Source organism: Glycine soja, chromosome 1, assembly GCF_004193775.1.
Source record: "Glycine soja cultivar W05 chromosome 1, ASM419377v2, whole genome shotgun sequence".
In the NCBI taxonomy this organism is placed as follows: domain Eukaryota; kingdom Viridiplantae; phylum Streptophyta; class Magnoliopsida; order Fabales; family Fabaceae; genus Glycine; species Glycine soja.
In genome coordinates this window covers 51,105,868-51,176,386 of record NC_041002.1, presented here as the reverse complement: position 1 = coordinate 51,176,386, position 70,519 = coordinate 51,105,868, and the positions used below count along the sequence as shown (strand labels likewise).

The window sequence follows — 70,519 nt, the reverse complement described above, 5'->3', positions numbered from 1 at the left end:
CTGACTCTCCATCATCTTCATCAGACTCAAACATTGAATCCAAATTGGGGTCGGAGTGTACATCTGGAATTTCATGCTGCCTGCGTTGACGTTCCTCCGGAGAGTTTAGTAGCTGCAACTTCTCCACATATTCTTTAAGCGTGCAGTTTGGTCAAGGAACCTTGATCATGCCTTTGGTAGATGCGTATGCACGCGTGCACGCACATACACACACACATGCAGAGAAGCCAATCACCAACTAATGTGCACCTACCCATTTATTGCTTAACCCATCTTTGTTAAAATTTCAATCTAGTTTACAAATATTTTTAGCATGTCCAATTATTGTTAAAAGCAAAACAGTGCAGCATATCACATGACTGCATTTATAAATTAAGCACACACAAATTTAACAACACAGTAAAAAAAATGTAATTCCAGCAATAATATATACATGCACAAGACAAAGTAAGACAGAATATTTATAAATAAAACTAATTTTTAACATGTATGCCTCCATAGAACTCCCAGGATTTTAGCATCCATTCAGCATTTCAACTAAGAACCCTAATGGCTTAGTACACTAAACTACTGTGTATTCATAAGCATAAATTTCACCTATGGATGATGAATAGTTGCAGAATCAAACTAAGCATTATTCAGTACCCGCAGTTTAGTGTATCAGGAGGAATGAACACCGAAGAATAAAGTAGTAAATGGTAAAGGATATTCTTTTCTATGCCCCTTTTCACTTGCTCTATCACGAAGATGATTAAGCCGTAATATCTCAGCTTCCAGCAACTATATCAAATAAAGAGCATAATGTTTAAAATCAAGGCCAACAATATGGCTAGTCATGTTTTTAAAGGTACAATATTAAAGGATGACAATATATATATTTTTTTGATCAGCAATGACAATATATATATATATATTACTCTGATAATAAAAGAGGGGGAAATTTTATGCCTCTAAAGTAAGAGCATTGCTATTTCAACCCGAAAGTTCCACTAAATTCACGTATTGAATCCATCAGGCAATTGTTAAGTGGCAGATAATAATCATTCCATTCAAAAATATTTAGATTAATGGCTGTAGTCAAGTGACATAATATGGCACCCTAATAATTTTCTGTATAGATTTTTCATTATGCTTTGAATTCTTACAATAGACATGAGCATTGACAATAGAACATATTTTCATTGTTAATGCTCTAATTGCTTGAAGTTAAAAAGAAGGAACTTACATCATTAACTCTAATTGCTTGAAGTGTCACTGCTTTGTTTAGAATCTCTCCCTACAGCCAACAAAAAAAGTCATCTTAAACACACGAAATACAACACACTTTATGAAATTGACATAATATGCACACTAACCACAGTCAATCTCTTTGAGAGCCCATATTTTATACTCTGACGCAACCGCTTGCATTCATCCTGGATATTAAATAAATATATTAACCATCAGCAAACTCACATAAGAAACTTAAACTTCTACACATTCTAGAGATTTTACTAAAGGTAATATGATTAAAATATCTATTCACCTCAGAGAACTCCTGATTAGAAATTTCAGCAATGGATATGACCTCCTTCCTGTTTAAGTTTAAAATTTCAAGCTTAATATCTGTTGTTCTTGTGCCAATTTTGTAAGGTTCGGCAACCTTGCTTGTACCTGCACAAATAGTTACCAAAACCAATTTCAAGTCATGTGCAATTTATAATAAGTGTAATTTAATGTGTATTGGATGGTGTAAAAGTTCATTTACCTACAACTTGGACAAGTCTATACATATCTTGTTTTTGATCATTGCTAGATATTCTTATCCGCACAAATGAACCAACAACCTTCTCATGAATCTTTTCAGTATCTTCAGTTAGATTCTCCATCAGACTTCGCCGCATGTAGATCAAGTTAATGTTGTGAACATCTATAGCAGCATATGCATCTGGATTATGTGTCTTACATCTCTTGTCATCAACCAACATCAACTGTTTATTGTAATTGTCAATGGCCTCCCCTTCACTAGCAACAGCATTAATAATTCCCGCTCCAAAAGTATTTTCTGCAGGGCCATTGTCTTTTAAAAGAAAGTGGGGCTCAAGGAGCTTTAGCATTTCAATGTGGCCAACACGTGTTTTTCCAAACAAATTTAAAAGTCTAGAGTCACAAACAATTTGTGACTTCTGTTGAGGATCACGGAGATTATTTTTATTTGCATACTCCAGCAAGAGAGTCTGGACATCAAATTGAGACAGGAGAGATGTATCACCATTTTTCATATGTGCAACAAACTCTAGAAGCTCCTTTGATGCCCATTTTGTGCATTCAGGCAAAGACACACCACTGTCACCACCAGAAGTTATCCTATCCAAGCAATCACCCTTATCAAGAAGCTTTGGCTGTCTCTTGGGCTTCTTGTTCTTCAAATTATTTGATTCTATGTCTATACAGGAGTTCTCTGAGCCAGAACCTTTGTCATCTCTAAGATGATAAAGTTCATGGGGACTTTGAATCTTATAACTCATAGGAGCAGCACCTTTCCATGGATTTTTAGCTTGAAGGAGCTCATCAAATGTTAAAGATAGCTTCCCTTTCAAATACATCCAATACACCTTGAAAAGATACTCCCAGCTGCTTTTGTCATCAAAATCCACTTCACACTGTCAGAGTCACAAGGAAAACAGAGATAAAAAATTAGGCCATCAAGCAATCATGCATCATTAACTCAACACAAGTAATCTAGCATAGATAACAGTACTAGTGTACCAGCTATCCAGTATAGATAAGAAAGTTTAAAATACCTTTTCCTTATTTCCCTGGGCTATGTTCTCAATCATCATTATAGTCCTCATGCATATTCCGCACAAACCTTTATTCTCTCTGACACAAACAAAATCAGCATCTTTTGTGCATCCCTTACACAAAGAGTACGGGCAAGTATAGCACATATAATGTGACGACTTCTGACAAACGCTACATATATGCCAACCTGAGTAGCGCAATAAACAAAATGGTTAATAACGGAAAACTTCCTAATTTTAATGCAAACTAAATATTAAAATCCAAAACATATAGAGGCTATTAACTTCTCAAAAACAAGGAGTAAGTAAGTGTGCCCTAATTGCCAAATGTAATAAATACGACACTCAACTAACGAGATAATAGATTAATAGCATTGGAGAATATTGAGCTGATTCTGTGTAATCTATAACAGTTATCCAATTCCAAACCTTTCAAGCAAAAAACGCAAAAAGAATGACACGTGCATAAGAAATCAAACCATATTCCAGAAAACACGCAGGGTTAGTAATCCAATTGCATGCCAATAAACCAAAACAATTAATAAAGCACAACATACCGCAATTCCACTTGGCCTTTGATCGAAAAAACTCTTCGTCTCGCTTAATACACGCGAGATGATACGCTTTTGGACATCCCCTAAAAACGGAAACAAAAAGAGATAGAATTTAATCAATTTCAATTAATTATTAATAAACAATACTAAAATTGACACGAGGGATTAGAATTGAATAACGCAAAGCATAAGCACAAGTGACCTTAATTAATTGCAAGCTAAAAAAGGCAAGTGGAGGTAGAAAGAAGTTGATCAATCAATTTTATCATACAAACACGAAATCAATCGCAATGATGACTCACCGGCGATCACAGAGAACGAGGCTGCCACCGTCGAAGCAAATAAAACAAACGTCCTCCTCGTCCTGCTGTTGCCTCACAGGAGGCGCCACTTTCGGCGCTCCCTTGGCCGGCCGACCGCGCTTCCGTTTAAAAACGGCACCACCGTCCACGACGGTCACCTGCAAATTCGCTGCGCAACTGTTTCCCGCTCTCTCCGCCACGGGAACTCCGACCAGCCGCGACTGCTCCAAATCCCTAGCGCCGACCGCGGCGGTCTCCGGCTGCGGTTGAAGCGGTTGCTCCATAGCGAGAACAAATCGAATCGAAGGAAGAGAAGAGAAGAGAATCAATGATTGCGGAACATGAGGTGGGAGAAAGAAAACCCTAATAAGTCTAACATGGAGTGCAGAGCGCAGGGAGATGAAATAAGGCACTGTTTGTTTTGTTGGTAAATTCGTGTCAAAAAGCGGAGAGATCCCGATTGCTAGAGAGAGAGTGCGTGGAACTCTGACCTCTCAGTAAGAAGAAGGTAGACGACATGCTCGTTTTGGATTGGTTGAATGTGCCCAACTCTTACTAATTTTTCTCTCTCTCTCTCTCTCTCTCAATCTTTTTACTGGCATATTTTTTGTTTTTTGCTTTTTCTCCATGTTTTCAATTTTTCATCTCCCCACTTGAGATGAGAATTCAAAGTTCTGATGAATCGTCAAAACGCGACTCCTTTTGAGTACGCGATTCTGTTTCTGTGTTTCTCGAGCACCACGTGCTTAGTGTGAGGCCAGCCAATGTGGGAGCCACTTGCATTTTTTCTTCAACGCTATAAACACGCCCTAAATATTTTAACCTCATACATATTCCTTGATTTTAATTTCGCTAAAATATGATTTTCTTCATCAAATGCATAGAAATATTTGGATCTTTTTCCAGTCAAATTTTTTAATATGTTTCCTTTTCATAAAATTAAAATTTATTTTTTTTGTCTAAATTTGGATTAAGATAAATTTAAACCTAATGATAAGTGACTTAGATATTTTAACCTTATATCAGATCTAAAAATAATGAAAAAAATACTAATATTTTTATATTTATGAGGATAAAAAAATATTTTAGTGTTATAATTATTAGTTTTGAGAAGTACTTTCTGCTAGGGTTTAAAAAGGGAAAGTTAGGCTTGTTTTTATTCTTGAGGCAGAAAGGGGGATGTTGGGTGAAAAAGAAGGCAGGCTTACTTGTTCCGCTTTGGCACTGGCTTTCCCATTTATCTACGTTCTTTGGTTTAATTCTTGAAGTGGTAATTTTCTGACATTAAAAAACAGATTTTCACAACACTATGGCAGCTACTAGAAGTAGAACTAGAGAATTGACATCCATTATCCATCCCTGTTTGCATTAGAATATTGTGAGGTGAATTGCACACGAAAGTTATAAATAACTAAAAAAATGGATTATTCGTAATCGTGATTAAGGTTTTACTCACTCTCATGTTAGCCGCGATAATTACGTCACTGTTGTGATACCTGTCATTAGTCAAGAAGTTCCGGCATTATTTATGTGAAGATGGTATCCTAATAAATGCTTGGTTTGGCCCATGGGTCGCAAGGATTGCCATTGAATTTGTTTCAAAATAATAGCCCCCCTCCTATGTTTATATAGATTGTTTTTTTCAATCTCAATTGATTTGACAAATGTGAACGGAAATTTCTTTACAATTGAAAAATAATAATATTTTAATTTTTTTTAATTATTTCTCATTTTAATAGGCTACAGTATATCTTAAATATATTTTTCAAAGAAATTCCAATTTATTTGGTTAAAGTACATTTTTTAAAAATGAATATACATTACAAAATTCCACATACTAACATATACTTACTTCTTCTTTTTTACAGTGATTGAACTTTTTTTTCTTCTTTGGAAAAATTATATCTCAAAATATATCTCAAGTAGAAAATAATTTATAACGAAAATTCTACATTTCTGTTGGGCTATCATATTTTATTGTGTTAAAATTTATGTATTAAAATAATATCTCTTCTTAAATGTAAATTGATGTATATATTAATTTTAGTTTAATATGTTTTGTCATGTGTATATATAATTTTACTGTATCTTTGTTTGTTATGATAACATAATAAATTGATATATTATGTTTGTAAATGCATGTCTATCTATACATAGTTGACCAAATTATTTGTGATACATATTTGAAGATCATTTTATTTGATAAATGTATTTATGAAATATTAAAATGGTAACATTATTATGTCATGTGTTGAATTTATTTTTCTTATTTTGATCTATAATTATCTTTGCACATAGGGTATATATACTTCAATTCTAAAGATTATATATATATATATATATATATATATATATATATATATATATATATCAAAGGATGTGTGGTGAAGAGAAAAATAAGAGAAATGGTTAAATATATAAAAATATGTGTAGAAAGTAAAAATTATTTGAACATTTTTCTAATTGAAATTGAAAAAAAAAGTCATTCAAATCATGTTTCTTTTGACAAATTTTTTTTAGTTTGTTATCATTTTTTAAACATTTATATCCAAAATAAACAAATTATAAAAATATATGATGATGTTTGTTTTTCTGCTGGCATTTGATAGATAAGAATTCTAGGACAGTGAAAAATAATTAATTTGATATTTTTTATTTACTTTTTTAGAAGAAAAAATTAAGAATAGTATTATGGTGAAGTCATTATAAGAACACGATAGCTTATCCATATTAAAATTCAATTTTTTTGGTAACGAAACATTTATGTTTTATTGATTTACATAAACTTTTCTTAAGAAGAAAAGTCATCTTAAACACCTTACAAAAGTTTAATAAAACTATTTTTTAACATTATTAACTATTGATTAAGTCATTTCTTCATAATTTGATATTCATGATCCAAATATAAAATTCAGCAAAAAAAAATTTATCCAAATACAAATCCAAATATCAATTTTAATATAAATTTATACCACTAAATACTATAAATATGACATAATCAAAGACAAAAGGAAATTATGTTCCTTTTTTCTTCTTTTCTTTCCAATAGACGCATAGCATGCAAACTTCAAATATCTCAATTACACACAAAAATGAGAGAGAAAAATAAGAGCAATACAAAACAAAAGGAAATTAATAAAAGGCAAGATTAATTTAAAAATTTATTTGAAAATGTAAATAAAAATAATACATGAAGACAAATAAAAAGTCTATAAAATGTAAGAAATTTTCTTACTTTGCCTATCCCATTTATTATTTATTTTATCTCCAACTCAAAGACTTTGTCAATACAACACTATACATATTTTTACCATCTTTGAATATTAGAAAATTATATATTCTCATAATTTTCGTTTCCTAAAGACACAAACATGATAAAAAACAATTAAAAACTTGTAATATGAATGAGATAAGGGAAAAATTATTAGATTTTTTCTTCTTTACCTATAAAATTATTTAAGAAAAAAACAATAAAGTAAACAAAAACAAAAAATAATATGGAAGAAGAAAACGTGAAGCATTCTCAAATCATTCCACAATTCCCACTCAAGTAACACCATCATATACTTCCAAATCTTGCCCAATTAAGCACTACCCATACTATCAATTAACAAAGAAAAATAGCACAGCATCCTTAGTCTCGTGATTGTCATCCAATAAGTCTCAACCCCAAAGTCATATTGGATTTTCCACTGCAAGTCTGCAAAATAAATTAAATTTATTTCAAATTTATTATAAAAAAAAGATAAAAAAGATGTAAGAGAGATAAGTATAACTTTTATTTACGAAAGATCTAAGAATTATAAAATATTTTGAATGATAAATATAATTAACACACACTAATGTAGTAGGAGATAAGTGTAATTAGTAATATGTAGATGCTATAAAGACAAAAGTATTAGAAAAATGCATCAAGATCCTTAAAAACTTTGACTACATTATACATTTGTCATAGTGTCCCATGAATTGTTCAGTTTTGCCTATATAGGAGTACGTGGGAGGGTTGGTTAATGAATAGAAAATTTGAAACTTTTTGTGTTTATATTGTTTTTCTCATTTTATCTTTTAACTAAGAACATAAATTTATTTATAAAGATAAGTATATGGGCATAAACGGAAAGTAAAAATGGAGACTAAGAAGTAGGTATAGATATAAAAAAATACATTTACCGAATAAAAAATACAATATGAATTATTATTCATTAATTGTTTTACTTTTTATTTATTTTTGTATGGCGGCGTGCGGTGGTGGTTCATAGTACAGGTTCCCAATATAGAATATGCATAATATGAATTTAATTCTAAAGCTTGACCTCATGCAAGTTGAACAGAAGTTTAAGCCTGTGATAAAAACCCATTTATTACATGAATATAGTTCTAATTGGCTAATTAATTCTATTCGATAAAATAATTTTTTACATAATTATTTGATAAATGAGTTTATTAAGTGAGGAAGTATCAAATTATACTAATATAATTTTCATAATTATTATATTATTTTTATAATATGATAGGATGAGATTTTTATTGATCTAACCGTTAAATTATATATATATTATTAAAATTATTTATGTTATATTTTGTCAAAATTGAACAATAACAAAAAAAATCAAATGATCTATATTTTAATATATTTTAAAATATTTATATTATATTGATTTTAATTTATATGAAAGATATATTAAACATTTTGGATCAATATGAAATTTTATATATGTGATTTATATAATAAAAGAAACTTTTTATCTAACGGTAAATTTTAAGAAAATATTATCAAGTTAAAAATTTTAAAATGATATAATAATTGTTAAAATTATACCAATATAATTTGATCCTAACCTATTTTTACTATATACATAATCTTTTATTTCACATTTGTATTGCATTAGACAAAATATTGTTTTCTGTATATATTTTAACTTGATGAAAAAAAAATTTAAAACATGGTAATAAGTTGACTTTCTTTAAAAATAAGATGGTGTTAAATAATGATTTTTTAAATCAGTTCTTCACTTTACTTGAAATACATTAATGCTACTTTTTGGCATGTTAAAATATACATATGTTTCCTTTTTTAATTACTTTCTTTTACTACAATTTTCTTGCATTATTGTTTTTTTAAAAAACTTTTTAGGGTAGCAAGTGAATGAGACCCCCCCCCCCCTATATTATGTTTAGTGCTTTTTTACTATGATATATTTTTCATGTGATTAATTTCGAGAACTCAAATAACTTATTAATGGAAATTTTAATGGAATTATTATGTTATTTGAGTTCTCCATCATGCTTATATGTGCTTCAATGCCACCACCTAACTTGATATCTATAAAAACGACCACATTTTTTACTTACCATGCTGGGGGACATGCCCAAATTGGCTTTCCCCAACCAAAATCAGCATCATACACTGGAAACCTGCACAAAGCAGTGAAGGTAAATGGCACAACTTCCCCCTTGATATTCTCGAATCTACGCAAATCTTCTCTAAGAGAGTCCAAGTACTCAGAGCCCTCTTGAAGTTTGAGAATATAATCACGGTCAATTTTCCTTATTTCTTCTCTCAGTTTCTCCACCAGCTCATAGCTATAGGCATTCCCCTTTATGATCAAGTGATGGAAACGCTTTAACAGCCCGATAGTAATTCCCAAAAGCAAGTGCTGGTAGTGGAAGGTCCATTCTCGAACGCAGGTTCACCGTGTGAGCCACCACGTAGAACCTAGATCTCTGATCAGATGCTGCAACTGCAACCTGAGTGGATGATATAAAGCGGGTCCATATGAAAGTTGTTAGAGCCTCAACTCGTGAAGGGGGTTTCTGCAGAGCCATCTTTTCTGCATATTTTGCTTTAAGGCCATCTATAACAGAAGCATCAAACACAAATATCTTCGGACACTGTGTTAGGTTTTGTGATGGTTTTGTTGGGATCATACCAGGGTATATCCCTCGGGGGAACTAAGGTTGAAGAAACGAAATGTGTATTGATTTCATTGTAATCACGTGCTTCTCCACGTGCAATAGCAGCCCAAGTTTGGATGAACATAAAATAGGACATAGCATCAGCTATCTTGTGGGACATGCATGCACCAATGGCTATTCCACCGCATTCAAAAACGTTGAGTTGAACACCAAGGGGTGTGTCAACGATCTCATCCATTCCAAAGGGTAAAAGCTTTGTAATCTCGTAGGGGACAGGACTATCCAGTATCCACAGCATCGTTGAGCTTGCACCTCACTTTGTCTTCCAAGTAGAGGGCCCCTTCGTCGTTGCACTCTATGAAAGCCTTGTCCACGAATCTTCCCGCAAGAGGGTAGTAATGTGTCAAGGCTTGAGAGAGTGTTTTCTTAAGGTGGTTGGAAGCATTTAAAGTGGTGTTTATGAATTGGTTTGAAACACCATTGGCAGCGAAGAAGTATACCATGGAGTTGTTGAGTTGGGGAGTAAGGTGGTCGAGCAAGGAGAGATTATAATGGTGAAGGTGATTGGGGGTGGGAGAGGAGGGTTTGATGAGTTCTTTAAAGATAACTTCAACTTCAACCTTCATTTTTTCTTCTTCTTATAGCTAGTGCTAGTAATTGACGAGGATTAATTGTCTAGTGTTAGATTTGCTCGTGGTTTGGTGAAATGATTCACATGCATTTATATACACACACCAAAATAGTATACGACACGTGAACACCAAACAAGTAGAAATAAAAAAATGATTTTAGAAACTTTCGAAGTCACCAAATATTTTTAAGTTAAAAACAAAATCCATAATCATAAGTTCATAACTCGTGATCCATTCGCACATCATTAAAGCTTCATACATTAGTTCATAATCCGTGTTCCTATCGGACTACAACAATATTATCTTAAAATATAGAGAATACACACTTGATTTAAACCAAAAAAATATTAATTCATAACTATGTATAAGTCAACCCCCAATAACCCATCCAGGGGTGTTCGGATTCACAGGTCAAAGATGTCTAAACCTATCAATATCAAACAACTAACGTAAAAGACAAGCACATAATTCATGATAATTAATGTCGTTTATTAATTTTTTTTTTATTTTTTTACAAGAGAAAATAATAAGTGCTTGAAATAAGACTTGTTAAATCAAACTAAGTAACTATTTATTGTTTTCTTTATTATCTTTATTTTTACTTACTCCAGAATTTTTCTATACTATTGAAGAAATTAAGCCCCTCTGTATATTTTCTCATCTTTATCATAATTTCAGTTTAAAAATCAAACACTTTTAGAATGAAGGCATAAGTGCAAGAGTCATGATAAACATTTTTAAGTATATAACCATTAGAGTTAACTTAATGGTGAGATTTGGATAATATACATAAAGTTCTAGATTTTAATCTTTTTAATATTACTGTAAAAAAAACTGTTGAAGTATATAATAGAAAAGAAGAGATGTAGGAATTCAATCAATCAACCTAATTTGATTCTAACAGACAATCATCAATTCTAATCACATGTTTATTGTCTATGTAAAGAGAAATTACTGCGTAAAGATGAATAAAATCTCATTGTGTTTTCATACTCAAAATCATGATGAAAACTAAATACGAAAGTGTACCTGAATTAGTCTAAATGGAGTGCTGAAAGGTTGATGATGATCAAGAATGATTTTATGATCTTTTAAATATAGAGAACTTTATTTTCTTCTCTGAATTTTATCTTCTGATGAGGATAAAGAGAAAAAGAGAGCAATGTACATTTTGTCACTTTTCTCTATAAATGGGGACCATAACCTGTCATCATTTATCCCAAATTTGATAATTACAATTTGACCCCTCATCAAATTATAATATCACTAATGTTATCTACACAATCAGTCTTTTATGACATGTATGTCCTTACAATTCTTATGAATGTGGTAGACTTTATGGGCTCAAAATTTGCCATTACATCTTTGAGTATATTTAAAAAAATTTGTTCATTGATTACATCTGCACATAGAACCAAATCAGTTTTCATTGTATTAATCACAACTAAACTCATCAATGATCACTAATGCTGACAGAATCAAATGACATAGACTCCATGAAATGTGTAGCATGAAAATTACGTGAAGATGGTCTGTACATGTCTATTTTGAACTGGTCATACTTTACCTCAATGAGATCATTTAATAACCTTAATGTACAAAGTGTAATAATTGAATAATAAAACACAGACACACACACACACATATATATAACCAAATATATTTAAAAGTCAATGTATGCATACATAAAATCTAACAGAGAACAAAAAATACATAAAAGTGACTAACTTTCACTAAACCAAAGATTCCTCGAACTGTAAAACACCCATGTGAGCAACATGCTCATGAAAGATCTTGGATGGAAGTCCCTTAGTAAGAGGATTTGCTATCATGGAGTTTGTCTCTAAGTGTTCTATGGAAATCTGTCCACTCTGTACCCTTTCCTTAACAACTAGGAACTTAATGTCAATATGCTTCAACTTGGTCGAACTCCTATTGTTGTTAAAATACAATACAACTGATTTGTTGTCACAATATAACTTAAGTGGTCTTTCAATTCCTTCCACAATTTGCAGTTCTGTGACAATTTCTCATCCATATTCCATGATTTGATGCCTCATAGCATGCCACAAATTTTGTCGCCATAGTGGATAAAGTAATAAGGGTTTGCTTGGCCATGGTCAAGGAATTTTATGCAAATTTATTTGATCCAGAAGACAAGTCTCCTAGGCAGGTTCAAGTTTGAGGGAGGTTGATTAAGTTTGATGGGGAGATGCTGAACGCATTCCTAAAGACCCCAGTAGTTTTGGAGCCAGGGAAGCATTACACCGCCTACACTAGGTTCTACGACACGTACCCAGACCCTCAGGAGCTTGCTTCCAAGCTCTGTATTCCAGGGCATGGTTTTGTTCTGAACGCTGAAAGAGCGCCCTAGAAGCTCCTGAGGAAGGATCTTACTACTCTGGCACAGACCTGGAGCGTCTTGTCCTATTCCAACCTCTCCCCCACCTCTCACACGTTCGATTTGAATATAGACAGGGCGAGGTTAGTTTACGAACTCGTCACGAGGATGTACATGGACGTGGGCTCGTTCATCTCAGACCAGATTTCTCAGATGGCCTAGTCCAACTCCTCTTGGCTTGGCTTCCCAACTCTTATCACCGCTTTATGCATCGCTAGGGGAGTTATTCCGGACTCATTGACCTTCGAGTCCCTTAGCCTTGTCATTAATTTGGCTTATATTAAAAAGAACAACTGGAACCCAGATGATCCCACGATCACATTTCCAGGGACTCGCAAGACCAGGGCTAGGGGACCTGACGCTTCTGCCCTTTCTTCTTCTGCTCCACCTGATCCAGCACCACTAGCTCCCGCATCAGCACCCTCGGGCCCCTCCGCTCAAAGCACAAACCTTCTTGTGCCAATGCTAGAGAGCCTCCACCATGGCTTATGCCTGGTGATGCAGAGTATTCATGACTTGGCTCAACATCGGCCCATAATCAACATGAAGGATTTCATGGCCCAGGTGGCCTGGCTAAGAGTCCATCTTTCTCCTTTGGGGGCAGGTGAGGCTCCTACAGCCCAGGAGTCGCAGCTAGAGTCAGAGGTGACACCCGAGGCCATACCAGAGGAGACACCAGAGGATACTCCTACTGCCACACCCACTGAGGACGTAGATTACTACATAAAGATGAATAAAACCCCATTATGTTCTCATATTCAAAATCATGATGAAAACTAAATGCGAAAGCATACCTAGATTAGTCATAATGGAGTGATGAAAGGTTGATGAATATCAATATTGGTTTTATGATCTTTCAAATGTAGAGAGCTGTCTGAATTTTCTATTCTGACGGATAAAGAAAGAAAGAAAGAAAAAAGGCAAAACTGTATGTTCTATCACTTCTCTCTATAAAATGAAATGGGAACATTTATCAATTACCCAAAATTTGATTATTATAATTTGACCCCTCATCATACTATCACTAATGTTATCTACACACTTCTTTCATGACATATATGCCCTTAACCATAATTTTATATTGATTAGACCACTTTTGACTAATAAATAATGATCCTAACTCATTCAATTATGTGATATATATATATATATATATATATATATATATATATATATATATATATATATATGACCCAAAATTACTAACAAGAGTAACACAAAAAAAATTTAAAAAGAAAGAAAAATGATAGATATAATTAATGATGTGATGAAAAATAAATATAAAGATAAAATTAAAAGAGGATTGCTATATGTTATACAACAAATTCCAATACAAATTTGCACGAATAGAAATTTTAACCAATCAAAAAATAGCATTGGGCAAATCAGCTAAGGGTTAGGCTTAATGGATAGGAAAGAGAAAACTAAATCACCAATCAAGTTCCATTACTAAATTCATATTGTAACATTTAATATTTCTCAAAATAAAAAAGTTAAATTATAATTTTGATATGTCTAAATTTTATAAATATGAAGATTTTGATTTCCTAGAAGTTTAATTGAAAGATTTGGTCTCCTAATTTTAAAAATTCTAAGGATGTGTTTGCTTTGCATTTTTTTTTCATTTCTTGTTTTCATTTTCTCAAAATTGTTTTCATTTTCAAAAGATTAGAATTCTGAAAACATGTTTGGTTTGACTTCTTGTTTTCTGTTTTAATGAAATATAAATACTGAAAATTTATGATATATTGCCTTTTTTTCTTTTTGTATTTTTAGATTTGTTTAAAATTACATTTATTGTTACCGCAATTTCATTTTATCCGAAATGAAATTTCTGTTCTCAATTGAAAACGAGATTTTATTGTTTTCATTTTCTAATTGTTTCCTATTTTTATTTTCACCGAAGATATATTTTCAGAAATCCAATCAAACACATTTTCTTCTCTTTTAAGTGAAAATGAAAACAAAAAACAACCAAACCAAATAACTCTAAGATTTTTGTTCATATTTTAGATTATTAACTAATAATAATTATGATTAATAGAATTAATAAATTAATTAAAAACTATTAATAAGTAACTGAAGGTGATAGTTACTAGCCTCGATAGTTAACGGAGTTAAAATGAATGACTAATTCCACCCAATTTAAAAAATACCAAAAATAAAATTCTCCATTGAAAAATAAAGAAATTAAGGCTAAGCTTAACGATAAAATGAAATAAATTAAATAAACGAGTCCAAACACATGTTATCTTAGCCATATATATATATGACAACGTGTACATTTTTTAAATGGAAAATGACAACGTGTACATAAGCAGGGCGTAACAGTTTATGAAAAGAGAAAAAGAAATAGAATAAAGTTGGGTTTCCGTGGCGTGCGAGAGGGGCATCTTTTGCGTTTGCGGTGTTGAAAAAGCATAACGAAGGTGGTTTGTTTTTCCGTCTTAATCAAAATCGAATCGAATTGGATTGGATACAACCCTATATAAGCATTCAACACCTCACCTGCGCTGCGTGTTGTCGTTTGGCTTGCTTTCCTCACCGAACGAAAGTAACTTAACCCGCAAACTCCAAAATACCCTCTCTCTCTCTCTCTCTCTCACCAACCACTATGTTGCAGAGACCTAGACGCCGTTGCGAGGGCACTGCCATGGGCGCCATCGTTCTCGATCTCCGTCCCGGTCTCGGAATCGGACCCTTCTCCCTCGGTAATTATAATTATCCATACTCAATTCCCTTTTATTCTCAGATTCTCTTACCAATTCGAATATGCGTCGCTTCTCGGGTTTCAAATTCAGATGGTAATTTGGCTTGTTCTATTTTTACCGTTGTGGTTATCATAGATATTGAAAGTCATATGTCGTGTGGTTTAATTCAATAATAGCTCAGCTTATTCGACGATTGAGGTCGATTTTATTGGCGTCCCTTTTATGGTTTGCGTTTTGCGACTGTGTTTACTGACTTGGCTTGTTGCCGTTTCCGTGTGCTGTTTAGGGATGCCTATATGTGAAGCATTTGCTCAGATAGAGCAGCAACCCAACTTATACGATGTGGTGCATGTGAAGTATTTTGATGAGGTTTGTCACATATGATTATCACTTAACACCTTGTCAGTTGTGTCGTCTATGATTTTGTGTGAACTTGAACGAGTAATTGACTGTCTGCTTCACGCAGGTTACTACTATCTGTGGCTTTGCGTTTTATTTTTTAAGAGATTCTTGACTTCTTCTACTTTATGCACATGCAGGAACCCCTGAAGTTGGATATTGTTATTAGCTTTCCTGATCATGGATTCCATCTTCGTTTCGATCCGTGGTCGCAGGTGTTGTATTTTTTTTCCCTTCATCTTGTTTACAATGTAGAGTCCTTATTTGGAGAAAGCTTGAGATTATGTGTTTTAGGTAGTGAAGTTTTTGTTTAGAATTGATTTGAGGGGCCATCACTAGTGCCTTGGTAGCTATATGTTCTCACAAATAACTATAAAAAAATACTACTAAATTAGTCGGACACATGTGAAAATGCAAATTCTGTAATTGTGTAAAGGATTCCTGCAAAAAAATAAGTGAGTTCTGAATGTTATTGGATTCTCTTAGAAAACTCTATGTACTTTTAGTAGTATCATCATTGAAGTTCATTCTGCTGACATATAGAACTTGATAAAAGATTAATGAGAATGAAAAATTGTGTAAGGATCTTTTTGTAATTTCCCAGTGCAAATGAAAACTGTTGAAGTTGAACTAGTGTAACAATCCAAGTTTAAAATTTAGCTATCCTTTCTTTTCCCATGTTAATTGGGGTGAATTGTTTGAAGTTTTGGGTTGTTTGTTACAATAATAATAATAATGTGCTTCGTCGGTCCTTCACATCAAGATGATACGATGCTTGAGAATTTGCATTTTTTTAAACCTGAATACCTGATATTGCTGCTTTGTTCAAAAGTAATGGAGCATTTCTTAATTTGTTTTCCTTGTTCTTGAAGATCTAAAGCTATAACACTGTAGTATGCATCAGTTCTTATGCTTTCAATATTAATTTAAGCTGTGTTATAGTGCTTGTATTTATTGGTATCTATACTTGCCTAAATGACTCTGTCATGATGAAACATTTCATTGATATTTTAGAGACTGCGGCTTATTGAAATATTTGATGTAAAGCGACTTCAGATGCGCTATTCTACTTCCTTGATTGGGTGAGCATCTGGACTTGTAATTTTAGTATATACTTGTTGTAAAACACTATTGATGATTTTTTTTACTTCTAGGGGACCATCAACTTTAGCTACTTTTGTTGCTGTATATGCACTGTTTGGGCCCACATATCCTGGAATTTTTGACAAGGATAGAGGCATTTACACCCTATTCTATCCGGTACATATTTTGGATATCAAATGCCTCTCTATTATTGCTTTTTTTTTACCCCCTACAATTCCACATTACTAATACTTTCTGCTTTGCTCTTCACAGGGGCTTTCCTTTGCATTTCCTATTCCAAGTCAATTTACAGATTGCTGTCATGATGGGGGAGGTATTTATTATATCTTCTTGAAATTGAAATGTTGTACTGAGTTTTCTAATTCTAATATGCTAACATTTTCGCTTTTAATTATGACAGTGGAATTGCCATTGGAGTTTCCTGATGGGACCACCCCAGTTACATGTCGTGTTTCTATATATGATAGCTCCTCTGGTAAGAAGGTTGGTGTGGGGGCCTTAATGGATAAGGCTTCTGCTCCTCCATTACCTGCTGGCAGCATTTACATGGAAGAGGTCCATGTGAAGGTTTGAGTTCTTTAAACCCTATGTCAGTTGGGGTTTTAGGCTTTTAGCTTATTTAACATGGCACATTTAGTTGGCTTCATGTTAGAGAAACTTTTTGCTTGATTTGGCAAGGTGGTTGTAGTATTGGCTTCTAATTCAGTTCTTTCTTGGTTATATAGCTGGGGGAAGAATTGTATTTCACTGTTGGCTCTCAACACATTCCTTTTGGTGCATCTCCACAGGTAAACTATGTTACTTTTACATAGAATTGAAACCATTTGAGATATGCTTTTAGTGGATGAATTTTCCTGTGCCCTCTGTTGCTTCTTGTCATCTTTCACTTGATTCATATTCTTTTTCTCAAGGAAAGTTTATGTAATGCTTCCTGTTTTATGCAGGATGTCTGGTCTGAGCTTGGACGTCCCTGTGGCATTCATCAAAAGCAGGTAGCCATACCATGAATTACTAATTCTTAAATGGAACATGATTAATCTGTCGGATTTTTGTGGAACTAGACTGATATCATACGTAATGGATCATATAGGGACCTAGGCACTTGATTGCGTCATGTTTTAGACTATGCCTTTAGTTTGGTAATTTGGTTAAGGAGACAAGAGTGAGGAAATAAATAGGGGGTGGGAAAATTAATGAATAGAGGAATTTTTGCTGTTTGGATGAATGGGTGCAAAATGAAAACTGAAAACAAAGGGTCAATGGAGAAAGAAAATTGAATCAAGAAGGTACATATGATCCACCAAATTCTTGTTCCATTTTGAGCGTGGGAAGAAAATGAACAGAATATGAAACTGTTCTATTTCCAAAATCACCCTCTTCTGGCATGTTTCACACGCTATGCAGCTATGCTTCTGTGAAAATCCCTTCCTATGGAACTGATTGTTCTTTCCAACTTTCTACTTTGAATTTGTTTCTTTTTCTTTCAAGGATTTTTTATACGCAGGGCTGGCATAGATTTGGTACTTCTTATGGTTCGTGTGTAATGCATAGAGCATATAAAGCTTAAGCCTAATGTGTGGGTCCGAACAGAAGTTATTAAGATAGAGAGAAATCATAGAATGTGGGTTTTAAGGCTAACTCAATCCTACAAAACCAGCTTGTAAGTTAAGGGTTGCCTCCACTTATATACACTACTTTGGACTTATCACTAGTCGATGTGGGACTAAACTACCACCCTTGAGGCTGCAACTAAGGCAGCCCCCAAAGAGACCGCAACTAAGGCGGGCTAGGGGTACTGCAATTAAGTTGGCTTTCCAACAAGAACAGTCAAAAGAAAATCTGCAGCCAATTATTTTTTCTTGTAATCTTCTTGTTAGTTACTCTCTTCATGGAGAAGTATTAATTTTGTCTAAATATATATTCATTTAAGGTCTAAATTCTACCTTGAATAAGTTTTGGTTTGTTTGAAGTCTGACTCTTAATTGTAATTCTGTAGGTTGATCAAATGGTTATTCATTCTGCTTCAGATTTTCGGCCACGGACAACTCTCTGTGGTGATTACTTTTATAATTATTTTACTCGTGGTCTGGACATCTTATTTGATGGACAGGTTTGTAACTTACATCATGCTTTTGTTTCTATACATAGTGACACAACTGATAATAGAAACTCCTACATGTCTGTTTTATTTTCAGACTCACAAAATCAAGAAGTTTGTGTTACACACCAACTTCCCTGGTCATGCTGATTTCAATTCTTACATTAAGTGTAACTTTGTTATCCATGGCTCAGATTGTAAGCAGTCTTTTATTTGCATTGCAGTGTTTAGTTTGGTCTTGATGTATCATATAAATTTTTTATGTGAAATAAGAGAAAATCTATTTTTGGCCTTTCCAGCAGTAGGAGGATCTTTCCAGGAAGTAAATAATAGCAAACAGAGGGTTATTACACCTAGCACCAAATGGGAACAAGTTAAGGTGATCTATCTCTTTCAAATCATATGGTTGCCCTTATAATGGATGATCTTGTTTTGGAGTTATGGAAGATTTTTACTTGAAATATATGAAGCAATTTGTAGAAGAAAATTGTGACAGGCATTTGATGTGGATTTCTTATAATGATTCATAGGAGTTTATATCATATAATAGTTTTTGATTGATTCTTTTAGGAAATACTTGGGGATTGTGGGCGAGCTGCCATCCAAACACAAGGCTCGGCAAGTAACCCCTTTGGTTCTACTCTTGTATATGGTTATCAAAATATTGCCTTTGAGGTGTGTCCTTTTTTGTACTTATAGTGTCCCACTATTTCAATAGTTTAGTCTGCTATGATGCTTTTAAGAGACCACTAATTTTCTGGTGATGTTAGCAGGTCATGAAGAATGGTTATATTGCAACAATAACTCTCTTCCAATCATGATGATGGTACATTTCTTTTAATTGTGTGTTCTATGTAAATGTATAGCTTATTCACATGCCAAGTAATAACCTTAATATTTTTTCCTTATCTCACCAATTAGTACAATCTTAAAAACCCAATTTTAATTCCTAACAGCCAGTATCAGATCATTTGTCCAAGCTTACGTCATGCTAAACTTTACTTTGTCTGTCAGGTTTATGTAGTGCTGGCTCGTACCCATTTTTCTTCCTAGACTCTAGTTACAAGTTTTTCTAATTGGGTTCTTAAAAGTCATGAATTGTTTCCAATTGGGTGCACATTGCAACCAACATATCTATTAATTTAGCGATGATGTGGTAAATGGAGAGCTCATGTGATTACTCTTACCATTTGGTTTTCGTGGATCCAAGGTGGTCAAAACAGCCCATCCCCCTCCCTTTTAACACGAGGGAAATGGATCATGTGGCCACCTGTTAAAAACATGTTAGAAACAGGTTCACACGTTTTCCAAGGTACTTACATGCTCTTTGGGAGTGCTTCGCTGAAGGAAATTTTGTATTTTCTATTCAATGCTCGTTGTTTGAAAGAATTCAAAACAAACATGATTTAGTATTTGCAGATAAAGTTGGCCGCCTCATCATTACTGAATGAATGGATGCGGAATTAAACTGATCACAATGGAGACTCAATGAGAAACAATTGATAATTTTAAGGATTCAATTAGAGTATCTTCAACTAACAAGGACTAATTAAAAGCTCGGGAAACCTGTAGGAATCAACATAGTAAACGTATTTATTATAAGTGATAACTGATAACAGTTGGGAGTTGAGTCTTTTTTGCATTACTGCAGGCGCTTTTGGTTACTCAATCTTCTCCATATTGTTCCAAGATTTCCCAAGGTTGTGTATGGAAATTCAGGGGTAACAGGTAGGGCTGTACGGGCACTGTGTATAAATATTGCAGCTATCCATCATCATCATTGTCGTGGCAAGGGGCTATGAAAATTGTACAGCTGTGTAACAAATTGTACATAAAAATCCTGTTAAATTATGTAATTTTCTAACATTTTCATCTTCCACAAAGAAAATGCAATAAATTCCTTTTGCTTTGCCTTTCAGTGTGATAGATTCTTAGTTACTTTCTATAATTTATAAAACGTTTTTGTCTAATCCTTAATCTCAAAACAGTATTGTTGAGCCAATTTTTCTTTTAAAAAAATTCCAAATCTATTAGACTGATATCCATTTTGAATTAATTTAACCGATTCTCAATGTAGTCTAAACAGAATCATTCTTACAGGTTAATTAGATTCGAGCTATGATTGTTTGCAGAGCTTCGTGAATGAATAAAAGTTATAATCCGTGGAGCACCTTTCGAATTTTGTCTTGAGAATTTGAATAATTTATTTTTACTACATAAACTACGTCACATTCAACAAGATCTATTAAATAAATATTTTTTTTTATCTTAATCTTTCAGATCATCAGATCTGATTAATAATTAAATGAGTAAACTTGAATAATTATTTCTACTATAAAATCTGATTAATAATTAATAATTATTTCTACTAAGGATTAAACTTGAATAAAGATTCAATCTTAATCTTAGCATATTAATCAAATATATCTTACAGAGTTAATGTTCATATCATATCACACTTTTTGAGAGAAAATGGCCTCTGCTTATGTCCTCAAGTGAGCACCTGTTCTAATTTCCAATGGCCCCCATCTGCATTGGCTATTAAAGGAAGCAGTGTGGGGTATAGCACGCAATGCTGCCTTCTCCCAGTTTAATGTTAATATATCATAGTCACAATGTGCATTAATCAGTTCATTTTGAGGTGTGGGTGCTTGCCGACAAAGCAACCATTATTTTGCAGGACAATAGGTTGGTACCAATGGTTGAACCTGAGATCCTGTTTGATGGGGATCATAAGATTGACATGGCTTTTGAAGTGACAAAAAAGTTTTGGACAAAGGAAATGTCATTTGAAGAAATCCTCTCAAACCAAAGCATGATAAGGCTACCCCTTATTAATTTAATTTGAGTGCTATAATAGAAAATTGTAATATCCAATTGAATATAAAAGGACTCCTTGAACAATCGTTTAAAAATCTAGATGCTCTAGGAGTAGTTTTAACTGCTTTATTATTCTGAATGACACTAGTTAACTCTCATGGTAAGTTGGCAAAAGTTGATGATGAACAGGATATCGTGTTAAAAGTTGGGGATCCACTGATGACCACATCTCTTGTACGTCTTGCTCATTTCCTTACCCATATCGGTGTTGACTATAAAATCGGATGACTAAGCCCTTTGATTATGGCTAACGGTTAATTACTTAATTTGATGATTTCCTTGCTTGGTGATTTTCTCACATATTAACTCGATTTAGTACAATGATAGCTACCAATTAATTAGAAGAAAGTAAGGAGCAAATATATACAAGAGGGAGAAGATATCTACTAGGGTCGGTTTAGTGATGGGGAGGGAGCATATGCATGCATAAGGTCATAATAAAAATAAATAGGAAAAAAATTAAACTATTCTTAACTGAAAATAAATAATAAAAATACATAATCATTATATTATCTAACATTTATTAAATAATTTTTTTAATTGTTAATACACATCTATTAAAAAAGTTATATTTCTTTGAAAAAATATATTATACTAAATCGAGTAAAAATGACCTGAAACATGACCTGAACTTGTTTACAAAATGCATTGGATTTAATTTCAAAATTCGAACTTGTCCTAATCAAATTCGTGTCGGGCCAAGTTAGTGGGATGTAGGGGTCGCGCTCAAACTCAATCCTATCTATCGTCAAGATTTTACTAGCTAGTCAAGAAATGAAAGCGATAGGTGGAATGTGATTTAGTAAACAATTCAACAATTTGTATAGAGGAAGTATAAAGTAAGGTGAGGTTTCATAATCAATCTTAATGTGCTTGGGACATTCATGGAAGATTGTGCTACGAGTGATTTGTATAGCGTGTACATATATAGGACTTGGCCCAAAAAAAGAGATATCCTAACATTTCTGCGACGGCATGGTACTTAATTTGTGTAGAGGGAGAGATAATGGTTTACTTCCTACACTTTTAAGAAGCGAGAGAATGATCTCCTAAAAAATATTGTAAAAGTCTGTGGTAGCCTTATTTAAAAAAAAAATGTAGATTTAATGTTAGTGAATTATTTGTAAAGATTTCTATAAATATTCTTTTAGTCTTAAGGTTGTTTTATTGAATTCTTAGAACTTAACTTACCTAAATTTTTGTTAATAAAAAAAGACAGCCAGTGAAGCAAATTAATTAACGCCTTCTAAGCTCAGTGTAATAAATAATTAAGGTTTCTAATGCTGAGAACCTTTTAGATCGGTTCTAAAACCCTTTTAAAGACGCATGCGTAGCTAGGGAGAATAGTGGTTAGATAGTAATTGGCGCTCTCAGTTGCAAACAAACGAATCTAGCAGCGCAGCGTCGGGAATGGAAGCAGCAATAAACACGACAACCATGTCTCATCGTCGTTTTGGACACCATTGTCTCCTTTCCTTTCCACGCCGCCCTCCTTTTGCTAGCCGTGAAATGCTCAAAATAAATATCCCTTTCATAGATTTTGTAAATAAAAACATATCTTTTCGAACATGATTTTATACAGCAAGGAATAGTAATGTTTAACAATCTCATATCATGCTATATTTGAGTACCATATTTGGTCTAAAGTTATTCTCAGTGAAAAACATTGATAAATTTTTGTCAAATGATAAGTATACACACACATATTGAATATTTTTCTTTTAATATAATTTATTTTATATTTAAACTATGAATCACTTGATAAAAAATATAAATACTACAATAAGAATTTCATATACATTTACTTTTTCAATAAAACTTACAAACAATTTATTTATCTAATATTCTACACTAATAATAATATGATAATCATCTCATTTAGTTCTCACATTAATTTTTGTCAACCTTTTATTTTTTATATATAATTACACATATATTACTATATAACTAAAAGAAAAAAATTGTAAAAAAAACCCAGCATATATATATGAAACTAATTTCTCACGGCCCTCACAAATTTACCTTTTTAATTACAGTGAAATATAAATAATTTATAACCTTTCACATCTTTTTCATTTATTAAATGTAGGTATATATCGAGTGTTTTTTTTTGTGTGCTTGTAATAATAATTCTTATGCAGTCAACACAGCCTGATATCATATTAATCCATACGTGTAACATTACCGAAAATATTTGTCTGTAGGGATGATATAGATTGGGATGGATTTATCTATCCTCATTCTCGTCCCTGCAAAACACGAGGCCAATTTGGATTTGGAATTATAAAAGACGGGTCAAAAAATAAAATTCAATTCCATTCCCATCAGATTTTGTTTCGAGAAAACTCATGTCACATTTTTTTAAAAATATTATTTGTTTGTACGTTAAATAAATCATAAATAATTATTAATTATATTTTAATTTAATCAATATATATAATTTAATAAATAATAAATAATGTAAACATATTTAAAAATTAAATTATATTTTTAGTTAAATGTATAATTTTTAATTTTGTTATAATTAGTATTATAGTTATAATATTAGTTAATTAGTTATTAAAATAATTATTCTATATTTTTAATAATTAAAAAAATAAAATATTAAATAATTTCATAGTTATATAATTAATCATTACATATAATATATATAATAATAGAATTATATATAAATATATAATTACATTATTAATAATTATAAAAATATAAGTAAAAGGGAACACATGAGTGATATATCCACACCATCCAACTTTCTCAAGTTGAAAAAAACCTGATCCCGATCCAATCAAAATAGATTTTCTTTATCAAACTCAAAGCGGGGAAAACTGATAAATATCTACAAATATAATTTTTATTAATATTGTCATCGCTACGTGGGTGTTGACAAAACAACCTCAATCATATATTTGATATAGAATCCCCAAATAATATTATGAATCACACATGCATTGTTGCTTACGATAAAACAATCAAAACCATAAATTTTGTCCCCTACCTCTATTCTATATATGGTCTTTATCTCTTGAAAGCTGCTCTATTTGTCTTCAGTGCTCAAACTTTTCTTGCATAGCATCGAGTAACATGGACTTGCGCATGATAAATCTTTAATTCAGTAGTTTAAAAATGGAATGGCTCTTCTAAAGTCGCTAAATTAGATAAAATAAAAAAAATTCAACTATTGATAATTAATTATTTTTATTCTAATACATGTATAATTAATTTATTTTTGTGAATTATAATTTATTAAGTATATATAGAATATTAATAGCTCACAAATATTAAGATTACTTACTTTATTTTCTAATGTAAAATTTTCACTTCAGAAGAATCGAATCCATAAATTAAAATGCGTTATATTATTTATATAATATATTTTTTATAAAATTTATAATGTTTTTCCTTTATCACAGTTATCATTTTTATCTTATACTTTTTATCTCCTTTTTTATCTTCTTAATTTATCGTATACAATGTTGTATAAATATAGTTTCTCTTTAAAAATAATATATAGTACATTGTATTAGTAATTTAATTTTTTTTTCTTATCTCATCATATTAAAGTATCATTATATATTTGTATTAAAGAACAAAGTTAGACATAACAGATAGTAGTTAATTAGGTCTTTCATGTTGATTAGGATTTAGTTCCTGAATATGCGTATAAGAAAAAATTTATTCAGGGAAACTAAATTCACTTTAAAAATATTAATCTCATATATTTTAACAAATGAGATGTTTTTTTTTTTATAGAAGACAAATGAGAGATGTTAGACTTATTTTAAAATGACAAAAAAGATAAATTGATCATAATGTCTCTAATCCTCTCTTCTTGATCGACCAAGGCTAGTGGATAAGTTGTTAAGGAGATAATGGGTAATATTTAATTCCTGAAAAAGAGAGGAACAATTTTTTGCGATAGATAAAAATTGCAGAGACCTTAAGCACAGTCAATAAAATCAATACTACTACATCTTTAGTGGCTTTAGGTTGGAAAGCACTTTAAGCGCGTGCTATGGTTCCTACATTTCTAAAAGTTTCATATTCAAGAGCTTTTACTCCAGGTTAGATATCTTTATTCATTTTGTGGTGACATGTGGTTGTGTGATTTTATTCAAAATCCATCATAGTATATTATTTAAAATATAAGTAAATATTTATGATTAGGTTATATATTTATAAATGTCTAAATTGTTTAAAATAAGATAATTATCACATAATTTAATAGTTAAATTGATAAATTTATTTTTAATAAAATTTAAGAATGTCATTCTACCATGGCATTGGGGGCTTTTGCCCTTCCCTGTTTTTTTTTTTTTTGGAAAAGTTAGGGTCTTTTTGGTCTTTATCTTCTATTTTCAGAAGTTTGTATAGTATCAGTAAATTTTTTTTTCATTTTCTGTTGTCACATTTTTCTTATATGAATTTCAGAAAACAGAAGATAAAATAAAATGAAAACATAAAAAAAGTCGAAAATGTTTTCTTAAACTATGGTCTCTTAGAAAACATTCTATAAATAGTATTTCAAGATCTCAAGTTAAATTAAAGCGTAAAAGAATAAAAAATAAAAGGAAACACTAGTACTAAATGACTTTTGTTTTTACTAAATGTACGCAAATACTCCTTTTTATTAGTCTATACCTATTGAGAATAAGTATATGCTAAACTTTAAAATAAAAAAAAAATATGTGAATGTGACTTATGTACTATTTTTTTAGATGCGAGTGAGGATGACATCTTTGCCTTGTGTGGTTCCCCTCCACCGGAATTTCTAGTAAGTGAGACCGCGAGAGATGCAGTATTGCTTTTTTTAATATTTCTCTTTTTCATTATTAGATTTGATTTCTCTACATCGTTGAGATACATTTAAAAAAAAAAAAAAAGTGTGACAATAATTAATGATTAAAAAATAATTAATATTTTAATAATGTCGTAGTTTAATTTTCAAGTATGTATATGCTTTATTATAATTTTTATTGCGTACTTATTTATCTAATTTAAAGCATCCAGTCACTTAAAAAATTCAGATTCTTTATTAAAAAAAATCAAATTCTTGTTCATTTTAAGGAGAATGTGCAGTCTACTTTGGTAATTGCCTAAGTTTACATTAAAAAATCATGTTACACTTGATAAAATGTCAAGATATTTTTCTCCTTTTATATTTTTTCTATTGTCCTCTGAATTTTATTTATTTGTATCAATTTTATAATTTATATCTTAAGAATTATTACAATAATTTGCATATACGGGTGTTTGTGGGCCGGTTCAGGTCAAATTCAAGACTCAATCCAATCAAATTTGATTGGTTTGTTTCGGTTCGATTTTCATAATTTTTTTTGAAACCCAACTCAACCCGTTTGTAAACGGTTTGATTCGGTTCGGACTAATGAGTTATCCATTTAAATTTGATTTTTTTTCCTTAGAATTACTTTTTTATATTATAATTCATCCAAATATTCAATACAATTAATACAATATTATCAAATGTTTGAAAGTAATAAAATTGATTCATTTAATATCATCAACATAATATTCTAAAATAGACTAATATAAATTAGAATATTATTCAATGAAATTTACTGTAATAATCTGAATCACAATTATTTCTTACAAACTAATTTCTTGGAATAAACTTTGCGACAACCAGATTTATTGTAATCATATTTGCTGAAACAAATGAACAAAATATGATCAATTAATATTATAAACATTGCAGAAAAAATAAATATAAAAAAAGGTGAAACAAATAACAATGCAAGAAATACCTTAAAAGTTCCAACATCAAATAATTTCAATACTTGAGTCTCAATATTAACGGTCAAATCAAACAACTACATAAATTTTAATTGGTTTGGTTCGATTTTGATGGGACTATAAATTTAAATATGTAGCTTAATTTGTGTATGAATAATTTTAATCAACTTAATTTGATTTTGATGCAAATGTATAAATGATACAGTCCAAACTATTCAAATCGATCTAGCTAAAATATGATTAACCAATGACTCAAACATGAATAATCCCCATCCAGGTACCGTAACCATGTCCGTCCAAACAAGTCCAACACAACACATATGATTTGGTTCCCCGAATGGTCGAGAAAGTATTTGTAGCCGTGAAGGTCTTATCATGCAATGTGCTCAATTATTCACAAACCATATATATAGCTGGATACAAGACTCTACTTCCTCTGATGCATCAGGGATGTTTCTAATTCAATCCAGTAAAAATAAATACGATATAAGAAATTCAAAATTAAATAAAATAAAAATCCAACATGTCTAAAACTGAAAAACAGAATTTTCTTATTAGATTTCAAATTTAATTATATAAATACTTTCTATCCAATCCAAATTAAACTTATATATATTTATAAATTTACAATATCACTCTTATTTAAATTTAATTTTTTTATATTTATTAAATTATTAGACATATTATATGTATTTATAAAAAATATTAATTAAAAATATTTTTTAGTAGATTTGAGTAATAGTACATAAGTATAATAATCAAGTTGTGTAATTTTTTATAATAATATAAATTTTTAAAATGTTTATTTTATATGACAAAAAATTATAATAAATAAACACGTTTAAATATATAAATTATATTATATTTAAAATTTGAAATAAATAAAATATTTGAACATATAAATTATATTTTGTATTGATATAACGTTACATTTAACTATATTGATATTTTAAAAAAAAATTAAAATTCAATTTAGAAATATAGATGAAAAGATAAATTAAATCAAGATGGAATAATTCAATCTACAAATACTATAATCTATAATTCTATACCTTAAAGATGAAAATGTACAATTGTCGCATTTTATTTTTAAAAAATTCAAATAACTCTTTTCCCCCTGAATTTTATAGGGGACGCAATGGCATACAAAACTGAAACCAGAAACAAAAGTCAACACACAATTCATTGAAAGGGGTCATAGATATACAGTTAACAATGCTTTGCAGTACAGAATATGATGTGTTGAACTACCAAATTAAGTTCCTACGTAGGCGAACAAACTCCTCAAAGGATTCTGGTGCCTCATTTGCCAGAATATATAGGATATTAATAGAGTATGTCATCCTTGTGACTAGCATGCACGAGAACAAAACGAAGCTTTTGCCATTGGTAGATTTTTGGTTTAGGATCCTGTCAGAACTGCATTGCCTAGTTGCGCCATTTATGGCTGCAAAGGAAAAAAGAAAAGCGTTCCTGAGAATAATATATTAATTTCAGTGCACATCATAACAAGGATGTGTTTAGTACTACAAATGTTACACAACTTACAAGGGTTCTACTTTCATCCAACTGCACTGAAGATGGAAAGAGGAACGATATGGTATTGATATTGAAGTTGAGTTAAAAAGGGGGAGGGGTGTTCAATTATGATCGATACCATTGTTCACATCAACTCTTCAACCACATGCAGTTTAAGTTTTATGAGAATTTATTGAATACCTGCTTCAGAAGGAAGCGATGTGTAAAATTTCAAAATAAATTTCATACTTTTTAAGGTGATATATATATAAATATATGAAGAATTTTCAAACCCACAATTACAAGTACATATCAATATTGGCACCTAGCAATTTTTAATTTCTGCAGGTTGCAGCTGTAGAGGGGAATTACATGCAGGGGACCAGCTGATGCTCCTTCAAGTATAGCTGAGCATTGGATCCCACAAGACTTAAAGTAATTGGACAATCACATCACAAGACATTTCATTGAGTCCCATATCCCAATCCAAACTATTTGAACAAAGTCTATATATATTTAATGCATCAGGGATGAATTTAACACCACTAAAAAGAAATGATCCATATTTAAATGAGATGGACCTGTGCTAATATGGTTAATATTTTCAGTTTGCAAATATTTGCAGTATGGGTTATTATTATTGCATTTACTTTCATCCCATTTTTTTATTATTATCTCTTTCTTTTATTTCCCATCACATCAATGACATCATTTATCATAATTATCACTTTTTCTTCTATTTATTTTTTCTCTCTATCTCTCTCTTTGTTTCATCCATACACCTTGGGGTGTATGTTCATAATTTTCCTTGCATAATCCCAGTTATGCGAAACAGATCTTTACTGGAAAAGAAATTTCTAAGTAGGCAGACAAAATTTACTTCTCATGAACTCGAACCTGATTATTTGATGCTTGTTCATGTATTCTATTAGGCTTCATGTTCAAATCAATCATTTTACTTTCCATCTTGGCATGCCCATCAGCATCAGGTCCTGGCGTTGGAACCATAGGCATCTTGTGATTTTGTTGCTTCTCTCCCATTTTTAGTTTGGGAAGTGGATTTTGTCCTCTTTTAGCCTCACCTGGTTCCAATGGTTGTGAAGCCGGATTTTCAGCATGACTAGATTTATCTCCTGGAAACTATGGAACAAGGAGACATTGTACATTTTTAAGGGAACCCAAACATATCAAGATAACAAAGGAGAAAACCCCCCACTCTAATCCCAGAGATTGAAAGCGTTGGTCACTTTAATTCTTGACTTTGCAAAACGTTAATTCGCTTTAGTTCTTTTCCACTACATTTTTCACTTACATTAAGGACCAAAGTGAATGACATTTTACAAAATTAGGGACTAAAGTGAGCATTTTGTGAAGCTAGAAACCAAAGTGACTAGCACTCACAATCTAGTGTTGGGGACTAAAATGTGGGCTTACTCAATAAACAAATTAAGACCAATCCATGGTGGAAAGGAGAGACTCACCTCAACTCTTTGCCTGAACAGAAGATATCTTCCATGCGTTCTTTTACCTCCAACATGAACAATCATATCACACTGCAAACAAAGGGAACTTCCATCTGTCTCGCAATAGAAGAAAGCTACATCCAGATTGAAAGAGCAAACACATAAGCAATAAGCATCATAAGAACACTACAAGGACAGAAAGAGGAAACTGCGTACCAGGTGCATTCTCACATATGTCACACCGTGGTACATCACTTGGACTAGCAAGACCAACCCTCACATGCCTACTAGCTAGCTTGTTGCACATGTGAACCTGTAAGCTCCAAAAGATTAATCTTCGACCCATTGGTTGAAACATGTTGACCAGAACAACCAACAACAAATTAAAATAAAACAAACTCGGATTTCCAATTTACACAACACCGCAAAAAAGATCAAATCGGATCGAAGCACATCTATGAAGCTACAAGGGTCAACCTGCAAGCCCTTCAATTTGTTACTCCATACAAGTTTTGGTACATTACCAATGAAACACACACACACAACACACACTTTTAGAAACATCAGATCACAACATTAAAAGTCAGTGATCCAACCGAAACACCAACACATGATTACAAAACAGAAATCAAACAACAAAATGAGCACCAGTTATCCGCAAAGAAGATGTCATAAAAATATTGATATTGATAGTAGAATCTACCTTCTCATCACAGGCACGACAAAGTGCAGCCTCATCAGCGGCGCAGAAAACTATAGCCGCGGCGCTCTCACAAGCATCACAAAGCGTTCGCATAATTGGACTCTCTCACTTTCATTGCTTCATCCAATAAACACAAAGAAAGTTAAAGTCAGATACAGAACCATAATATATACTATATGTTATAATGATGATGTGAATAAAAAAATAAAGATAATTAAAAAGAGAAGGGGCACAGAAGAAGACAGGTGTTCACCAAATCCATGTGGGTATGATAGTTTTGTTTTTCTCTGAATGTTATGTTGTGTTGTTACTGGGGGAGGATGGAGGAGGTGGTTGATGACGATGATTAGAGTGTTGTAGGATAAAAGAGAGGATTTTTGAAGGAGTGGGGGGACCTTAGGGGTTGATTCCAGAACTTTGCATAGACACAATAAATGAGTGTTTGTCAACTCTGTTGGCCTCAAACGTTACTTGGTAGCCACAAGTTCAAAGCCAATGTGGGGGTGGGGGGCTGACAGAAACTCACGCCTCATTCTCACCCACCAATTAATTATCTGACTTGGGTCCCACTTCCTTCCTAAGCCAAACCATTTTGCCCCTCTCGTCTTGTGTTTCCAGCCACAAACAAAGCAAAGAAAGAAACGAATCTTCTTCACACTCTCACCTCATTTGCTTCATCTCTTTCTCTGCACTCTAATTCCAATTTTTCTGCTATGTGTGTGTGGGGACACTTTAATTTGAGTGCAAAACTTCAACTTGTTTATCTAGTCTAGTCTAACTGAAATTCCAATTCCAATGTCTGTACAATTACAAATCCACCAGCCACTGAATGAAGTTGGTTGGTTATCTTATCTTCCAACTTCCCTTTAAAGAAACACATAATACTGCTAAGATTTCTCGTGCAACCAATTTTTTTGTAGGGGGTGGGGGAGGAGGATTTTGAGTTGATTTGTTAATGGATACGTTAGGTAAAATTAATTAAAAAGTTAATCCAAGGGATTGAATTGAAAAGTTAATTTATTAAATTATAAGTATTTTTAATAAAATTAATGATTAAAATAATTAAAAAATATAAAATGATAAAAATTAATTTATTTAAAAAGAATAATAAAAAATTAAATAAATATATTAAGGATAAAAATAAAAAAAATAAAAAATTAGAAATTAATGCTTTATAAACGTATTTTAAAAACAATAAAAATATTAAAAAAATACTTACCGAACAATAAATAAATTTTTTAATTAATAAAAAAATAAAAATTAACTGAAATATTTTCTCAAATTAAATAAATATTTATGCTAGTGAATATATAAATGGAAGACTCAACAAAACAGGTCTTAAACATCCTTTTATATGTAGCTGGGTTAAAAAAAAAAAAAAAAAAGGAAGACTCTATATAGCTGTTCACAATCCATAATTAGAAGGACAATGACACATTAACAAATTGGTAATTTTTGTTGCTTCTGACTTACCCAAATGGAAATACAAGTGGACTCGAGATTGCTGTTCGGCTTGTCCTTAATGCCTCTAGTATTGCTCTACCTCATCACATGTTTCAGAAGTTCAGTCAAATTAGGCTAACATTTTCGGAAGCTACCTACTATTTTAGCTAACACTCTTTTAAAGTTTAGAATTCCCCACATCAATAACCTTCATATGCCTTTTTTTTCCATGGTCGAAAATTGAGGGTTGTGCTGTATTACTTTTGTTCATTGAGTGCTGTCAGTTAGTACGGAAGGGATGCGTACGAAATGCATGAAACTAATGTGCAACAGTGACACTTTTAAAACAAATATTGATTACAAATTATATAAAAATATGGTTTGATGGAAACCAAAGAGTTATTGTGTTTTATATAAAAAAAATTATCAATAACAATATTATCTTTTCAAATTATACTATGACTTTGACCAGCATGATTGAACATGATTGTCATGTAATCATATTTTTTAAGTATATAGTTAGATATTCGACTTCTAAATTCTTATATAGTAACTCCAAAAATTAATTTCTGACTCTCAGCAAAAAATGTAGTGAGTTCAACAAAAATAAAAATGTTACACTATGACTTTGTCTTGTAGTGATTATTCTAGTATTTTTTGGTGGGATTATTCTAGCTATGCTATATATGACCACAATACAATTATAAAAGACAAAAAAAAAAAAAAGAGTTTTCGTGAATCTACACATCAATCAACGCCATTTATGATATCTCTTGCTACTTTTTATTATTTCATGAATAATCTCTTGCTACTTTTTTTCATTGAATTTGAACCATTCATTTGGTAACCTTGTGCCTTTGCCAGCTCTACTTTGTGCTTTTTGTGGAAGCAGCACAATTGTTTGGAAGGCAGCAAATTCATCACCCATTGCCTCGTACAGAAAAGAAAGATAAAAGACGAATCCGCTGGTAAACAGAAGATACAACTGAGAAACTCACAATTTCTTATTATTCAACAAACCATGATGATACAATAATAATCAATCCAGATTTACTTTGGTCCACCATTCCCTTACAAACCAAGACTTATAGACCACATAGAGGCTTAATTTTTTGTAGGTTTTAACAAAATTAATAACAACCTTATCTTTTTGTCCCCAACCAATCATTTTTTTTATCTTATAAACAAAAAAGAAAGGAAGGAATAAAGACAAGGAAGTGAAGTTATTGTTCTCCAATTGTTTTAAAAACAATAGGCAGCTTAAAAGGAGAAATTGATCATGTCGGTGCTCAAGCTTTCCATCATCACATTCTCCATGAATCCACACTTGTTGGGAGCAGCCTTCTTAAAGCTATGACCTCGAGGCTTGAAAGAGCAAGAAGAAATAGGAATGATTGGGATATTCTCACAGTTGCAGAGCTCAATCATGTAACCATCAGGGTCATGGAAGAACACCTGGTCCACCTGGATTCCTCCTTCCTCCACCACAGCTGTGACATACCTCATCCCCCTCTCTTCCAACCTCTTCTTAACAAGTTCAACATCAGTACACTGCCCAAAATCATAGCATTGCGGTCATGATCCGAGTGAACATTTAATTAGTGCTACTGAAACTAGAATTTAGTTTTGTTACCATGCTAATTCAATAAACTATAATCACTTAATAAACTTTAGAAAAACTAGAGTAAATAATCTCTAAGTTGACAATGTTATGTTGTGCATGTTTGGAGATTTTTATTAATGAATCTAAAGTCAATCAAATAAATAAATTTCACATTACACTTTAATTCAAAATCTTAAAAATTTATATTTATGGGCTTTCTCCTCACTTATATAGTGATTAACTTTTTCATTTTTACTGAAATTTCATCTTCACACTTAAATTTTAATAATATAAAATATTTTTATATCATCATCTAATTATAAATTATCACATACAAATTTTTTTTAATTATGACAATAATTATCTTAAAAGTTATATGATTAATGATTTATGATAAGTAGGGGTGGGAATAGGCCAGGTCGGCCTACAGAGACCTACGACCTGGCCTACATAAAGCCTGACTTGAACTAACCTATTTAATTAAAATGGTAGGCTCAGACTTTTTTAAAAGCCTATTAAATTAAATAGACTAGACTTAGACTTATTAAAAAGCCTTATAAGCCTGATAGGCCGGCCTATACATATATATATATATATATATATATATATATATATATATATATATTATTTTTTGGATACAAATATATAATATTATTTTTTAGATATAATTAATTTTTTTAAACTATTAGACTTTAATTACACATTACTGCTCTATAACTTCTATTCCTATAATCAAGGACTTTAATTACAGTGTAAGTCATGTGTCCTTTTATATTCCTCATTATTTTGATTGACTTTTCTATTACGTTCCTACCCCATAAAATATTAAATATTTATTGTGAAGAAGACTTTTAAAATGGTTATTGGGCAGACCAGACTTTTAAAAAGGACAGACCGAATCAAAATAAAAGTTGCTATAGGCCAAACTCAGGTCTCAAAGATTCATCGTAGGCTAGGCTCAGGCCTTTCAAAGCCTGGCCTGACCTATTCCCACCCTAATGATAAGTCAATGGTGTAAATTAAAATTTTATATGTATAGAAATTAAACTAAAATAAATTATTAGAAAAAGCACTTAAAAGGGTCATAAGCCCATTTCACAAATTAAACTAGGCTTCTAATAATATAAGCTCTATCTTAGAAGCCTAGTTACCTGGAATGAGATATGGTTGTCCTTGGGATTTATAGGCCTTTCTTCATTCACGCAGGTATCAAATTCATCAATGTTGGGATTCTCGATCAAGTGTATTCCAATACCATAATTGTAAAACCTACAAAAAGAAATGTAATACATGACATGAATATCCCTTGTAACAATATATATATATATATATATATATATATATATATATATATAGAGAGAGAGAGAGAGAGAGAGAGAGAGAGAGAGAGAGAGAGTGATAATTTATTAAGCTAACCAGGCTCCAGTGAACTTGAAAGAAGAAGGGCGTTTGATGGGAACAAACCCCAAGACATCCTCATAAAACCTCATAGACACCCACACCGATCTGCACAAGAGGGACACGTGGTTGAGTGAAAGCAGGGGAAGTGCTTCGCAGTTGCCAACTTCCTCAATTTCCATCTTCATTTTCTCAATGAAGCACTTGCACTCAGCTTAATTTGCTTTCTCTCGTGTGTTTGTTCACGTCTCAACTTTGCAGTGAATGCCATTGGCGAAGATGGTTCAGTTCTTATATACAGCATGGATTTTGCAACATTTTTACTCGTTATGTCAGTAGGAACCTTCCTGGAAGGTTCTTTTGATCGAAGGAAACTCAGCCAATGCTTGTTTTTTTTATCAAAGCTTAAACCTAGATTTTCATCATGTACGTGTGTTTTGTTTGTTCCGAGCATATGTTTAGAATTAGCTTTTGAAAGAACGTTAAGTGGGGGGAGTAACAGCGTTGTAATAGGAAGAAAAGTGAAAGACAATAATGACATATAGTATCGTATAGGTATAGTGTAGTTGGGCAACTAAGGATGGCAGGGAAGTACCCTACAGCAGCAAAGAACAAGGTTCAAACTGTTACGAAATTTCTAAGATGCTTCCCTACACAAATCTGACGTTTTCAACGTTATATGTCTAACGAGCCGCTCTTTCCTCTACATAAGTATATGATGTACACTTGTTGGGGATCGCGAGCAAATTAAGAAATCTTTCAAATCTGTTTATTTGGCCTAAGTGGAGTTTTTTTTTCTTTACTAACTTCTCTTAAAAAAAACTTTACTAACTATTAATATCTATGGAGAAATATGACAGACAATTCTTATGTCATTATCTAATAAAATAAATTCATGAGTTCAACTTCGTAACAAGATTTCTATTAAAAAAGTCTAATAACATGAACATATAATTTAATTAACTTGTTTTATTGTTCAAATAATTTACATTATATTTAATATTACATGTATTTAATAAATTTGGAAAAAGTGTTTTTTTATTAAAAAGAACACTTCTTCCAAAATTATAGAAAATAACAAAATATGTCTTTAGCTCAAAAAGAAATGTCTTACTTCCAATAGAGTTTGGTAGGGAAGAATTTTTTTATGTTCAAAAATTATATTTCCTGGAAATTAGTCATTGAAAATCTTTCGATAAATTTTTTAGAAATTAAAAAATTATGTATATTTTTACAAATTATTTATCGTATTATATAGTTTAACTAGTTTAGTTTTTTGTGTCTTGTACGGTATTAAATTCATATTTTATAATTTATATGAGTAATTTTTTATATTATTTGAATTTTTAATATATTATTAATTATTTAGTTTAAATTTTAATAAATGTATATTAGTAGATAGGTCAATAAATATTTAAATGTATTTTTATATACACATGCTTCAAAAAATTATTATTATTGAGAGTGTTGTCTTAGATAAGATCTTTTTCGTTTTAGCAATGTGTTGCATGATTTATTTCGACTTTCTTCTAAAAATAGCTAATTTAATTCATTTTTTTTGTTTGTATGTTTGATTTAGAATAACAAAATTGACTCAAATTGTTTAATTACAATAAAATTTTGTGTCTTGTTAATTAAATATATTTCTTATGATTTGCACGCAAGTTTTTATATTTTATATTTGTAATTGATAGCATAGTTTCAACGTTTTAAATATATCACAATTAATAAATAATTCTTTTATCATCTTTATCTCATGATAATTTGTTATTGTAATTATAAAAACTATTCCACAAAAACTAATAAATTAATTAAGGTATTATATAAAATAAAATTCATATAAGATTTAACGATTTAATTAAACTAACTATATGCTCATGGTAATTTTCTTAATTATTTATATAATTCTATCAATTTTTCTTTAGATAATTTTTTGTGTTGGAGAGTTATAATTAAAACTGACAAATAAAAAAGGAGAAAAAATCACAAGTAGAATGATACAAAAATTTGTTTGATTTAATTAACCTAAAAAATGATAGTATGTCTTTTATTAAATGAATTTTGAAATTAAATACACTTAATAAATTAATTATCAATCAAATACTATTATCACAGGCAAAGATGTCTGATTAAAACAATCAAATATTCAATATATCAACCAAATTTCAATAAACTATAATTAACATAAAAATTAGTATTTAATGATATATTTATATTTGGTATTAATATTTTATTTTAACTACATACATTAAAATATCTTTTTATTATGTATTACTATACAAATAATTATTTTTGAAACTTGAAATTTTTAAATTAAACTTATTAATGTGAACGAAACAAACAATAAGGGATAAATAAGAATCCTTTTTTATAGGTTTATCTATTAAAAAACATAATTTGATTAACAAAATATAAAATTATTAATTCTCTATTCATAGTCCTATAAAATAGAAGATTTTTTTAGAGACCTAAGATAAAACTAGGAGTGTGTAGGTTTTCATGATCCGACCCGAAACCGCATAACCCGCAAAAAAACTGACCTTGAGTGGGATTGGTCGGGTCAACGGGTCTGTCGGGTCTTAGTTTCGATTTTGAAGAGGTTTATTTTTGGGCAGGTGTGGGTCTAAAATTCTGGAACTGTCGAAACTCGACCTGCCCGACATATACTGCTTGTAAGTTTGTATTTACCTATGTAGGCTACGTTTAGTGTTGAGACTTTAAGACTGAAGTGGCTCAATAGGCCAATACTACGCCTAATTGCAACCCTACCTCCACTTACTCAGTGTGTTACATCGATCCCATCATCATTCACCAGTATTCAGTAACCCTAAACCTTTTAATGCCTTTTACTTGTTTCTTTCATTTCTAAGGCTTTGTTGTGCCGCCGCTCGTAAAAGTCTGACTCTCCTTCTGTTCGTCGGAGACAGTGAGACTTTACGCTGATATTGTCATTTGTAAATGTGATTTTTCGTTGCCTTCTTCCGTTCTTCGTTCTTTTCTTTTGTTGTTGCCTTTTTCTTGCTCGTCTCCTTCTTGCATCTCTTAATTTCTTTTGTTTCTTTTTTTCGTTGTTGTCACTGAAAGTGTAACCCTAAGACGTTGCATTGCCTCCCTCGCTTGAGCCAGTGAGACTCTAGGTCTCTTTCCGTTCACCTGAGACAATGAAACCTTTCGTAGATCTCGTCCTTTGTAAGTGTTTGTGTTAGATTTCCGTTGGCTTCTTCATTATTTTTGTCTCTTTACTAGTCCTCTTTAACTCTATTTTTCCTCCTCTTTATGCTCTCGTACGACTTTGTTTTTAACTGTGGTTTGTTTTCGTTTTAGTAGTTTATTTGTCGAGAAAGTTATAAATTGCGTTCTGAGACAAGGTTGTGAATTCTTCCCTTGAGCGGAGCTCATTTGCTAGGTCACTTCTGTTCCATTGTTTTGATTATTTTTATAATTGTCACAACCAACTTGAGATCACACAAGAGGAACACTTTGAGATGCACACATGCTGGTATTATAATATAACCAACTTTTTTCACATATTTTTATCTCGTAATCTCTCGCTATGTTCGTTAATTTATAATAGAGGTTCTAAGATACTATGTTGTTGTACATTCTTTTGGTTTTGATTTTAACAAGTGTTCTTTCAGTTGAGGCTTGTGAGTATATTTTTCTCAAAAGATTCAATGTGATCCAACTATCCTACTATTTGTGTCAGGGAGCAAAAGCTGACTATTTTGGTCAATTGTAGAGTTATATTATGTATAAAACTAGTGAAAGTGGATGAGAATGAATGTTATATGATATTATACTATGTGAATTTTATATGATAAATTAACGCACCAATTACTTTGTAAAATTTGGGAGAAGGATTAGTTGTAATTAATTAAATTTAGCAGCACATTATGCTTTGGTTTAATCTATTCCTTATCCTTAAACTTGCAACTTACAAGTGCATGTTACTACAATTCATAATTTTCAATTCACTTTCTCACTTTACAAGATAACATTCATTTTATTTTTTATTTTTAAATAAAATAGAGAAAACTAAAATAAATTATTTTACAAAGTCATGAAGTAAGGTAGTGATTTTGTAAAGCTAAACTTTACAATTTATCATCCTATACCGGTTCATGGCATGCAAATTAGCCGTTTTAGAAACTGGGAAAATGATAGTTTTTGTCACCTTGCCTTTCTCTTGCTCAAGAGATCAACCTTATATGAGTTAAAAAGATATGATTGGGACGTTATTTACTTAACAAGTATTTCTGAAACTTTTGGACTGTAATTGTTGTTGATGTTGTGACTTAATTTAACACTTTCTGATATTGGGTAGCTGAAAAACGAATATATTAACACATTCCAAGTTCTTAGTGTAATTTTTTAAAGTTTTAATTTGCCTAATCATTGCTTATTGTAAAATTTAATTTGTGTTTATTAAAGAAATATTATTTTTTATAGTTTTTGCTATGATGTGTAATTTATTTAAGACTAAAAGTATGGACTACTAGACTAGTTTTGAATGTTTGATATCTTTTAACTATTTTTAATAGAATTACTAATAATGATAAGCTAGTATATATTATTTAACACGATTGAAGAGCATAAATTACATTTAATTGCCTCAACTGTCTTGTAGTTGTTAGTTATTTGACTAAGACACCTTCATTAATTAGTGATGGAGCAATCTGGTCAATGCATACCTACTACACAACCTTTAAACACTGAACCAACAGCAACTAAAGCAACTGGTGCAATTGGATCATCTCACTCACAACCTGTAACTAGCTGAATCTGTAGCTATATTTTTCCTAGTTGATGTAGTCCATTTATTTAATTTTAATTACAATAAACTAAAATTGATTATTTTTATGATTTCTTTCACAGGCCAACTTTGACACTTTTTTGCTTTTCTGGAAGTGCATCCTCTAAGCTGCTATCACAATTATTTTGAATAGCATATATGTTTGTCTTGCAAGGTTTGTTATGCAATACTTGCTCTGCATGTTGATATGTATATTTGATGTATTAAATTGGTGCTCATGGCAATGTTTTGCATAATGAAGACATCTAGTAACTTGTATTACTTTCCACTTTTAATTGAATTTATTGGCTTATTATGGTATTACCACTTACTTAGGTTGAGATTCCATATTTACCTCTGTTTTAGATAAACTGATTAATTAAATTTGCTTTAGGTCCTGGTTGGAACATCATCCAGAACTATGACAATTGTTAAATCAAGTCACTAAAGGTCTATGCTTTTGGAGTTTGTAAGTTTTCTTGATTACTTAATTATTTTCTCTTTTTTGAGCAAACAATAATTATTATTGATGCTTCTAGTGTGTATTATTAACAAAAATACTTGTTTAATTGAGTAACACTTGGTCTTTGACAGATGTTCATTGATATTCCCACTATGAAATTGGGGCCAAAATATGCATCAATTTCTGTTCATGCATCAATCTATGAGATATTCTCAGTTCTTAAACATCATGTGTTCTTTTTTTTTTTTTTTTTTGAAAATCTCTAAAATTAAATTCTAATGAGGGAAGATTTCTCCTAATTTTGATGGAATTGTTCTGTTTTCTACCATTGCAGGAAGGATATCAATATGAATATTAGATTTGTTGTCAACTGCAAGGGTATGAAAATTAACAACATAAAGGAGTAAGTAATCATTTTATCCTGAGTTGTGCAATTTAAAAATTAATAGTTTTTTCTTTCTTTCGATTTGTTTGACTTGTCAAAATGACTGTTACACTGACAACGTGATTGATTACAATTGCAAAGCAACAAGCAAGTGAAGCAACTGATTGTTTTTGGGTATTTTTGGTTGCAGTGCTATTGAAGAACCACTTTGTTGAGGATTGATTTGACATACTATTGTAGTAGAAGGAGCTTGATATTTGATACAATGCCATTTAGTGATGTTGGGTTGCCTTGCTTTGAACACAATTAGTTTGTTATTATATTCAGTTTCAGTTGTGTAACAGCTTAGTTGTAATAGCTTTGATGACTTAGACAATTAGACATGACGATTAACATGATGGTGAATGAATGGATGCCTAGCAACTATTACTCTATTTGCTACGATTGATTCTTGACATACCTAGATTGGATGCTTTTTAAACATTGTTATTTATTTGTTATTTTCATTTTTTCCAATTGTGTTTTCTTAAAAGAAATTGTAGTATAAAAATTGCCCATAAAAAATGGGCTCAAAATAGCCTTCTTTTTAATATTTAAAATTTTATAAAAAAAACTGATTTTTTTGAAAGAAAAAATTGTTTGGACCAAAAAATGAATGTGGCCCAATTCAAACTCACACCCGAATAAACCCATTCGACCGCTCGGAACCTGACTAAACTCAAACCCGATTGTCCTTGTGGGCGAAAATGGGCCTATTGTAGTGTATGTTGGGTTAGTCTGGTTTGGGGTGTATGGGTTCAAACCCTCTCATAAACACCCCTAGTTAAAACACAACTTTGATTGTATGTACATATCATAATTCTAAAATATATTTAAAATTAGATATTTTTACTTTCATAAAAAAAAATATATCATATCAATTTACAGAATTCTTGTATCTATTATGTAAAATTTAAAAAATAGAATAAATATAAAATTTACATTAATTTAATTATTTGGAGGAAATATTTGAATATCACATAACATAATCTTACAGAATAAAATATTCTTATATTTATTTTTATATATATATATATATAAGATAAAGAATAACATGATACTCTTTTTGTAGTAAAAGAAAAAAACTAAAACTCTAGAAAGTAATATTTTCATTTTTTCATGAAAAAGTTTTCATGAAAAACGGATTAAAAAATATTTATGGAAACATCACTTTTCAAGAATGTTATTTTTTTTAAATACATATCAAATATGAGAAACAAATAAAAAATTTACCTCCTACCAAATGTCTTTTATTGTATAATTTTTTTCTTAATTCAACACAGGTTTTATATCTTTATTTTTTAAATATGTAAAATATAAAAATAATTTAGGAACTTTGATGTACAAATGTTATTTTTAAAAACAAATAGTCTAAGATTTAGAAATATTTTTTTAAGAAAAAGTTTGTTTTTCATTATCCCCTCTATCCTGTTTTTTTTTTTTTTTTGGCCGGGCTCCTCTTTCCTTGCGCCAGTGTGCAACTGTGCATGTATGGGAAGGTAGGACAGCCACAGGGCTTAATGAAAAACCCACCATAGTGAGATACTGATACGATAGGGCATTCTTAATTGTGGTCTAAAGAAGCAATGGGGCGGAAAATGTGTTGTCTCATTCATGGTCTCAACACATGTTGAAGGCTTTTTTAATTTAATATTTAAAATCCTGGACTATTAATTTGTGAGCCTAAAATACAACACTATTTTATTATTATTTAAAATCCTATATGTGCTAAGCACTAGTGAAGCACCTACCTAACCATTTTCTCTCCTTACCGGAGATAAAAAAATAATAATAATAATAATAGTTCGAACAAAGTTTTAAGTTTAAATATTATTATCTTCGTTGTACATTAAAAAAATTCACATTATACGTTACTCTTTAATAAAATTGTGTATTATTTAGTACAATAAATTATTTATTAGTTTATATAAATGAATACTTACAAACATAATCATATCGTTTCTAATTTTATTTTAAAATTTATTTTATGACATTAAATATAATAAAACTAGTTTAATTTGACTTGAAAAAATATATGATTTAATAGGAATGAGACACTGCACCATCAGTCAAACGATGCAAGCACACTCCACATGCCCAAACGTAAAATCATTTCATCCAACAAATTTTGTTAGAGCTATTGAACTGACAAGGTCTTATTAGCTGAAGAGGAATATGCTTCTTTTTAGACATTATGTTATTCCGCCCATTCTGTTATTTTGTGTTTTTGTCACAACATCCTTGTATGATGCCTTTATATAGATGCTTGATATGTAATGAATGGCAAAAGAAAAATAATAGAATCCTTTCTTCCCTCTATGAACTTATGGAGGTTCCTAGCCCTGAAAGCTAGGCTATTCCCTTTCCTTTATCCTTGTTGCTTGTAATATTTTGGTACTTTCATTGAGCATCAATGGTTGCCTATGCTTGTTCCACGTCCACTATGAACCGCATCGAAGTAGCCATCACAGAACTCGCTGTTGCCTAAGATGCCATGGCCACCAAATTGGACGGACTTCTTCAGAGGTTGGCCCTTCTCGAAAATCACTGTCAGTTTTTGAATGTGCTCAAGACTTCTTCGACCTCCTCATTTGAGAAACTTGTTGCCAGTGAGGCTCCTCAGTCGAACACCAAAGACGGAGCCACGAAGTTTGAACCAAGATCCGTTTGCTTAGACAAAAATGTGCATAGCTTCATGGAAGAGTCGTTGAACTCGGTTTCTAGACAAGGGAAAGTTGCGGAAAATCAAATCATGGAAGTGAAAGTTCATGGTGACAATGGTTCCAAATTCGCACTGGAAAACAATGAGAAACCAGTGTTTGGACGAGGCTGTGGATTCGGCATCCATGACTGTACAGTGTCTCGTCGCCATGTGTCCTTCAAACTCGATCATTCAGATTCAGAGGATGCTAATGCTAGGGTTTCATTCGAGGTCATGAGGAAAACCCCTTTTTGGGTGTACGAAAGAGAAACGCTTCGGCTCTTCAGAAAGTTCGACAAAAGTCACTTGCAATTTTGACACATTTTATTGGGTAATGTTGATGTCCTGATGGCTGCACACTTGGGTGTTGTTTTTATGCCACAAGGTCTGGGGCATTTCCTTGGTATTGACACATTTGACCCTGGAGGCTACTTAAAGGGCCTGGAAAGAAGAAAGGAACCTGGATTAAAATCTTTGCGGACAATCATAGATCTCCAAGAAGGAATGGTTATCACTGTGGAGCCTGGCTGCTACTTTATTGATGCTTTGTTACTTGTTGCGACTAATAATAGTCCCATTATCTCCTCCCTTGCAATCTTAAACACTCTTTGGGAAGACTCAGAGCATGGTCCAAGTTTAGTGGCCCTCGTGTAGTGGACATGACTACAAGCTGATGACACTTTGTGGGAGGATCAGACTCATTTGAAGGACTCATCACTTTGAAGACAATGTGTTTTTGATGGGCCGAGAAATGATAGGAAAGAGACACTGCACCACCAGCCATGCGATGTAGGCGCACTCCGTAGGCCCAAACACAAAATCATTCCACCCAACAGATTTTATTAGAGCTGGTGAGCTGGCAAGATCCTAATAGCTGAAGAGGAATATGGTTGTTCCAAGTCATTATGCTATTTTGTGTTTTCTTTGTCACAACATCCTTATATGATGCCTTTATATAGATGCTTAATATGTAATGAATGACAACAGAAAAATAATAGAATCTTTTCTTTTCTTTTTAAACTTTTGAAGGTTCCTAGTCTTCGAAGTTAGATTATTCCCTTTCTTTTATCCTTGCTGCTCGTAACATGATTACTCATTAAGAGTTAATAAGTAATGTATAGTATGATGTTATTATAAAGAAGTGAACTCTCGCACATTAGCTCTCCATTAAAATGGGACTTAGGGCAGGCTGGACTCTTGATTGATGGGATGCTATTTTGTCAACTCAACCTCTGGCAAACCATATGTTGCAACTATACTCCTAAACTTTATTCCTTCAAAATTTAAAATAATAGAATTCCGTGGGCTCGTTCCCATCGTGTCTAATTAGCTATCGTCAACTGATTGATTTATATATGTTTCGGTGAAATTTTCCAATTAGTTGGATAATATTTTATCAACTCAACCGGGCAAATGTGTTAACTGCTCAGCACTTTCTTTGTTTGCACTCCTCAACCATTAATAGTTTCATACACGTTGTTAGGGGCATTTAAAAATTGATTCAAACAATTTTCATTTGTTAACATAATCTGAAAATTTTGAAAAAAAATATTAATTAAAAATAAAAGTACGTTTTTTTAATTTAATTTGGTTTAATTTTTTTATTACCATGTTATTGATACAAAGTATCTATTGACTTTGTTAATAAATAATATTCGTCGAGAAATTTCAGTGATCACTTTTAATAAAATTTTCTTTTTTTTAATCACTTTTTTTTTTCATTCACAAGACTCGAATTTGAGATTTTAGTTATAAAGATCAAATAAGTTATTTTCATCATTTTCTTTGAATCCCTCTATCTATCTATTTATATATTCAAATTTCAATATTATAAATTTATAAAACTCACTATTATATTATCTATCTATCTATTTATATATTCAAATTTCAATATTATAAATTTATAAAACTCACTATTATATTATATTGAAAGTTTCTTTTACATAAATCTTATCTACAAAAATTTACATTAATCCAAAACTATTGGACATATAATTTATATTGACTAAAATTGATATAATATATACTTTTAAAACATAAAAAAAGAATCATTTGATTATTTTTTATTATTGTTCAAATTTTATATATTTTGATTTGAACAATGAAAATAATATATAATTATAATTTCAGTCGGATTGTTTAAAATTACATTTTATATAAAATAATTAAAGATGTAATAGTTAATTTAAGTTACACATATAATTTGATCCCTCCACTTAAATGATTTTTTATACACCCGAGCCAAACTTTAGAAGAAAAAAGAAATACATACTAAAAAAGAAAAACAAAAGCCCGATTTCAATAATATATCCTGGATTTTTTTTTCTTTTCTTGTCAGATAACAGATATAAATGAATTTTTTATCATAAAAAAATGAAAGTTTTGCTTTCACTCGTAAAGTGGTGTATGAGAATGACGCGATTTGCGTACTTTTCTTTCATTTACAGATGGAAACATAAAACAAAAGAAAAATACTCTTCTATATTTGTATGTATATATGATGATATGATTTAATAACAAGTTTCTAATATTGATAATTTATTGGCTAGAAGAACTCCTAGCTGGCTAGTATGCAATTAAGTAAAGTCCAAATGTTGCATGCGATTGTGATTTGAGGTTCGCCAGACCTAATCCACTCGTGGAATTGCCCAAGTAAATGCTAAATATTAGTTAGGCTATGAATCACAGTTAATTAGCCCATTTAACTACTTAAGTTATTTGGATTTATATGTTAATTTGCAATCAAAATTGGACAAGTTTAATTGAGAACATTACTCACCTAATGCACCTTAGCTAGCACCTAGCTATTTGCTACCATCATATGTTCATCATTGCAACTGAATATTGTTTTTAATTATGAATGACTTAAAATAGTTATACTTACTCCTTTTTTTAATTAAACTAATGTAGTGGTTTGGTTAGTTTTATTTTAATTTTTTTCTCACAGAAGTAAGATAGTGGGAGTGGTGGAGACAAACTTTCCTCTTACATATACTTACTGTTTTCTAAATTGATGTTTTACGTTTGTGTAAGTAATTTTAAAACTACTTTTTATGATCTTTTACAAGTATGTTATATATATATATATATAAAAAAAAATCTATTCAAAATATAGTCAAATATTAATTGTGAGTATTTTTAATGGATTCTTATGAAAAGTAAAAAGTCTTTTAAAATAATAAAAAATTAATATTGTAAATTTTTATAAAATAATATTTTTATTGTTTTAGAATGATTAAGATGATTTATTAAAAATAATAAAATTATTTTCATTTATTAACATATATGCATTAAAAAAATAAACAAATTAAAATGAAATATATGTGATGCCTGGGTTTGAGAATTTGTATAATGCCGCAAAAGGTTCATAGTTTGTAAATCACAATCATAGCCTGTTTGGGCAGTGTCCCATATGGCCGTACTCCGGGTCACATACGGCAGATGTTCTTTGGCATATGTGGAACATTAGCGTCCCAAGAGTTTCTGGTTTCATTTTCATAACAATATATGCTGATTGGTATAGCCTCAAACGTGCTGTATCCAATTGTTTCAACAATTAATTTTCCCCCTTTCCTTCCTTTCACATGTGGTCAGTAAGAGATTACAGACCTTTCAAATTTAGACTTTTACAATATAGATAGGTACATGCCATGATTGACAATGTTCATTCAATCTAGTTAGATTTCAATTCGTGGACCATATATACATAATAATATATATAATCATGAAAATTATTTGTGGCTTTGGAAACACTGACGAATTTTCTTCAAATTATGTAGTTATGGTGTTTTTATATGGTTTCATGCATATTTATATACAGAAGGCAGAGTCCGTATTAATTGTGTTAAATAAACTTTTAAGACTCGTTTAAAAAATGTAAGGAAATGTTTGATCTAGAGGCCCTCCAAAAAAAATGTTTGATTTCGGTATTATCTTTTTCTTTAATCACGGAGGAATTTTTACAAGTTTCTATCATTTGAATCCATTATGAGATTAATTTTCAGTTTAGAACTTAGTCATACTTATATTGGCATTCAGGATTTTTACATTGACAATTAATTAAAAATCATCTTAAAGATATCTTTGGTTAAAACAAAGTAAAAAAAATGAAAAGAAAAAAAGAGAGCGTGCATAAAATAAAGCAAATACTTTAAATAAAAAAATAGACATGGAATAAATTTTGTTTTTGCATTGAGAAAAATCAGAGTATATTCATTATTAGTAACTATAGTCTATTATAGGTTAATTAGTGAATTAATTGAAAGTTAAAAACTTAATTTTTATCATAAATGTTTATATCTTTTTATATAATTTTTTATTTTATAAACTAACTTCTAACTAGTTTTGATAAGATATTTCAATTAACTTCTAGTTTTTTTTAGTTGAAAAACTTGTTTCACTATTTTATAAATAAACTTTTTTTAATAACTTTTTAGTCGTTTCTAATGTTTATTGGAATGTTGCTGGAGGCAATGTTTTTGAAGATACTAACTTCTAACTTTTTATATTTTTTTCATTTTTATCTTTAATATATTTATCTAATTTTATAGTTACCATTTTTAAATAAATCATGATCTTATTATTTTTTCTGTCATTTTATACTTTTTAGATACTTCAAAAAATAATTTTATCAAACACTTATGATTTAATAAGCTAATTTTTTAATTTTCAATTAACTTTTTAACTAATTTTATGGAACATAATCTAAGATATCTTCGAGTAAGTGACATCCTTGTTTCCGCATTGGCTAATTTATTGTTTAGGTAATTGTAATTATATTTTTAAATTAATTTAAATTCATATATTAAAAATTAAAATTAAAATTAAAATATTTAGAAAAACTTAAAAATGTAAAAATATTATAAAGAATTTTTTTGAACTATCAAGGATAAAAATAAAAAATTATAAATTATAAATTATAAATTTAAACGTTAAAATAGTGATTGATGAACTATTATAAGTTCATGAAATAAATTTATTTATCAAACAAACTTATAAGTTGATTAAATAATTTATAAATATTTAAAATGACTAACACAACACTTTCTATAAATTTATCGTATTCTATCATTCAGGTCTTTTATTAAAAGTTAAAACTAAGTAGAGGCAGTCCGGGAATTGTCTAGTCATGTTTATTAAACAATGTATATATATATTTTAAATTATAAAAAATACTTTCACGCCTGTATGAAAAGTCATTTGTATTAATTAATAGATTGGATAAAAGTAAGTTAAGGTTAAATCATTCCATATTATTCGAATTTGATCTATAGAAGTAATTCTTTATTAATCTTTATTTATTTTTGGGTTAAACTCTAGATTAGTTAGAGCTTTCTTTTTTTTTTTAATCTAAAGATTAAGAAAAAAAAAACTTGTATTCTAAACAGCTGCAGACCTTACCATACTATACGAATCACGCATCTATTTCCAGAAAATATTTAAAAAATAAATTGTATACTTCATTATCACGAGTCACGCCTGTGCCTACGAAATTTTTTTATTAAGGGGAGACAACTCAACTATAAATATAGAATAGATCTCCTGAAGAAAATTAAAAATCTCAGCGACCAATTGAATACTCTTTTGCAATTATCATGTGATAATATATGTAAATCACGAGTCTAACTTTATCAAATCTGGTTAACTCAAACCAATTTAATCTTTAAATGCACATAATAGAATTTCCTATTCATGCAAGGCATGTGTTAGTTGCTTAAACCCTTATAGTATATGTCTTTATATGTTTTAAAATCCTCTGTCGGCTATTAATCTAATCAATTGAATATGGAAGAAAAAATGGAGAGAGAAGGACTGTGTTAAAGGAGGAACATGCACGTGTAGGCATGCTGTTAGAGCACACAAAAGTCCAAATACATAAATGATAGTTTTGTATTGTACATTATAGTTGATTATGTAACATTCATTCATAGTACCACACCCATAGAACAATGGAGACCCTAGTGAATGAGATTTCTCTCTCCAACTCCACATCCTTCACAACGTGCACATGGTCTGTTGAAGTTACGTTACTTGTTTTGGTCAAAAGGTCCCCCAATACCCTTTTTCCATTGCCTCACCTTTGGGAATAATTGTGAGAACGTAATACTCAAACAAAGGTGTGTTCAACCACAAGGAGAAATCTTACACATTCTAATTAAATAAAAGTATAGGAATCTATCATAACCACTAACCAACGACATTGATCACCACCGCCACAATAATATGCACCTATCCTCTATTATTATCATAGAAGTTTGTTAGTTTGATAAATGAAATCATATACTAAGCTCAATAAATCCATAAATTTGTGGTTTCTAATTTTCAATAAATTTAAAACAAAATAAATAATTTCTCCTATCATCATAATCAATCTGGTTGTTAGATACAAGAATCTTAAAAAGCTTTATTCTTCATGTCCAAAGTACTGAAACTAGTGACCATAGTGAGGCCTTTGAAACTTGAAAGTAATTATAACACTTATAAGATGTGGAAAAGTGGGGTGAAGCCACCACGTGCTTTTACCCAACTTGGGCTAGCTATGGCATTGTATGATTCAAATCCTACTTTTCTTTTCATTATTATTTTCACTGCTGCTCCCTGCTCAAAATTATGGACACTTTTATTACTTCATCAATCATACACAAGTTACTGAACTTTGGAAGCATTATGCATGCAGGGTTGTGGGTAGATTGGTAATTTCAGGCCTAGTGATTATCATAGTCTAACTGCAACATGATGCTATCGGTGTAGAGTTAATGTGTTATATAATGCAATGCAACAAATAAATTAAGAGGGAGACACCATAACCTCTGCTCTCAATTTCAAAAGCCTAGTCACAGCAACACTGAAATATCCACAGATGCACACTCCCTTTAGAATGAGAAAGGAAAAGGCAGAGAAAATGCTATTTCTGCTTTCTCTCTTTACTTTTAACTTTTAAGCTCTCATTAGAGTTGTTGCCTGCATTTGCACCACAATGTTCATCTTTTCCACTTGAGAATACATTTGCATGAGGTGAAGGAATATTCACATTTTTTATGGCATGCTCTTTTCTTCATTTTTTTTTTGTTTTCATTTGTGTTGACTTTGAAGATTTAACTTCCACATTGTGTTCTCCACACCAATGCACGGGATGGAGGACCAAAATTCACTGAATTCTTCCTTGTTATAGCTATTTAAGGCCGTGTTTGTGGTGGTGAAGACTAGAATCAGAAATGGAGTTTTTGTTTATGCTGAAAATGTGAGATTCACTTGCAGTTGATATTTTCTATGTGACATCAAAATTTTCTGTCAGAGCAGCAATCCTTTCAGAATCTAGCTTCAATCGGATATTTTGCAGATTTTTGGGATTCTTTTTTGTTTTTATTCATATCCTATTTGTAGAATTTTCTTCAGTGTTCTATTTGGATCATGTACAGACTAAATTTAGAATGGAAAAAAACAGCCAAAAAAGAAAAATAGGCAGGATTTTTAGTGAGACAATTACATCCTTTTATTTTTTTTCCCCTTCCATTTTCAAACCTTCTCTCTCTGAATTCAACTGCACAAAAAGTTGGATGAAGAATTTTCCTTGAGAAATCCACTACCCCATGTCCTTATCACCCTTAGTAAATTTCCTTTTGCAAAGTTCTTATTTTTAAACTTTTTTTTTTCTACATTCCATGTGATGAAGAATTTGACAGTCTGTTTCTTGGGATGGGGACCATTTCACAAAACTCCAAGCTTTCCACAAGAATACAGAAAACCACCGCATAATTTGTTCTCATAATTATAGTACCTTATGATATTAGTCAATCACTATTTAATATTTATTTCCTCCCTCTGACTATAATAAAAAAATTAGTACACAATATTTATCTTTTTTTGTTTCTGCTGAATGGAACGGTAATCTGTGATTAGTTTCTTGCGGCAGACAATGATTGGAGGAATGGAGGCTGAAACCTCTAGTGTTCCTTGTGTTCCGTACCATCTCAACAATGCAACACAAGCAGTGATAATTAACTGAATACCAAAGTTGTTTTTGGAATGCTCTGAATTCCATGACATGTGATATCTTTCTCATCTTTGGAATTGAGTTTAAGGCTAGTTTTTGAGGAGTGAGTGAGTGAGTGAGTGAGAAATGGGTTTTGTTGGAGGGGAAGAAGCCATTCAAGAGCCTACAGGGCATGATGAGAGGATTCTTGTTTCGGTTCGTCTTCGTCCCCTCAACGAAAAGGAGCTTGCAAGAAATGATGTTTCAGATTGGGAATGCATCAATGACACTGCCATCATATACAGGAGCAACCTTTCAGCTTCTGACAGGTCACTCTACCCAACAGCATATTCCTTTGGTATGAACACACTTCCTTCCATCATATTTGATTTAATTTACTTTCTATAATGCAGCCCCTGTGTGTGTATTTGTAGTGATTCTTTCTTGTAAGGAAAGAACTAATGTACACTTGGAGTCTAAGGTGGGAATTTACCAAATGTTTTTTGTTGTGTGTTACAAATCTGGTCATATATACACATGAAGTTGGTCCATTGGTTTTGTTAATGAACTTATTGTTATACCAAGATCATAATTGGCTTTAATTGCTTTCCTTTTGGCTATAGACAGTGTGTTTCGAACAAATTCTTCTACAAGGCAGGTGTATGAAAAAGCAGCTAAGGAAGTTGCTCTTTCAGTTGTCGGTGGCATCAACTGTGAGTTTCTTCTCTTTGTCTGCTTTTCCTCCTTCATCAGCATCATCAAAATCCACGTAATTTCCTTGTTAACATCTTCTTTTGATCTCTCCCCATGGTGTCTAATTGATCAGCAAGCATTTTTGCATATGGACAAACAAGCAGTGGGAAGACATACACCATGAGTGGCATAACTGAATACACAGTGGCAGACATTTTTAACTACATAGAAAAGGTAGGTGAAATACGAACATGTCAATACATTACCTTGTCTTTCTCAAAAACCTTTTTTTGATTTGGTTTTACCTTTTCATAGCACAAGGAAAGAGAATTCATGTTGAAGTTTTCGGCAATTGAGATTTATAATGAATCTGTCAGGGACCTCCTTAGTCCAGACTGTACTCCTCTCAGACTTCTTGATGATCCAGAGGTATACGTCATCATTTTCTACAGAACTAGTATTTGTGCATTTTACTTACAGTTTGTTAATTTAACAGAGAGGGACAGTTGTTGAGAGACTGACTGAGGAAACTTTAAGAGATTGGAACCATTTTACAGAACTTATTTCTTTCTGTGAAGGTAAGAAGCGTTTTAATGGTTCTTGCTTTAATAGAGTTACCTAGACTGAACATATATCTTTTTGTTATATTTTCCTCTTTAAATTTTTTTGTCCAGCTAGAGCTAACTGCTTAGTGCTTACAGCTTACTTATCGTTCAATTGATGCATTTTTGCAGCTCAAAGGCAGATAGGGGAGACAGCACTGAATGAAGCAAGCTCCAGATCTCATCAAATTTTAAGACTGGTATTTTATGTTATTTTTGTTAAAGGGCTACTAACTTTGTGAACTTCTGATGGTATTTCTTCTCTTACATTTCCTACAATACGCTTCCTCAGACAATTGAAAGTTCTGCACGTGAATTCCTTGGAAATGACAAGTCTAGCTCTCTTTCTGCTTCAGTGGTACGATTGATTCCCTCAGTTTATAGGGAAATATTCCAAGAATCAGCTTCTTGTGTTAAAGAACATCTATAGGAATTCAAATAATTTTCTTCTCTTTTTCTGGGTACAGAATTTTGTTGATCTTGCTGGTAGCGAGCGAGCATCCCAAACCCATTCAGCTGGCACGAGATTGAAAGAGGGTTGCCACATAAATCGTAGCTTACTAACTCTAGGAACTGTTATCCGCAAACTCAGGTTAGCTTATGAAGATTGTGTTTCAATATTTGTGACTTCCCTGATTGCAGAACATGAGTACATGCTCACTTTAAGAATTTTTTATTCTCTTGCCAAGGAGCCAAAAGCAGAACCTTTGCTTCACATGTAATTTAGCTTTGGACAAGGTTGACAGAGAACTGAGACACAATCTGGATTCAAAGATGTTATAATGTTGTTCACTTTTATATTCTCATGACTCTCTTTAGCTACATGAGACTACTGTCCTTGTAATGGCTTTTGGTAACCCCTTATCAATTGCCTCTTCACGGAGGAAATTGTGAATTATGGTTTACTGATCTTTCTAATTCTAAGAGTAGCACCCACCACATATAGCTGTGTTGAATACAAAAGTATTAACAGATACAAATAGTTCATTTGTTTCATTGGCCTCTCGCCGTCACTACTCACTTTTAGGCTTGTATATTTTATCAAATGGTCTATTCTATTATTGGTTTCCCTTTATGCTTTTGGTGCAAATAGGTAGCAATAGTAAGTATTGGCAAGTCATTGAAGGAACTATGATCTACTATATAAAGCCTCAAACTCCTACACACTTTATCTTGCATTTACATTTTCCTTAGGATGGTTTACTTTGCCAATCACAGTGTTACTATATATTTTACTAGTATGGGACATTTTTTTTTAGAAACTTTCTCCGTAATTCAATATAATCAATATTCGACATATTGGGAATAATTTATATAGTTTTATTTTGGAAAGGGGGGTTGAATATTTCTTTCACTTTCATCTTAAAAAAAATAAAATTGCTTGCAGCAAGGGGAGAAATGGACATATTCCTTTCAGAGATTCAAAGCTAACCCGCATATTGCAGTCCTCATTAGGGGGCAATGCTAGAACTGCTATCATCTGCACCATGAGCCCTGCTCGGAGCCACGTTGAACAAACCAGAAACACACTCTTATTTGCAAGCTGTGCTAAAGAAGTGTCAACTAATGCACAAGTCAATGTAGTAATGTCTGATAAAGCACTAGTCAAGCAATTACAAAAAGAGTTGGCTAGACTGGAAGATGAACTGAGAAATTCAGGGCCAGCCCACCTTACATCTGAGACTGCAGCATTGTTGAGAGAAAAAGACCGTCAAATCGATATGGTAATAATAAAGATTTTGTACCAAAACTCATTATGTTTTATGATTTACTATAGGTTTGTAGTATACTAGTATGTATCTGACATCATATCAAGGAAAATTGCTTAAGATATGTGAAAACTCCTTGTACTATGAGCAGATTATGAAGAAAAATATTTCATCTCTGTATTATTTCGTATGAGAAGAGATACAATATACAGAAAGAAAAGGAAAAAGGAACTAAGAAATAGGACATTCCCATAATTAACTAGGAATCCCAAAATTGCAGGAATGAAATAAAAAGTAGAATAGTTGACGGTAATCCTCCCAATGGTACTGTCACTGGATTGTTGATTCAATTGTTTGTTACTCATTCTCAATGTTATTCTGTCCACATCTAATCATACACCTTTTCTATTGTTGCATCTCCTTTGTTATATACTCCAATACTTATTTGTTATATTGAACTGTCCTTTTCTATTATGAAGCTTCCGCCTAATATGTTTCCTGGAGTGTTTCTTCTTGTGCTGAAAATTTGCAAGATTAAATTATTCTTACTTCTTTCCAGTAACAAATAGTACTATAATGGACCATTTCATGCTTTTTAGTCATAAAACATTGCTTATTCAACTTTGCAGCACCCCCTTTATACTTTTGTTCACTTGGACCCTCATGTAATCCATAATATATATGTATTTCCCTTTGTAGATGCTTGAATTAAAAAAGATATAAGTTTTTTTTTAACAAAATATATATATTTCCTCAGGTCCTGATACTTATATAGAAATTTTGAATTCACCTTCCATTTTATATGCGTAATTGGATTGTGCCAAACATTTTATGGAAAGCACAATGGTACAGTCTACTTGAGATAATTTCTTTCATTTCACTAAATAATGGGTTTAAACTTTCAAGCTCCTTCTGATCCTAAGGTGAAAAAAGAAAAATCTTATCTTAACCTCAAATGGTTCGTTGTTGTCAACAACACCTGTGGTGTGGCCTTCAACAATCTACTTTTCAACCATTTTTTTTTCCTTTTTTTTTCATTTTTAATTTCATATTGAGGTGACAGCTTCTACAAATGTGCTTTTTATATATAGTCACCGAACATTCAATGTATTAGCTCAAAGGAATGAGGACATTGAATTGAAGCTTCCCTACCTATGACCATGTGTTTCTTGTTGGTTGTGATTTGTAAATATGAACTCTCTTAATATGAAAGTTGTTCCTGTCCGTGCAGTTAAAGAAAGAGGTAAGAGAGCTGACCTTGCAGCGGGACCTTGCACATTCTCGAATTAGTGGCATGCTCCAAGTGCATGGAGAAGATGTGGCTACAAAAGAACTGGTGAGTATATTTGCCCGCCTTTGAGCATTGAAAGTTGTAACTGATATGCCTTCTTTTTAAAAAATCTAACCAATTTTCCTTTCAAATCTCCAGGAAAGTATGGATCCTCAATATCCAAATTTACATATGAGAAATTCATGGAACTTTGAAAATCAAAGAGAGGAGCCAAATGTATTAAGTCTTGATGGTGAAGAGAGTGTCAGGTCTTTTGATGCATCTCAATATTCAGATGGACATAGTTTTAGTTCTGATGATAACTTATTCCAACTCCCTGACCTTGAAAAGAATCTTCTGGTCAGAAGTTCTCCCCCAGGGTTGCCAGTCAAAAGGACTGATGCTGCACCGAATGATTTGGATCAGAAAAGCATTGAAGATCAGCATGAAGAGGACAATTGTAAGGAAGTTAGCTGCATTGAGTTAGAAGACGTAATTACAAACACGCATAAACACTCAAACTCAGCAGATTTAAGATCACATACATACACTGATTCGAATGCATCATCTCCTAGTGCAAACACAGCTATCTTAGGATTGGTTGTAGTTGATAATAGAGACAAGGAAAAAGTAGTAGATTTGAGTTCTTCTCTGTCAAAGGAAGACAAAAGATTGAACAATATGCACCAAGATTTTGTTCTTCCCTCTCCAAAAGAAATTTCTGTGTGCATGACAGGAAACAGTACAAGTAGTTCTAGAACCTTGAAGTTGAGCCGAAGTAGAAGTTGTATAGCAAGTATCATGAGGAATTTATCTTCAGATTGGTTTGAAGATGAAGACGTAATTCAGAACACTCCTCCAATAGGGAATGAAAAAGCCTTCCCTGGAAGACCAGAGGGCTTTCCGAAGAACATTTATGCACTAAATTACAATGCCAATGCAGAGAGGCTTTCATGTAATGGCCATGGGAATTCTGTGCAAAATTCTTCTGTTCATGATGTTCAGAATGTGAAATCCTCCACTAACAAGGAAAGAGAGGGTAATGGTCCCTTGGCTCCAAAAGGAAAGGAAACAGAAAATCTTAACAGGTTGAGTTTACTGGCTGACCATGAGGTAAGCTTTCATTATATATATTACATTTCATGTTTCTTCGTCTCTTCTTCTTGGTCTTATTTCCCTTTCCCGGGCTTGATGACCAAATATCAGTTTACAGATCCAATTGATAATTCTTTTAACCATTGCTCTATTGATTCTTTTTATAACTTTTCTCATCCCATTCATGGTATAGATATAAGTAGCACATGCCCATGCACATGCCAAAAGCCTGGTTATATTGAGAATTCAGTCATTGATTGTTTAATATATTTTGCATAACAGGTTCCGGGGACAGGATTGGATCCCATCTTGTCTGCAAAGAATGTCAAAGATATTGGCTTGGATCCCATGCAAGCTGATGGAGAAACTCACTCACACTCACATTGGCCTTCAAAATTCCAGAGGCTACAAAGAGAGATCATTGAATTCTGGGATGCGTGTAATGTTTCATTGGTTCACAGGACTTACTTTTTCCTTCTATTCAAAGGGGAACCATCAGATTCTATTTATATGGAGGTAGAGTTGAGAAGACTATCATACCTTACGCAAACTTTTTCCCAAGGCAATCAAACTGTGGAAGATGGACGAACCCTCACACCTGAGTTAAGGTAAACAACACATTTCAACTATTAAATACCTTTGCAGATCTTTGTAAAATAATAGAATTTACAAGTTACAATGTCTTTCACTTGAAAACAGCATGAGATATCTTAGAAAAGAGAGGCAAATGCTGAGCAAGCAAATGCATAAGCGACTGTCTAAATATGATAGACAGAACCTGTACTTGAAATGGGGCCTTCGTTTGAGTTCAAAGCATAGGAGTTTGCAGTTGGCCCATCAATTGTGGAGTGACACAAAAGACATGGACCACGTTAGAGACAGTGCATCAATTGTTGCAAAGCTGGTTGGTTTAGTAGAGCCAGAACAGGCATTTAAGGAGATGTTTGGACTCAACTTTACCCCACAACCCACGAGTAGAAAATCTTTTAGTTGGACAGCCAGTGTGAGGCATATTTTGTGACTTTGGATTACTTTTTAGGTAGTAGCTTGGTATGGCCATGTGAAAATGTAGATAATTCTTTTCTCCCCTTATCTTAGAAACAAATTGCTTTCTGCTGTATGCTTCTAACTCTGATTGCTATTGATTGTAAAGAATGTGCAATTCTATGGTTGCAGATTTGTTCATCTGTCCTAGGTTGGTTCCAGGTAGAACATCATGAATGGTTCAATATGGATTGTTACCTGGGAAAAAATATGCAATGTGATTTTTTACGTGTGTGCTTTATTGTAACAGTCCATTCTTTAGTTAACATTAAGAATCATAAAACCTAGACGAACAGAAGATGAGAGTGATGGATAGTGGAAATGTGTTCCGAACTGTTCTGTTTGTTTCAAAGCAAAGTTCTAGTCTAAGGAGTAAAAGTTTGTACTGTTTACACGTTACAAAAACAAGATATATTTCTTTAGTTTTTTTTTTTAAAAATACTAAGCCCCAGCAAAATTATTCTGTCTGTACAATAGATAAAGAAAAAGATTTTGTAGGGAAAAGAAAGTTCATGTCTAAACACTACAAGAGAGTGACTCAAAAGAAAAATTATCTCAAGTAATACATCAAATTACTTCTTAAATTATGAATAATAGTCAATTTAGCTTTTGAAATTATAAAAATATCTTTTAATTCTTAAAATTAAACAAATATAAGTCATTTTAGTTTTTATTGTTATAATTTTAAAGACTAAAATAACTGTTGTTTAATAGTAGTAGTTTTCAGAATTCATTTTAAGAAACTAAATAACACTTTTATAGGACTAAATGAAATAATACACTTAATTTTCGAGGACTAATTTTAATCTTCTTTTTTTCTTCACTGGAAAATAGGAACAAACAACCCAGCCTAAGCTATTCAAAAGTAAATGGGATGAAGATATTAGTTTGAGGAGCGAGCGAACAGCGAAGTAGGAAGTGTCCCTAAAGGCATGGATATCAAATTCTTACGAGTTGACTTGTTCTCTGCGAATTGACTTTTGAGTAAATTCTGTTTTTAGTAGATTCTGAGCAAACTTTATAAATTCTAAGTAAATTCGGTAGACTCTCGAGTTTATTACCGAGTCAACAAGTTAAAAAAATTAGACCAAAATATAAGTCATTTTTTTATTATTTTGTCTGTTTAGCATTCAACATACTTTCATTTAATGTGTTATTCTCAAATACAAAATTCTCACATTTAATAATATCAAACTTTAATTCTCTAATAACATCAAACCCTCAATGAGAATGATCTACCACTACTATAACGTCTCTAAGTTATTATCTAGTAGTGATGTATTATTACTAGACTTGGTTATTTAAATATTCTGAACTTTATGATTTACTGCTTTATTTTATTATATTATTGAAATGTGTAATTAGTATGTTATTTATAGATCTTTTGTTATTACTTTTATATGAAGTAGATTCTTACGAGTCTACGAGTTGAATCCACGAGTCGAGTCTATAAAATTCTTACGAGTTTGTATAAACTCTCGAGTTTGATAACCTTGTCTAAGGATACTATAATGCCCAAATTGGTACATGAAGCAATAAAGAAATAATGGTGTCATAGACCATTTAACCGTCGAATATTTGAAACCTCTCAAGATAAGTGAAATGAGCAGGGTAACTTGGATTTTCATAAAACGTGTAAAGAGTACCATGGGTCATAAATCAGGTAATTTTAGTATGCCCCAAATGGCTCCTTACCTTACTGTTGGACTTAGGTATGTAGAGTCATATTGAGTTGGACTTTGTTAGCTTTCGTTTGATTGTGTAGAGCCAAAACAATCTTCATGCATTGCCTTATCTTTTTTCCATGACCTAATCAAAAGACTAATAGACCAAGTAACTCTAACACCTTGTTTTTTTCAAAGAAATTAGAATGGAAGGAAATAGGAAGGATGAAAGTTGTTAAGTTTTAAATGTTTGTCATTAAAATCGAGATCAAATTTGAAATTTCAAGAGTAAATAGATTTTTTTTTTCAACTTAGGCTTGAAATTTCCTATAAAAGATTATTAATTCTTGTTTGTCCTCTTTATACTCCTTACCATGTAACTCACTTCAAATGAAATATAAGATTAATCTAGTGATTGGAAAATGATGAAGGAATAAGGAAGGAGAAAAGAGGTCGCAGATTCAAACCCTCTAATTGATATTTCTAACAAAATTAACACTTACTAATGGAAAAAAATTTTGGTTCATGCAATTTGATTTTTTTTTCTATGGAATAACAACATGTAATGATATATATTTTTTATGACAAGCATGCATATATATGATTTTTCTATGTTATCATGTCATATTTGAAGGGCAAAATTGTCAAATTCATATTTTATCCTATTTCTTTTCTTTTACTTTTTGATTTAATTAAAGAAATAAAAATATTTCCTTCTATTCTTTCCTAGTTTCATTAATGCAAACAACTTTAAAATTTCACTTTAATTCATTTCTAATTTGTTTTTTCAATTTCATTCCTCCGTGTTTCATTGACTATCCAAACGAGGTATAAATTAGGGAGAAAATCTATATATAGTATCTTAGGTGTTATTTTTGTTTTCTGCATGCCATAATTGAAGCTTCACCTTTGTAATTTGCATAATCCTTTAATGTATCTCTTTATTATGTTGATTACTAAGGTAAAACTTCCATTTTGATTGGAAAATAGCATAAACAACATTTAAGGTATTGGGGTATCTGAGTTTTATCCGTAAGGATAAAGACTAAATGAATATGACTAAACTACAACAATGATATGCAGGGTTTCGATAGAGATTTCTATTCTAGGCAATAAGGACAAGTAGAAGTAATATAAATATATTAGAGAATTTGCAACACAAGTGTTTTTGTGAGTTGTTTAAAGATAAATAATGTTACTTAATATCATTTTTTTAATCAGAAAATATGACTTGGTAATGTGTTTCTTAATATGATTAAAATATGTTTTTATTGTGAATAATATAGAATAAAAATGTGTTATCGTCCAGGGTATTTTCACTAAAAAAATGAAAAATTAAGGGATGAAATTGGCAAAATAGGATGTGAAAATAAAAGTTCCCATGAATTCTGGCATCCATTCTTTAAAAAAACAAAATCCTAATTGGATTGTTTTTGTGTGTGAGAGTCCAAATTGGAAGATGACGAGTCTTAACCTTCGTAATCTTTGATTTTGTTGGGTTATAGTTCTAACTTACGAGCCCTAGTCCGTTTTTCCACAATTTTTTTTAAGGTTTCACAATTTGAATACAGGCGAGTATTAATTGGCGCATTGGCAGTGTAGGAAAAAAAAACTAGTACTAGTAGTGGATTAGATAAGTTTTTTTTTTTTAAAAAAAACACAATAAAAGGTTTTTTTCTATTTTTTTTACAAAATTAATAAATATTTTGCACCAGAAAAAAAAATCTCTAACAAAATAATATAATATATTATATGAAGCATAACATGAATTTATTATAATTTGATAGTTCAATTCAATCACATGCTACATATATATTTTCTCAATACATTAATCCTTGTAAAACCTTATTCAATCATTATCAATCAGATTTTGGTCCAAGTCAATAGTTCATCTTGGACTCAATAAATATTTCATCCGATCAATGTCAATCAGAGTTGGATCAAAATCAATAGTTCATTTTAGACTTAATTAATATTCTAAAGACATTAATTAATATTTATTAAATATTCTTTGTTGAAAAAATAATATCTTAAAATATTAAAAAGAATAAACAAATAAATACTTAGATAATTAGGAAATCTGTTCTCAACTTTATTGTCATGAATTTAAATGTACTATGTTATTCTTAAAAGTAAACCATTTTTATAAATTCATCGAGTTGAATGGACAATGGTTTGATTCAGAAAAGAATGATACACAGTTTTTCTCTCAAAGGTGATAATTTGTATCGATTTTGTTTCTAAACTTTATGTGTATAGTTTACCATTCAAATCTATCTGTATCATGATAAATTAGTAATTGTTTATGTTATTAAAAATTTAGTTTGTAATTTAGGTTAACTTCATGAAAGAAGGATTATTCTCTTTTGTCTCTTTATTATTATTGATGCGAAATATTAACCGACATTATTAATAATTAATCTTTATTAAAAAATCTTATTAATCAAGTTTAGTATGATCTTTTCTTTCCTTTCATGCATGTTTTTTCTTGGACAAGGATTAAATTTTAGACTGAGATTTTGCTATAAAAAATTGAATTTAGTTCCACCGAAACCAATCACAATTTAACATTAAATTAAGTTTAAGGACTAAATTAATATACATAGGCTTTTAAGAACTAAAACAATATAACTTTCAACTATTTTTAAGGATGAGGTTATATATTTATTTACTTTTAAAAGGCAGTATAAAAAATAAATAAGTTTTTTTTTTCTGGGTGAAAATTAGTATCTGAAACTGTTTTTTACTTTCATGGTTGAAAGAAACGAAAAAAGACGGGAATATTTTCACATTAAAGAAAGAGAGAAAAAAAAAAAGGCAATTTTATAGTATATTTTTATGATCTACATCCTGGTTCTGGTTAAATGGTTGGGGAACAAAGATAGGATTCTTTCACAGGCTGTAATGCACGCACCAATCTGGTTCTAGTCCCGCCTTGGCCATGGTCTGAGCTCCCTACACCAAAAGTGGATGTAAGGTTCCTCTACCCTTCCAATATCCACAAACAAATAAAGAAGTTGGTCCAACCTAATTAAATGTTGACAAACTAGCATTGGCAAAGTTTTTAAATGGAATTTGTATGATGAGTGTGCCTTTATTATTCTGTTTCCCCCGTCCAGGCTCTGTTGCCTTTGGTAATCAAATGGAGAAAAATATGTTATCCGTTACCATTCAATAATGCAATCACAAACATATACATATATAGGTAAAATTGAATGTCCTTTATGGCTGTGAGATTATGCCCTCTACCACTAGTCACACCCAACAGTTTCTTAACACCGTAAAAGCTTTAATTTGAGGCATGGCCAAATTCCATTTCTCACCCAATGCACCACCATATTGGTCACTCCTACTCCACCCAGCTAGCAGGCCTATGATCAATTTCTGGCACTTATTCCTGGGGTGTACCATTGTACAATTACTACAGAATTATAAACGGTGGATCATCATGTTAAAGTGAAACCCTTTTTGGTTGGCATAATGCCTGCTCTAGCTTAATGGAGCATTCAATAGTGACCCTTTTCTTTCTCTTCTTTCTCCCCTCCTTATTTTTTCTTTAATTACTAAAATAGTTGTAACCCAATGTCCAAAGACACTGCATTGATTTAAAATTATTGGCACGGGTTGTCTTTACATTGTCAAAAATTTCAACTAAAGAGTATCAGTGTGTGTGTGACTATGAGATAGTATTTGTGGTCCACCAAATTATTGATTGACCTTAATTCAATTTGCTGCTTGGGATTTAGCCTTTGCTGTACTTTTCCCACTATAACCTTTATGGCTAAATAGACTCAAAAGCCTAAGTAACAGTGGAAACTTGGCTCCTTTTGCTTTCAACTTCAGTTGATGTTTTGACCATTCTATTGAAAGGGGATGCACAATGCATAACTTTTAAACTTTTTAAAGAAAACACCTAATGCCCAGCCAAAAGGATGGGGGGTGAAACTATAAAGTGCCAAACATGAAGAAAAAATAAAATGTCACAACATGAAAAGCCCCAGCTTCCCCATATATACTCAATCATCACCCTGTTGGCGATTGTTTCGGCCGGACTACAACACCATTTGTCCATTTTCATCTGAATGGCCCCAAGAGAGAAAAGACAATGCTTGAGGTAGACCACATTGCAATCTAATTCCCAAACTAACAAAGAAAAAAATTTATTGGAGAAATAACTTTTTTTATTTATAAAACCTTGACAGTTTTTTTCTCAGGAAAACCTATAAGGCAAATAACCTTAAGTCAAGCTGTATTAAGTAAACAAAAAAAAAAAAAAAAAACCTTCAGTCAGGCTGTATTAATTTTTTTCAAATTCTATTTGACTTTAAAAATTCAAATCAAATAATGCCCTGTCTTTAATTTAGCATTCCCTTCCTTACATTAAAATCTTGTAACCGTTTCCATAATTATAATCTATAACTATTAATAATAATTATTACATGTATATATTTTTTATTCTTAAATTATCATTTAAAATGTATCTGTTATCGTTATTCTAAGAAAATTACTATTATTATTTTATTTAATTATTTATTAAAAAATAAAAATAGAGACACGAAATACCTTTTTTTAACTAATAACTAATAAGAGTAATTTTATATTATCTTCTTACAAATCTTCTTATTACCATATTAAAAATATATTAAATAAAAATATAATTAATGTATTTGAACATATAAAATGTATATTCAATACTTCCTAAATAAAAAAAAGTAAATCAACCCAAAGTAAAATATAAAATGATTCAACTAATAAACACCCTGAAAAAATCAATTCATTTTTTTATTCATAACACATGAAATATTAAATAAATATTGATTAATATAATTTAAAAAAACAAAATAAAAAGGAAAAAGGAAAGATAAAGAGGAACTCAATGATTCAATCCATATCACATCACATGAGGTTAAAAAGTTTGTAGGCCCAAGGGTCCCAACAGAACATCACACAAGCACAAAAAAAGTGTTCTAAGGAGAGAGAGGGAGATATAAGTAAAATATTAATGATAATTAATAATACAATAAAGAACAATGAAGACACGATGCACAAACAAAAAAGACAGAGAGTGGAGAAGGTTATGGCGTTATTCAATCAAAACTGCGTTTTCATGTACGAGACAGACAGACAGAGAAATACTAACAAATTAGAGAGTAGTGCACATTAGCTTAGGAAAGGAGTGTTGCTCTGCCGAATCTGGAAAATACGCACACATCAGCGCACTCTTCTTTCATATTACTTCCTCTGTGTGTGCAGTGTGCTAATGTACGCGGCAGCTGCACACCCTGCTATCCTCAACCCCCAATTATAACATCTCTATTATTATTCATTACTTCTTCTGCAACGGTAACCATTAACCATCGTTTCGTGTTGCCATGCCTGCTCTTCTCCTCCTCATGGTGCTGTGCGCACCGTTCTTAACGTGCGCGGATCGCAGCGCCGTAACCATCGCTGAGATCCAAGCCTTGACGTCCTTCAAGCTCAACCTCCACGATCCCGTCAGAGCTCTCGACGGTTGGGATCCGTCGTCGCCGACGGCACCTTGCGACTGGCGCGGAGTCGGATGCACCAGCGACCGAGTCACGGAGCTGCGTCTGCCTCGTCTTCAACTCAGTGGCAGACTCAGTGAGCGTATCTCTGAGTTGCGCATGCTGCGTAAGATAAGCCTTCGTTCAAACTCCTTCAACGGCACCATTCCTTCGTCGCTATCCAAATGCACGCTCCTTCGGTCACTGTTCTTGCAGGATAATTCGTTTTACGGCAACCTTCCGGCGGAGATCGCGAACCTCACTGGCCTTATGATTCTCAACGTCGCGCAGAACCACATCTCCGGCAGCGTCCCCGGCGAACTCCCTCTCAGCCTCAAAACCCTCGACCTCTCGTCGAACGCTTTCTCCGGCGAGATTCCGAGCTCCATTGCGAACCTCTCTCAGCTTCAGTTGATAAACCTTTCCTACAACCAGTTCTCTGGCGAGATTCCGGCGAGCCTCGGGGAGCTTCAGCAGCTGCAGTACCTCTGGCTGGACCGCAACCTCCTCGGAGGAACGCTTCCTTCGGCGCTCGCTAATTGCTCTGCGCTTTTGCATCTGAGCGTGGAGGGAAACGCGCTTACCGGCGTGGTTCCGTCGGCGATTTCAGCGCTTCCGAGGCTTCAGGTGATGTCGCTCTCTCAGAACAACCTCACTGGCTCCATTCCGGGTTCCGTTTTCTGCAACCGTTCCGTCCACGCGCCGTCGCTGCGGATTGTTAACCTCGGATTCAACGGTTTCACGGATTTCGTGGGGCCTGAGACCAGCACGTGTTTCAGCGTTCTTCAGGTTTTGGATATTCAGCACAATCGCATACGAGGCACGTTTCCGTTGTGGTTGACCAACGTGACCACGTTGACCGTGCTTGATGTTTCGAGAAATGCACTTTCCGGCGAGGTTCCGCCGGAGGTAGGAAACCTTATCAAGTTGGAGGAGTTGAAGATGGCTAATAATTCCTTCACAGGCACCATTCCGGTGGAACTCAAGAAATGTGGGTCCCTAAGTGTCGTTGATTTTGAAGGCAACGATTTTGGTGGAGAAGTTCCTTCTTTTTTCGGTGATATGATTGGCCTCAATGTGTTGTCTCTTGGTGGAAACCACTTCTCTGGTTCGGTTCCGGTGAGTTTTGGTAACCTTTCATTTCTTGAAACATTGAGTTTGAGAGGTAATAGGTTGAATGGAAGTATGCCTGAGATGATAATGGGATTGAATAATTTGACTACCCTGGACCTTAGTGGAAACAAATTCACGGGTCAGGTTTATGCGAATATTGGGAATTTGAACAGGTTAATGGTCCTCAATCTGAGTGGCAATGGCTTCTCTGGAAAAATTCCTTCTAGTTTGGGTAATCTTTTCAGGCTAACTACACTTGACTTGAGCAAAATGAATCTTTCTGGAGAGTTACCACTTGAACTCTCGGGGTTGCCCAGTCTGCAAATTGTTGCACTTCAGGAGAACAAGTTATCTGGTGATGTGCCTGAAGGGTTTAGCAGTTTGATGAGTTTGCAGTACGTGAATCTCAGTTCTAATTCCTTCTCTGGGCATATTCCTGAAAACTATGGCTTTCTTCGATCGTTGCTTGTTCTTTCGTTGTCTGATAATCACATTACAGGAACAATTCCTTCGGAGATTGGAAACTGCTCTGGTATTGAAATTCTTGAGCTTGGATCAAATTCTTTGGCAGGTCACATTCCTGCTGATATCTCTCGCCTCACCCTTTTGAAAGTTCTTGATTTGAGTGGGAACAATTTAACTGGGGATGTGCCTGAAGAAATCTCCAAATGCTCGTCACTAACCACGTTGTTTGTGGATCACAACCATCTTTCTGGGGCCATACCTGGGTCGTTGTCAGATCTATCAAACCTAACAATGCTAGATCTCTCTGCTAATAACTTGAGTGGGGTAATTCCGAGTAATCTTTCCATGATATCTGGTTTGGTGTACTTAAATGTCTCAGGAAATAACCTAGATGGTGAGATACCACCAACGTTGGGATCCAGGTTCAGCAACCCCTCTGTGTTCGCAAATAATCAAGGTTTATGTGGGAAGCCATTGGATAAAAAATGTGAAGATATAAACGGTAAAAACAGAAAGAGGTTGATTGTGCTGGTTGTTGTCATTGCTTGTGGAGCTTTTGCTCTAGTTTTATTTTGCTGCTTCTACGTTTTCAGTCTGTTGAGATGGCGTAAAAGACTGAAACAAGGAGTATCGGGTGAAAAGAAAAAGAGTCCCGCAAGAGCCAGTTCTGGAACAAGTGGAGCTCGTAGCAGCAGCACTGAGAGTGGGGGACCAAAACTAGTGATGTTCAACACCAAAATTACACTTGCTGAGACCATTGAAGCAACAAGACAATTCGACGAAGAGAATGTGCTGAGCAGAACAAGGCATGGATTAGTGTTCAAGGCCTGCTACAACGATGGAATGGTCCTTTCCATTCGCAGGCTCCAAGATGGATCATTGGATGAGAACATGTTCAGAAAAGAAGCCGAATCACTAGGCAAAGTCAAGCACCGGAATTTAACAGTTCTCAGAGGTTACTATGCTGGTCCACCTGACATGAGACTCCTAGTCCACGATTACATGCCCAATGGAAACCTTGCAACCCTCCTCCAAGAAGCTTCTCACCAAGATGGCCACGTTCTAAATTGGCCAATGCGTCACCTCATTGCACTAGGCATTGCCCGTGGTTTAGCCTTCCTACACCAATCCTCAATGGTCCATGGCGACGTGAAGCCACAAAACGTCCTATTCGATGCAGATTTCGAAGCCCATTTATCAGATTTTGGGTTAGACAAGTTAACAGTAGCCACTCCTGGCGAAGCCTCCACTTCAACTTCCGTTGGCACATTGGGTTACGTTTCTCCAGAAGCAGTCTTAACCGGGGAAGCAACAAAGGAGAGTGATGTCTACAGCTTTGGCATTGTGTTGCTGGAACTACTGACAGGAAAACGACCTGTGATGTTCACCCAGGACGAAGACATAGTGAAGTGGGTAAAAAAACAACTTCAGAGGGGTCAAATAACGGAGCTATTAGAACCAGGTTTACTTGAGTTGGACCCAGAATCATCAGAGTGGGAAGAGTTTTTACTGGGTGTAAAAGTTGGGTTGCTTTGCACAGCACCTGACCCTCTTGATCGGCCAACCATGTCCGACATCGTTTTCATGCTTGAAGGCTGCAGAGTTGGTCCTGATATCCCATCCTCCGCAGATCCCACATCTCAACCTTCTCCGGCATAACCCAAAACTCCAAACTTTTTGTCATTTTTTTGTTGTTTTGGTAAAAAAACAAACCCTTTTTTAGTTTGATTTAAGAAGTGTAACAAACATTGGTAGTTCATGGTTATTAACTTGTTTTTTTCTCTAAGCCGGGGATTCTTTCCCACCAAAGAAAAAAAATAGAAAAAAGGGAACATTTTTTTTCCATTTCTGAGGGCCATTTTTACTGTTTGTTTCAACGTGGTGACGGAGATTGTATAATAATATCTCTCGCTTTCTCGAGCTCTAAGCTAGTCAACGTCTTTGACAAATGCAGAGTGGTTACGATACAGAGGGATGAGTGAGGACAAGGGGGTGGGGCCCGCGTGGCGTTTCGCGCCAAAGCAACCCTGGGTGTTTCTGACATGATCATGTGGTCTTGGCGCAGGTTCCGGCAACGGAGTTGGATGATGTAGCCGTTAACAATGTGGGGTCCGAGGAACACGCTGTTCCCAAGGGTAGGGCATCGTTGTTTGTTCATGCAGCTTGAAAAGACATGTACTAATAGTATTCAGTAATCAGTATTGTCCCTTGGTGCCCCACGTGGGTTTTTCTGCTGCATTACCAAGTGGAAAGAAAAAATAGAGCAAAGGCGTGAGGGACGGCGTTACGTTATGATTGGGCATTTGGCCCACGGCTCAACAACTCTTGAACATCTTTGTGGGTCTTGATATCATATCCGGCATTTATTTTTTGAATTGGATTCTGTCTGGTTACCATTTTTCGCTTTTGGCACTTGGCATCTATTGGGGGATTCTGGGGTGGACGAAAATAAATAAAAATATACCATGTGTCTCCTTTTATTTTTGCCATAATTTTTTAAAATCGCTTTTGCTATTAAGGAACCTTCCTATTCATGATCGGATCAGGTTGTGTGGGTGTAACTGTGTGACTCCAACTTGCAGCTAAGTTCTTTTTTCTCTTTATCTAAACCGTACCCCATTTTGTAGTATGTGGTAGTGTGTATCAAGACACCAAGATTCTCCTCTGGTGGGACTGGCATGAAAATTGGTAAAGGGAGCGTACTAAAATACTTTATTTATTTATTAAAGGAGTAGAATATTACTATTAAATTTGCACAAGGATGTGGAATGTAAGATACAACTTGACTGACAGTGAAGACCAGAGTAGGGAGACACAAGCCCCTAATACCGTGCAGTGACCGTTAAGGGTCCTTCCAAAATGTATAATTGTTTGAATCATGTGCAAGATGGAGAACTAGAAAGTGTTTAGTTTTTTAGTATTTGAGATGGAAAAACGAGATATTATAAGTTTTTATTTTGTCTTAAACTTGGCTATTCGTAAACAGCTCAGTTTTTTTTTTCTTTTAAAAAAATCAAGTTGAGACCATCTAAAATAAACCGAGTTTACATCCTAGCGCAAATCATGCGCATTGCGCCCCTCTCACAAAAGTTTTTCACTGGGAATTCCTTTGTCTTGTATTATTTGTCTTTTACTGTATTATGTGCTTCTTGAAACAATTTCATTAACTACAGATAAAAGGTTTTTTTTTTCAAACAGATAAAAGGATTATAACGTGTAGTTGTGAATCTGTTCTGAACTTACATCCCAAAGGCCCGAAATCAACAAAACCACATTAACCCAATTCTGGCAATTCATGCAGCCCTACAACATAAGTCTAAAACTATGA

General features: G+C 32.4%; 7 protein-coding genes and 1 long non-coding RNA gene across 17 annotated transcripts in view; 4 read left to right on the top strand and 4 right to left on the bottom strand.

The window, feature by feature from the left end:
• Positions 1-4,293, bottom strand: part of LOC114420063 (zinc finger CCCH domain-containing protein 44-like) — a 6,745-nt gene extending 2,452 nt beyond the window's left edge. The window contains exons 1-9 of the mRNA XM_028385918.1: positions 3,640-4,293; positions 3,341-3,420; positions 2,784-2,971; positions 1,748-2,642; positions 1,526-1,653; positions 1,356-1,415; positions 1,226-1,276; positions 710-780; positions 1-140 (exon numbers count right to left, since the gene is read on the bottom strand). The exon at positions 1-140 is cut by the window's left edge and continues 15 nt beyond it. Of these exons, the coding sequence (XP_028241719.1) occupies positions 1-140; positions 710-780; positions 1,226-1,276; positions 1,356-1,415; positions 1,526-1,653; positions 1,748-2,642; positions 2,784-2,971; positions 3,341-3,420; positions 3,640-3,923 (1,897 nt within the window). The 5' untranslated portion in view covers positions 3,924-4,293. The remainder of the gene's footprint in view (positions 141-709; positions 781-1,225; positions 1,277-1,355; positions 1,416-1,525; positions 1,654-1,747; positions 2,643-2,783; positions 2,972-3,340; positions 3,421-3,639) is intronic.
• Positions 4,294-7,940: 3,647 nt separating this feature from the next.
• Positions 7,941-9,793, bottom strand: LOC114394219 (vinorine synthase-like). The gene is made up of 4 exons (XM_028355917.1): positions 9,637-9,793; positions 9,334-9,494; positions 8,992-9,236; positions 7,941-7,980 (listed from the first exon to the last, which is right to left on the bottom strand). Exons 1-4 carry the CDS (start codon positions 9,791-9,793, stop codon positions 7,941-7,943), a joined length of 603 nt encoding a protein of 200 aa, XP_028211718.1.
• Positions 9,794-14,930: 5,137 nt separating this feature from the next.
• LOC114420045 (UPF0183 protein At3g51130) lies at positions 14,931-20,818 on the top strand. Of its 3 annotated transcripts, XM_028385906.1 has the most exons (16): positions 14,943-15,142; positions 15,212-15,299; positions 15,586-15,668; positions 15,839-15,913; positions 16,713-16,780; positions 16,853-16,958; positions 17,055-17,115; positions 17,203-17,369; positions 17,528-17,590; positions 17,747-17,794; positions 18,799-18,912; positions 18,998-19,097; positions 19,200-19,279; positions 19,471-19,575; positions 19,674-19,726; positions 20,552-20,818. In XM_028385906.1, the coding sequence occupies exons 2-15, from the start codon at positions 15,242-15,244 to the stop codon at positions 19,719-19,721; spliced, it is 1,176 nt and encodes a 391-aa protein (XP_028241707.1). In that variant the 5' UTR covers positions 14,943-15,142; positions 15,212-15,241; the 3' UTR covers positions 19,722-19,726; positions 20,552-20,818. The 3 variants fall into 3 exon arrangements, with proteins under 3 accessions (XP_028241699.1, XP_028241693.1, XP_028241707.1); XM_028385898.1 differs by having other exon boundaries at positions 14,931-15,299; positions 19,203-19,279; XM_028385892.1 differs by having other exon boundaries at positions 14,931-15,299.
• Positions 20,819-28,597: 7,779 nt separating this feature from the next.
• Positions 28,598-31,706, bottom strand: LOC114420034 (B-box zinc finger protein 18-like). Of its 3 annotated transcripts, none has more exons than XR_003668337.1 (7): positions 31,469-31,706; positions 31,216-31,332; positions 30,729-30,825; positions 30,531-30,646; positions 29,947-30,189; positions 29,080-29,250; positions 28,598-29,004 (listed from the first exon to the last, which is right to left on the bottom strand). XR_003668337.1 is itself a non-coding variant. In XM_028385882.1 (6 exons), the coding sequence occupies exons 2-6, from the start codon at positions 31,306-31,308 to the stop codon at positions 28,973-28,975; spliced, it is 555 nt and encodes a 184-aa protein (XP_028241683.1). In that variant the 5' UTR covers positions 31,309-31,332; positions 31,469-31,692; the 3' UTR covers positions 28,598-28,972. The 3 variants fall into 3 exon arrangements, 1 of the variants encoding a protein (XP_028241683.1); XR_003668333.1 differs by having other exon boundaries at positions 28,598-28,978; XM_028385882.1 differs by lacking the exon at positions 29,080-29,250 and having other exon boundaries at positions 28,598-28,978; positions 31,469-31,692.
• A 1,932-nt stretch (positions 31,707-33,638) lies between these two features.
• Positions 33,639-35,936, bottom strand: LOC114420024. The gene is made up of 3 exons (XM_028385865.1): positions 35,678-35,936; positions 35,413-35,530; positions 33,639-34,209 (listed from the first exon to the last, which is right to left on the bottom strand). Exons 1-3 carry the CDS (start codon positions 35,845-35,847, stop codon positions 33,919-33,921), a joined length of 579 nt encoding a protein of 192 aa, XP_028241666.1. The 5' UTR covers positions 35,848-35,936; the 3' UTR covers positions 33,639-33,918.
• Positions 35,937-38,309: 2,373 nt separating this feature from the next.
• On the top strand, positions 38,310-41,754 carry LOC114420005. Of its 5 annotated transcripts, XR_003668329.1 has the most exons (8): positions 38,310-38,619; positions 38,744-38,848; positions 38,987-39,158; positions 40,324-40,427; positions 40,535-40,626; positions 40,846-40,920; positions 41,249-41,317; positions 41,490-41,754. It is a non-coding gene; the product is annotated as an uncharacterized LOC114420005 (long non-coding RNA). The 5 variants fall into 5 exon arrangements; XR_003668328.1 differs by having other exon boundaries at positions 38,311-38,848; XR_003668330.1 differs by having other exon boundaries at positions 38,312-38,848; positions 38,987-39,065.
• A 9,066-nt stretch (positions 41,755-50,820) lies between these two features.
• On the top strand, positions 50,821-58,665 carry LOC114419990 (kinesin-like protein KIN-7C). 2 transcript variants are annotated; one of them, XM_028385827.1, is made up of 14 exons: positions 50,821-51,053; positions 51,952-52,369; positions 52,635-52,724; positions 52,838-52,938; positions 53,020-53,133; positions 53,201-53,282; positions 53,439-53,506; positions 53,599-53,664; positions 53,774-53,898; positions 54,694-55,030; positions 56,247-56,351; positions 56,445-57,398; positions 57,663-57,988; positions 58,080-58,665. In XM_028385827.1, the coding sequence occupies exons 2-14, from the start codon at positions 52,159-52,161 to the stop codon at positions 58,399-58,401; spliced, it is 2,901 nt and encodes a 966-aa protein (XP_028241628.1). In that variant the 5' UTR covers positions 50,821-51,053; positions 51,952-52,158; the 3' UTR covers positions 58,402-58,665. The 2 variants fall into 2 exon arrangements, with proteins under 2 accessions (XP_028241628.1, XP_028241634.1); XM_028385833.1 differs by lacking the exons at positions 50,821-51,053; positions 51,952-52,369 and adding an exon at positions 52,403-52,492.
• Positions 58,666-65,121: 6,456 nt separating this feature from the next.
• LOC114419981 (probable LRR receptor-like serine/threonine-protein kinase At4g36180) lies at positions 65,122-69,680 on the top strand. Its single transcript, XM_028385816.1, has one exon. It carries the CDS (start codon positions 65,461-65,463, stop codon positions 68,848-68,850), a length of 3,390 nt encoding a protein of 1,129 aa, XP_028241617.1. The 5' UTR covers positions 65,122-65,460; the 3' UTR covers positions 68,851-69,680.
• Positions 69,681-70,519: the final 839 nt, after the last annotated feature.

What these genes read in the sequence shown, in the direction of transcription:
- LOC114394219 (XM_028355917.1), bottom strand. Translation starts at nt 9,793, where the DNA reads ATGGATGAGATCGTTGACACACCCCTTGGTGTTCAACTCAACGTTTTT. An exon ending in TATTGCACGTGGAGAAGCAC is followed by an intron (nt 9,495 to 9,636) that starts GTGATTACAATG and finishes CTTCTGTTATAG; the next exon opens with ATGGCCTTAAAGCAAAATAT. An exon ending in TCTACGTGGTGGCTCACACG is followed by an intron (nt 9,237 to 9,333) that starts GTGAACCTGCGT and finishes TTGATCATAAAG; the next exon opens with GGGAATGCCTATAGCTATGA.
- LOC114420045 (XM_028385892.1), top strand. Translation starts at nt 15,203, where the DNA reads ATGTTGCAGAGACCTAGACGCCGTTGCGAGGGCACTGCCATGGGCGCC. An exon ending in TTGCTGTCATGATGGGGGAG is followed by an intron (nt 17,116 to 17,202) that starts GTATTTATTATA and finishes TAATTATGACAG; the next exon opens with TGGAATTGCCATTGGAGTTT. An exon ending in CCAAATGGGAACAAGTTAAG is followed by an intron (nt 19,280 to 19,470) that starts GTGATCTATCTC and finishes TGATTCTTTTAG; the next exon opens with GAAATACTTGGGGATTGTGG.
- LOC114420034 (XM_028385882.1), bottom strand. Translation starts at nt 31,308, where the DNA reads ATGCGAACGCTTTGTGATGCTTGTGAGAGCGCCGCGGCTATAGTTTTC. An exon ending in CATATGTGAGAATGCACCTG is followed by an intron (nt 30,647 to 30,728) that starts GTACGCAGTTTC and finishes ATCTGGATGTAG; the next exon opens with CTTTCTTCTATTGCGAGACA. An exon ending in TGTTCAGGCAAAGAGTTGAG is followed by an intron (nt 30,190 to 30,530) that starts GTGAGTCTCTCC and finishes CTTGTTCCATAG; the next exon opens with TTTCCAGGAGATAAATCTAG.
- LOC114420024 (XM_028385865.1), bottom strand. Translation starts at nt 35,847, where the DNA reads ATGAAGATGGAAATTGAGGAAGTTGGCAACTGCGAAGCACTTCCCCTG. An exon ending in TTCAAGTTCACTGGAGCCTG is followed by an intron (nt 35,531 to 35,677) that starts GTTAGCTTAATA and finishes TTCTTTTTGTAG; the next exon opens with GTTTTACAATTATGGTATTG. An exon ending in ACAACCATATCTCATTCCAG is followed by an intron (nt 34,210 to 35,412) that starts GTAACTAGGCTT and finishes GATTTTGGGCAG; the next exon opens with TGTACTGATGTTGAACTTGT.
- LOC114419990 (XM_028385827.1), top strand. Translation starts at nt 52,159, where the DNA reads ATGGGTTTTGTTGGAGGGGAAGAAGCCATTCAAGAGCCTACAGGGCAT. An exon ending in TTTTTAACTACATAGAAAAG is followed by an intron (nt 52,939 to 53,019) that starts GTAGGTGAAATA and finishes ACCTTTTCATAG; the next exon opens with CACAAGGAAAGAGAATTCAT. An exon ending in ACCCTCACACCTGAGTTAAG is followed by an intron (nt 57,989 to 58,079) that starts GTAAACAACACA and finishes ACTTGAAAACAG; the next exon opens with CATGAGATATCTTAGAAAAG.
- LOC114419981 (XM_028385816.1), top strand. Translation starts at nt 65,461, where the DNA reads ATGCCTGCTCTTCTCCTCCTCATGGTGCTGTGCGCACCGTTCTTAACG.